At 42.2% G+C, this 72,089-nt stretch overlaps 1 long non-coding RNA gene across 1 annotated transcript; it reads left to right on the forward strand.

Moving 5' to 3' along the window:
* Positions 1–5,118: 5,118 nt before the first annotated feature.
* LOC112060310 (uncharacterized) lies at positions 5,119–14,068 on the forward strand. Its single transcript, XR_002889638.3, has 3 exons — positions 5,119–5,238; positions 13,800–13,904; positions 13,988–14,068. It is a non-coding gene; the product is annotated as an uncharacterized LOC112060310 (long non-coding RNA).
* The last annotated feature ends 58,021 nt before the right edge of the window (positions 14,069–72,089 follow it).

Consider the following 72,089-nt stretch of genomic DNA (forward strand, 5'->3'; position numbering starts at 1 on the left):
TCTGATTTCCTTGATATGTGAGTTAACATCAATTAGAGTTATGCATGTGTATCAAGAAGAGAAGATAGAATCTTGGGCCCAGGTGTTCCAAATTACCTAGCTGCAATGACAGCCCCTCTGTTTTTTGGACTTGCTCCATCTTTTGTCAGCTGCCAGCAGCTTACAGGAGCTGTTCTGGCAGCCAGGAATCTGCTTCAAATATGCACCTCCATTCCCAGACAAGCCACCTGTGCAGAGTAAAAGAGGAGAAGATGTTAAGATCTAGCCCAGTATCTAGCCCAGTTTTCCAACAGTGGCCAGTGCCAAATGCTTCAGAGGGAATGAACAGAACAGGGCAATTATTTAGTGATCCATCCCCTGTCCTCCAATCTCAGTTTCTGGAATTCAGAGGCTTAGGGACACCTGGAGCATGGGGTTCCATCCCTGTCCATTTTGGGCTAGTAGCCATTGATGGAACCTATCCTCCATGAACTTATCTATTTCTTTTCTGAACCCAATTATACTTTTGGCCTTCACAACATCCCCTGGCAAAGAATTCCACAGGTTGACTGAGTATTATGTGAAGAAGTACTTCCTTTTGTTTGTTTTAAATTTGTTGCCTATTAATTTCATTGGGTGACCCCTGGTTCTTGTGTTATGTGAAGGTGTAAATAACACTTCCTTAGTCACTTTCTCTCCGCCATTCGTGATTTCATAGACCTGTATCAGCTCCCTCCTTAGTCCTCTCTTTTCTAATCTGAACAGTCCCAGTCTTTTTAATCTCTCCACATATGGAAGTTGTTCCATACCCCTAATCATTTTTGCTGCCCTTCTCTGTACATTTTCCAATTCTAATAAATCTTTTTTTTAAGATTGGGTGATGAGAACTGCATGCAGCATTCAAGGTGTGGGCATAGCATGGATTTATATAGTGGTATTTTGATATTTTCTGTATTATTGTGTATCTCATTCCTAATGGTTCCTAACTTCTGCTGCTGAACATTGAGCAGCTGTTTTCAGAGAACTATTCATGATGACTCCAAGACTTCTTTCTTAAATGTTAACAGCTGATTTAGACCCCATCATTTTGTACATATAATTGGGATTTTTTTCCAATGTCAATTACTTATCCACATAGAATTTTCATCTGCTGTTTTGTTGCCCAGTCACCCAGTAGTGTAAGATCCCTTTGTAATTTTTCACAGTCAGCTTTGGACTTAACTATCTTCAGTAACTGTGTATTGTTTGCAGACTTTGCCGCCTCACTCTTTTCCCCACTTTTCCAAATCATTTATGAGTATGTTGAACAGCACAAGTCCCAGTACAAATCCTCGGGGGACTGTGGCGGGGCGACGACTCACCGGCGCGGCACCTCCTGCTGGTTGTCCTGGGAATTTGCTCTTTCCAGCCCGGAGAACCCTCTTCAGGCCTGTGTCTCACCTGCCACTGGCCCCCATGTCCCTCCCAGACCCCGGTGCCCCTCTACATCAGGGTTCTGTCCCCAGCAGTAACCCACGATCTGGGTCTCCCCACCCAGGGGAACCCCCAACCCTCTATCCCCACCTTGCCTCAGTGGCTACTGCCAGTCTCCATCTAGCCCTCGCTCACTGGGTCTGTAAACCACTCATCATCGGCAAGGGGGGTTGGACCAGCTGCCTCTGCCTATTCCTGGGCTGCCCCTCCACAGCCCTAGTACCCTTTCGTGGGCCCTTAACTTGGCCTGCAGCCTGGGACTTTGTTACGCTGGAGCTCCCCAGCTCCCTCTGCCCTTCCCCAGCACTTCTCCAACCTAGGTACCCTTGTCAGCTCCCAGGTAGCCAGGTCCTTCTCTCTCAAGAAGCTAGAGAGAGAATGTCTCAGCCTCTGGCCCTCAGTCCTCTTATAGGGCCAGCTGTGGCCTGATTGGTGCGTGGCCCCAGCTGCGGCTGCTTTCCCCAATCAGACTAGCTTTTTCCAGCCACAGCCCTCTCCAGGGCTGCTTTAACCCCTTCAGGGCCGGAGCGGGGTGACTACCCCGCTACAGGGACCCTGCTATTTACCGCCTTCCATAGTGAAAATTGGCCATTTATTCCTACCCTTTGTTTCCTATCTTTTAAACAGTTACTGATCCAGGAGAAGATCTTAACCCATGACTGCTTATTTTGCTTAAGAGCCTTTAGTGTGGGATCTTGCAAAAGGCTTTCTGAAAGTCCAGGTACACTAGATCAACTTTATCACTCTTGTCTATGTGCTTGTTGACATCCTCAGAATTTTTAATAGATTGGTGAGGCATGATTTTCATTTTCAAAAGCCATGTTGACTCTTCCCCAAAATATCACGTTTATGTATGTGTCTGATAATTCTGTTCTTTACTTTAGTTTCAACCAATTTCCATGGTACTGAAGTTAGGTTTACCAGCCTGTAATTACCAGGTTACATTAGCTATTCTCCAGTCATCTGATACAGAGGCTTATTTAAGCGATAGTAGTTCTACAATTTCATATTTGAGTTCCTTCAGAACTCTTGGGTGAATAACATCTGGTCCTGGTGGCTTATTACTGTTTAATTTACCAATTTGTTCCAAAACCTCCTCCATTAACATATATAAATTGGAAGCCAAGTCCTACAGACTTCACTCAGAAAACATCTGCATTAAAATCAACAGAAGTTTTGCCTCATTCAGATGTCCTTACTCTTCCAGCCCTCATTTTCCAGTACCCTAACCAAATACTACAATTGAAGTAAGTGGGATAATGAGTTCCCAGAAAGCGGGGGTGGGAGGAGGGAGGGACTCATAGACTCATAGACTTTAAGGTCAGAAGGGACCATTATGATCATCTAGTCTGACCTCCCGCATGATGCAGGCCACAAAGCCGTCCCAACCCCTTTCCCTTGACTCTGTTGTTGAAGTCCCCAAATCCTGTGGTTTAGAGACTTCAAGTAGCAGAGAATCCTCCAGCTAGCGACCCCTGGCCCATGCTGCGGAGGAAGGCGAAAAACCTCCAGGGCCTCTGCCAATCTACCCTGGAGGAAAATTCCTTTCCGACCCCAAATATGGAGATCAGTAGAACCCCGAGCATGTAGGCAAGATTCTCCAGCCAGACCCTCATTGGTCATTGATACTATTTACCAGCGATGGCACGCTGTTCATTTAACTAAAATCATGTTATCCCATTAAACCAGGGAGAGAGAGAGAGAGAATACAATAGCCAAAGGCATTGATTACCAAGGTACTGTGGGGGAATAGGCCTGGCTGGCCTCCCTTGCACCGATCAGAACATCGGCGAAGACTCATCATATAGGCCCGCCCTGCAGGCCACAAGCCTGAACTAGGCTAAGTGACACAGCCTCCTGCCAAACTCGGTCAAGGGTCATGACCAGAGGAGGGAGGGGGGCCAAGGAAGGAAAGAATAAAAAGCCCCAGAAGCAGCACTAATGAAATATGTTCATGGCTGTTGAAATATAATAATCACTTGTGTGAAGCAATAAGTAACTTTAGCTAGATGCAAACTGACCAATCACGCCTCTCCTTTGGGTGCTCTGTAACACCCCCCCCCCCGAATTTCAAGCTAAATGCAAACTTCTCCTGTGAGCACTCTGTAATTCCAGCTAAATGCAAAACTAGCCAATCACGTCTCTCTTTTGGGTGCTCTGTGTCCTCTCCCCAGCCATACTAGCATGCAACCTGCCGAAAATTCACCCTAACTGGTGCCAAGTACTGCCCATAGCGGAAACCACCAAAAGCCCTCCACCTAATATGCACCCAATTCTCGGAAAATAATAAAAAAGTGCCGGGAAAGGAAGCAAACCCTTACTCTTTATTTTTCGTAAATGACGTGTAACTTGTAATATGTTTGCGGCTTGTAAGAATAAAGAGGAGCCTGTGAGCTCTGTTCAGGGGTGTAGTTTCTGACTGCAACCCCCAACGCGTTGGTATGTATTGCAATAAACTGGCCTCAGGCTTGAGTCTGTGAACTAAAATCAATGCGTGGCTGACTTTTTCCACGACAGTACAGTACATAAAGATGGAAAATTTGATGCTGTGTGATGTTCTATGCCCATTATGTATGCATCCCAAGGTGCAGGCCTGTTGTATATTGTACTAAGGTTGGAAATCAAATAAGGCATTAGGCAATGCTGTTTTTTAATTGTTGATGGATGGATCTTAATTTTTTCAAAACTGCTGGTAACAAAGGTAACACACCTGGTATGATCATATACCCAAGAGTGTAATCTCAGTGTTCTCAGCTGGTCTTACCAATTACCGTCCTCTGATCACATGCACCATCAGAGAGAGAGAGAATAACTAACAGAGGAAGAAAAAGTAAAGTTTGGTGCTTAAGCTCTGTCTCATTAAGCCAGAAGGAAGGAAGGGAGTGTCCAGTGGAACCCACATTACCTAAGCTTGCCTTCTAGATTCTAGGAACTGGGGCCAGTGTAGGAAGGTTTGGGAGAAATTCACATACATTCATGTTTTACTGTGCATTACAGAGGGAAATGATAACACTAATCACAGCCAGGCCTAAGCGTCCACCCTAGAGTTGGGTATATAATGCAAAAAAATGTCCATTACTGTTCATTGGAATGAGCTTTGACGGTATTTGCACCTCTTTTGTATTCACTTTCCTTCAGTAGTCTAGCCTAATGAGCCTACAGGCAGGAATGTTTGCCCAAAGGCCACATTTTAAAAGAGTATCACAGAATGTTCACAGAAAGCAAATTTAAAATGTGCCCTAGTGAGTATGAAGGCTAGAAATTAGATTTTAAAAATTACACTTATCAAGTCAGGGAGCTCCACTGCTAGGGAGTCAGGCGTGGGGAATCCTGCCAGGAGCCAGAACTTATGTGGAGACATGAGCCTCCACATAGATACCTTGGCTTCCTGTGTATCCTCTAGGATCTGTGTGGCTCCCAGCAGATGTACTAGATTTGAAAGTGAACTTCATGGCCTTTTAAATTAAATCCTAGGTTTCCTCCTCACCAGCTATGAAATGCTATGAGGGTGACCTTCGAAAGGCTTTTACTAGGTGAGGATATGATCTGGCCATATGCTAAGCATCTGAGAAAGGGTATGGGAACTAGATATTTCTGGAAGCCTGAGCAGGCTCCAGCTCATCTGAGTGGCCACACAGTAACCACAAATGTTGTGTCTTTGTGACTGACAGGCTTGTCCCCTGAGTGCTCCTTAAACATACAGGGACCTCCAAGAAGATTGCTTCTAAGCGTATGGGGACACTGCAAAGACAGACCCGATCCCCAAAAGTCTACACTCTGGAGAAGGTAAAGTGCCAGTACATTAACTAAGATACATTTACCTGAATATTAAATAAAGTGTACATTCTCATGGAGGGCCTTTTGAAACCACAAAGCTATGGACTTTCTTCATAACCGTACATCCCGAGCTGATGATTGCTGATATGAATCATCATTTGTGGAAGGTGTGTTTAACATCATTTATAGCAGGTGTTATCCTGAAAGTTAGCCCATGCGTTGTAACACACAGAGTCCCTTTGTTTACAATTTAAATACACTTCAGTGAGTAACACAGAATGCTGGGTGATCTTAAGGCCAAAGTAGTTCATGGACTTGGTGTGACTAGGAATTATGAGAAGGAGGAACCTGAGGGAGCCTGATTTATATTAATCAGAAGGCCACTCCAAGCTTATGGAGAGGTATAAAAATTCTACAGCATGCAAGCAATACATTTTAAAGTATCTAAATATAAATAATAAAATAGTGTACACAATCTGAGGGATTATGAAAACCAAGTTGGTTCCTCCTGTCTACACTGTGTGGAATGCATGACTATTTGCACTAAAACTCAAATCAATTCATTTGAGAGACTTCAGAACCCTGCGTCTCCTTGCTTAATCTTTCTAAAGACTCCTTTTTAATTAAAAATGTATTGTTTTGCAATAAAAGCCACTGAGATTTAGGCTGAAGATTGTATTCCTAGTGCTCAGTGTCATGTTGATATACCACCAGAATGACATTGCTATATTAATATGGCATCAGCTTTCCCAAACCCTGCCTGAAATTTAAAGTCCTATAAAGTTCATTTATAGTATAGTAGTTCTTATTTTAAAATAAAAGCTGTTTCCTTTTGAAATGCCAAACTCCGGGAGTTGTTGTTTCAGAAATGACTTTGTCTTAGCTGCTGCTGTCTACTACACTAAAGAAAGATAATGCAGTATAGCACAGAATGTTATTTCAGGGCCAAAAGGTCTGTTTTAGGGTTTTAACACTTCATTTGAAAAAAGGAAAAGGAAAGTTCTTTTTCTGGGGGGCAGAGTGCTATACAGTACCTTTATTCACACTGAGTAGTAGCTTGCTCCACAAGTATTCTCACTGATTGCAATAAAACCTACTCGTGGAATAAGGTATGATTCACCATGAAGAAGGATATAAATTTTTTTAAAATACGTGACTCCTAAGTATAAACTCTTGCAACTTTTCACAGAAAATACACTTTAAAATTATGCAAAATTATTCATATCATTCTAAAAAAAGAAACATATTTCTGCATGTCAGGTCTCTGTAGTTAATTATGCCTGTATAATTATTATTACACCTCTACCCCAATATAACGCTGTCCTCGGGAGCCAAAAAATCTTACTGCATTATAGGTGAAACGGCTTATATCGAACTTGCTTTGATCCGCCGGAGTGCACAGCCTTGCCCCCCCCACCCCCCCGAAGCGCTGCTTTACCGCGTTATATCCGAATTCGTGTTATATCAGGTCGCGTTATATTGGGGTAGTGGTGTATTTATTATTAATAACTAATACAATGTCTTGGAAATCCCAGCTTCTCTTGAAGGACCCTTTTCTGCATGTCTGAAAATGGATATCTAAATAGCCATAAATTGTAACTACTTTTCTCTTAAATGACTGTCATTTTATATGCATCCGAAGAAGTGGGCTGTAGTCCACGAAAGCTTATGCTCTAATAAATTTGTTAGTCTCTAAGGTGCCACAAGTACTCCTGTTATTTTTGTGAATACAGACTAACACGGCTGCTACTCTGAAATCTGTTGATATTGTACCCCAGATTGCAGAAACCATCTTCATTCAGCTATTAACAAAACAAAGGTTATATCCCAATATAGAAACCTGATCCTACAGTCTCCCTTGGGCACACTCCTATAGATTTCAACCAAGGGTAACTCCACCACCACCAAGAACATGCAGTACATCCAATTTAATAGCAACACGATGTTAATTTACTTACAGTCCTTCAACATAAACCAGAACTGATCAGTGAGAGCTACCATTATATACTATAGGCCAGTGCTTGCTTCATATCCCCTGAAAGAGCAGCCAAGTGATGGGTTCTCCAGCTATTCTGCTTGTGTAGAGCAGGCACAGAGAGAATTGCTCAGGGAATCCTGGAAGAAGTAGAGTCAGTGGTGCTCGCTACTGCTGCTTTAGAAATGAGTGGGCAGACTGCCCGCATTAGTCTGCTACTGAAGCAGAGGGTGGGAATCTGGCCATCACCCTATGATTGTGGTATATTGCCAGAAGTGCTTACTAGCTCCACCCCTCCATCTCCTATCCACATTGGTCCACGAGCACTAGGGGCTGTGTTCTGTCTATATATGTTGAGGCCTCTGTCACAATAATACCTAAGTATATTCTGCCTGATTCTTGTGTAAGAAGATAAGAGGTTTCCTGCATCCCCTTCCCTGCAGAGCACCTAAAAGAAAGTCACCAGAATTTACTCCTTTCTATGAAAAGGAGATCTCTGTTATATCTAGCTGACTCCAAAAAGAGTAATTATTTGAATCCCTAGAATGTCAATTGACAGGAGTCACATAGCACTACACACAATTTTCCTTTGAGCTCCCTTAATTGATGCTTCAATTGAACAGCTTGAAAAAATAATAAGTCCAACTGCAATTCCAGTCTATGTCACTCAAATTCTGGTTCAAGTTTTCATTGTTTTCTCTTTCACCTTCAGAGTCATGAGTACTTTATATGCTTTTTAAAGCTTTACTTTTCTCATCTCTCTCTCTCTCTCTCTCTCTCTCAAATAATTCTTGTATAGTTTTCTCATATTGTTCCAAAATTTGCAGTTTAGTCAATGAAAAAAGCACATTAAAAAGCTTGGGAAACTGTGAAACTGCAACAGTTTCCGGTTTTTCTCTGTACTTGCTGCAGAGATTAAAAGCCTTCTGCTTTAAAATAAGTTAGAGAAAATAATTTATTCTCCCAGTTCCATGAAATGTATACATTTTTTAAAATAATAAAAATAATAGTTAGATGTAGATGATTCATAGACTTTTTTAAGGCCAGCAGGGATCACTGTGATCACCTAATCTGACTTCTTGCATAACACAGGTCATGAAATTTCATAGAATTTCATATTAATTCTTTCATTAAGCTCAATAATTTTTGATTGAGTTAGAGCATATTTTTAGGAAGGCATCTAATCTTAAACTAAAGATTTCAAATGATGGAGAATATACCACATCCCTTGGTAAACTATTCCAATGGTTAATTAAAGTCATAGTTTAAAATGTTGCATCTTATTCACAGGTTGAATTTTTTCTAGCTTAAGTTTTCAGCCATTTAATTTAAATCAGCCCCTTATCAAGTTCTATTTTAATACATTATAAGTCAGATTCTGCCCCCCCCCATATGGTATAATAATACAAGAGTAACCTGCTAGATTAAATAGTGCTGTAGTATCAGATATATCCTCCATGTGTAGATAGTTATAGATCATAACCCTCAAGCCACCGTCTAAGTTTCTCTTCAATAAGGTATATTGATTGAACTTCTTAAGTCTCTCATAGTAAGATATGTTTTCCAGACCTCAAATCATTCTTGTAGTTCTTTTCTGAATCCTGTACAATTTTTCAACATACTTTTTCGACAATTCTACAGCTACAATTTGTTATTTCACTTAGTCTTCTGTGATAAAGGTAATAGAATTATTACCTCCATAATATACTTAGACCTTTGTAAGCCATTTGACTTCATACCACATGATATTTTGATTAAAAAACTAAAGGGATATAAAAATAATGTGGTACGTATTAAATAGATTAAAAACTGACTAACTGATAGGTCTCAAAATGTAATCGCAAATGCGGAATCATCATCAAGAGGGTGTGCTCCTAGTGGTTCCTGCAGAGATTGGTTCTCGGTCTAACACTACTTAACATCTTTATCAATTACTTGGAAGAAAACATAAAATCATCACCGATAAAGTTTGCAGACGACATAAAAATTAGAAGAGTGGTAAATAATGAAGAGGCCAGATCATAGTTAGTGATCTGGATCACTTGGCAAGCTGGGCACAAGCAAACAATATGCATTTTAATACAGCTAAACGTAAATGTGGACATCTAGGAACAAAGAATGTAAGCCATACTTACAGGATGCTGGACTCTAACCTGGGAAACAGTAACTCTGAAAAAGATTTGGGGGTTATGATGGATAATCAGCTGAAAATGAGCTCCCAGTATGGTATTATGGTTGAAAAGGCTAATGTGATCATTGGATGCATAAACAGAGGAATTTTGAGTAGGAGTGAAGAGGTTGTTTTGTCTTTGTGTTTAGTACTCGTGTGACCACTACTGGAATACTGTTTCCACTTCTGGTGTCCACAGTTCAAAAAGGACATTGATAAATTGGAGAGAGTACAGAGAAGAGCCACAAGAATGATTAAAGGATTAGCAAATCAGTCATGTAGTGATAGAACCAAAGAGCTCAGTTTATTCAGTTTAACAAAGAGAAGGTTAAGGGGTGACTTGATTACAGTCTATCAGTACCTACAGGGGGAACAAATATTTAAAAATGGGCTCTTGAGTCAAGCAGACAAAGATATAACACAATCCAATGTCTGGAAGTTGAAGCTAGACATATTCAGACTAGAAATAAGTTGTAAACAGTGAGAGTAATAAACCATTGAAACAACTTACTAAGGGTCATGGTGGATTCTCCATCACTGAAAAAATGTAAATCAAGATTGGAGGTTTCTTCTAAAAATATATATTCTAGGATTTTTTCAGGGAAGTTTTATGACCTGTGTTATACCAGAGGTCAGACTAGATGATCATAATGGTCCCTTCTGTCCTGGGAAACCCATGAAGTTCTATGAAGAAATTCCTTTATTAAGAGGAAAAGGTGACATCATTGTCTAGTTGGTTTGGTGGGGGGTCAGAGTTGCTTCACATCAGTTTGAGGTCGAGCTAAGTGTTTGTCTGTTCTGTGACCACAAATAAGTAGAGAAAAATATGCATTAAGGACCACTTGCAATTGGTAAGCCCTTGTAAGAAGCATCTACTTTAAAGTATCCCAAAAGTTTCCTGTACAATTTATTGGTACTTTTTTTATAGAGCACCTCTATTAAGCAACCTATATCTGCCAGTCACTTGGATGACTGCTCAACAAAGGTAAACATGGTGGTGCCCATGAAGCATGGTCTTGTTGTTAAAGTACTGGATTGTGACTTAGAAGATCTAGGTTCAGTTTCCTGCTCTGATACAGGTTTTCTCTATGATGTTGGGTAAATCACCTACGCCCCAATTGCTGTCTGAACAGCATTTATAAGTGGTGGCTGCAGGTGGCAAGTTATGGCTGCCTGATTCTTGCCTGCCCAGTCCCAGCAGAAGTTAGATCATTACAGGGCCTACTCTAACTTCAGTCCTTGATGTAATCTCCATAGCAGCATTCATGCCAGCAGAGGATCAGACATACATAGTCGAGCTCAGCTCTACCACATCCCAGCCAGTCCCTGCTATGCACTCTTTTCACTCTTATGCCAGGGAGGATGGCAGTTGGCAAAGGAGGAAGGTGCAAAGCAAATTTGGCGGAGCAGAGATTCTGACCCTATTTCTTTCTGTGCCTCATTTCTCCATCTCTGAAATGGGGATAATACTACCTTACTCTCACTTTGTCTTGTCTACTTAGATTGTAAATGTTGGGCTGTAGGAATTGCCCTGTTGAGACTTTTGCACTGTGGAGCTATAAACAATAATAAGTAAAAATTAGAAGAGAAGTGATAAGAATGAGAGGAAAAAAGAGGGACTGTTCCCAGAGATTTAGCAGTATGTGGCAATTCTGTCAGAAACATTTGGATAAGTATCATCATTATAACTGATCATTTCTCCAAAGTTACCAGCAGCTGAGCGTTTAGCAAATAAGGGAAAGAGCTCTGCAGTGGAAATTAAGCAAATAGTCTGAAATGTAACATCCTCCCAGTACCTTTACAGAATTAACATTTCTATATTTGTTTATTTTGTCAGTATAAATACTGTTGCTAGTCATATAATTATAAACAGAAACCCAGGTATTAGTGAAAAAGAAGATACAGCTATTGTCAAAATAATCCAGGATTTCTTGATCATGTCAGACTCACTTGGTAAGGAACCATTTTCATGCTCATGGAAAGGGGTTCTTTGCTGTCACACTTTTTAATAGTTCATCATGAAGATTCATGGTTAAAGTCCCAATAGAAAAACATCATGGCTCAGAAACTGGGTACTTCAATACAGGCAGTGAAAACAAAGTCTATATAATTATCCCACATTTTCCTTAATGTTAAAACTATTATAAGTGTGAAAATGCATCTGAACAGACAGAACATATATTAGCAGACTAATGTACACATCTAAAAATCATAAATATTCTTCAAAAGTTAGATATCTTTTCTGTTTTGGGGCTTTTCCATAAAACAATACTGGAGTGATCTGGTAGCTTGATGGTTTAGTGGATCAGCAATAGAATACAGACCCATGGCTTGATTCTGTCTCTCTCCAATACCATTCAAGAGTTTCAGAGTTTGGTGGTTTCTGTTAGTAGCCAGGTAGCCAGAGTATTATGGTCCCAGACAATCTCTAATCAGAATAATAGAAGGGCAAGAAAGAGTTTGGGTTTCATTTAGAAACACATTCAAAAGTTGTGATAAATAAATTATTGTATTCTAATCAAAACACTTGGGATGAAGTCTTCACCCCTGTTGAAATCAATGGCAAAATTCTCATTTACTTCAATGGCATCAGGATTTCACCCTTGATCTGAACACTACCTGAATACTGGAAGGAATCCAGATTCAGCTGCAAATATGATGGTTGCCACCTAACTCTGAAACCAAACCAACTTTGTGGTTTGGGCCCACTTTTCTCCAGATCTGTTGGATTGGATGGCTTGTAAGAACAGATACTGCGAAAATATTCCATAACTTCTGCTTCTAGACCCAGCTCTTTGTCATTTGTTGGCTACTCTGACGTTTATTCAGATTTTCAATATGGGTTCAGTTCAAATCCATTTCTGAAAATAGTAGGTGACGTTTCAGGGCTCGGGGTTGGGGGGTTCATTTTATCTAAACTTGTTAACTAATCCCTTACAGCTAATCAGTCTGAAAACTGCTTCTTTATAAAAATTAAATATACCTGAGTTTCAAATGCAATAATGTATGGTGCAGAGACTTAAACTTGGAAATTCATTTAGGCATTGGCAAATTGCACCTCTTTTTAAACAGAATGTTATTTTCCGAATAAAAATGGAGTGTAACATTGTTTTAAAGGATGTGCTATGAAGCGTAAGGTTAATCACTTTTCAAGAAAATAGGCCTGGTTCTCCACTGAATTGTTCCAGTTTCTTGTCAGTTTAACTCCATTATAACTCCATTGAAAACTGAAGTCACACAGTGGTGATTCAGGCCTGAAAAGTTTAAGAAAATAAGAAATTGAGGTGTGGTGGGAGGTTTATTTTCCTCCTACAATATTTCAGTATTGAAACCACATAAAATGCTTTTTTGAACTGAAACAAAACCTAGTGTGTCTTGTGGAGCAGTATGCAAAATAGAAGTGCTACCTTTTAACAATTCTTTGCAAAAGTCCCCATTTTACATTATACTATATTTTTTGCTTGATGGGATTTTCTTTACAATTGCATTATGTTTTTTAGATGTACTGTTGCAACAGTGAAAAGTATATACACAAAACACTGAGACACAACTGACTGACTGAGCACACACAGTTTTTTTAATTGGAAAAACCCAAAACAATCAGACCCCTGGTTTATTGAAGGACTGTACGACATATATAAACTCTTCTCAGTCCCCTAAAATTAAATTGAAACAATGCTGTTCTAAACACTGGAATTAAATGCATTTCTAAGTACTGCAGTTCTGTACACTGGGAATTAGAACCATGTTGTGATATAAAAAGTAAAGTCTCTGATGTTTTTCAGATTCTTTAAAACTTGTGATTAAAACCTGTGGTTTGAATTACTTGCTTTTGCTGCTTATTGCTTTTCTTTCCTAATCCTATCCATTATGACCAATGTTTTATATATGACAATGACATGGGAAATAAATAGTCTGCACTAAAGTTAGCAATTTCTATCAAACTGTCAACTTATCATTTTCCCTAGAGATTAGCATAAGTCTCCTGACACATTAGCCTTGGCTTCCACATATGTCAAATGAAGATCACACTGGGAAGATTAGTATACCAATCCTTTTAGTTCAAAAGAAATTATTTTATACTTTAATAGGTCTACTCTGTATTATTTAGAGATTTATATCTTCTGCACATTTCCCAGACATTGTGCTGAATAATGCTCTAAAAATGTACTGATTTCTCTGCTGCATTGTTAAGTTTTCCCATCTTAGTAAGAAGGAACACACAATGAAACTGGGGGAAAATGCTGTCTAATAGATTTAATTCTGCAGAATTAAGTTTCTTAAATCTGCCCTCAGATGCAGAAGCATAGCTCCATCTAATTCTGTGAGACAGAGAGACTCACACATCTGAGGGCAGAAATCAGCACTTGCTACTTAAAATCACCACAAATCTGTTTATTGCTGAAACAGTTATTTTGCTGGCAGGGTGACACAGCCATCCCCCAATCTAAAGAGGACTCCTGGCTCAGGAAGTACTTCTGAGATCTGTTTGAGAGTGTGTGAAGGTGACGGCAATACAGCAGCAGAAAGGTGAGCTGTCTGTGCCCTGCTTTTCAGCATTAAAAGACTTGTTCCTTTCCTGAATGACCTTGTCCTTGCTCTCATTTTTCTAGAATCTGTGCCTGCTTGTGCTAGTTCACCAATAAACTTACTATGACATCGCATAAGACCACAGAGATACAATACCAGGTACTACTAATATTTTTAAATGTTATGAGTTCCTTGATCTTTGCTTTATCCTCCCATAGTCTGTTCAACTGAATTCCAAAATAAGCTTTTTATAAAAAATTTCTAAAATAGATATAATGCCATGTATACTGTATACAGTACCAGAAACATGACCTGAATAACCCTATCCATATTTTGGCATTTAAAAGGTCTCCAAGCAGCCCTGTTCAAAGAAAAAGAGGAAGATTGAATAATCAGAGAGCTAATGGTGTGGAAATATATTATCCCTCCTATATTTTTTTCTTTCTTAGCAATGTGTTGCCACAGTGGGGGTCAGCAGGGCTGGTGCTACCATTTAGGCCAACTAGGTGGTTGCCTAGGGCGCCAAGATTTGGGGCGCCAAAAAGCGGCGCTCCCAATTTTTTTTTTTTTTTTTTTTTTACAACGGCCGCTGCGCTGGGAGGGAGAGGGAGTCTGAGCCACCGGCAGGCAGCCCAGGGGTTCCCCAGGTCAGCGCGCCGCCGGCAGCCCAGGGGAACCCCTGGGTCAGAGCTGCCGCACGGATCCCCGGGCCAGGGGGTAGGGAGCTGCCGCGGGGGGGTGCCTCATGGTGCGGGGGAAGTTGCCACATAGCTCCCCGGCCGGGGGGGGGAGCTGCCGCGGGGGGGCGCCTCAGGGTGGAGGGGGGGCGGGGAGCTGCCACCGGGCTGGGGGGGGGCGCAAGGTGGAATTTTTGCCTAGGGCGCGAACCTTCCTCGCACCGGCCCTGGGGGTCAGGAGGAGGAGTGAGTTGTGTCTGGGTCATTGTTGCTAGGCAGATTTAGCACTCCACATCCAGAAGCTTCTGGATGTTGGGTGTGGGAGTTTGGGGTATGCTCCCATAGGTTCCCAGTTGCTGGGGTCAGACTCCATGAGGACAAGCAGTCAGAGTAACTGCTTTACAAAGGGCCATGTGCCCTGTGTGAGTTGGGAGAAGTTGAGCCCAGGAGCAGAAAGCAGACTGGTGTCCCTAACTCTGAAGGATTTTGCAGTATATTAGTGGTATTGTTAACCCTCTAACAGGGAAGCATGGGCAATGCTAATTATAGCAAGGGGAAATTGAGAGGGGGAAATAATTTGTTCTATTTTAATTGTATACTTTGTTTTTAGCCAAACTGTTTGTTATATTATCTCAACTAGTATGAATCCCCAACTTTTCTTTGAATCTAGTAATGGGGAAAGGGTCATTTATATTTTGCTATTCTCGGTTTTGTATTTTCTTGTAACAGGGTGGGCTTTTTTTTAAATCAATACACTTAACTGAGTGATTGGCTAATCAGTTAGCTGATTGGCTAACAGTGATTTCAGCAGAGGAAGAGTCTGCATGGATTCCAATGGAAGATTCCCACAAGCAAGTGGAGGGAAGATGTTGTTTTTGGCTCAGCAGACTATATAGATTTGGTGATCAAAAACTCTAACTGAGACTCAGGTGAACTCAGCCTAAGCTTTTGGGAATTCTCAGTTCCTTCTCACTGCGTTTCTGTGAGGTTTGGCCTGTTTAGGTTTAGTTTGTTTTCGTCTTTTATGTTTGTGTAACTGTATAATGTAAGTGGATTATAAAATAGCCATGTTGTACACATTGGTATTACTATTATTGTTTCTTTATTCTAAGATTTGATCAAGTTGTTAATTAATTAAATTCATTTCTTTAGTTCCTTTTGGGACTTGAATGTGGGGAGATTGACCCTGTGCAATCCTTGCTGAAAATCCTTAGAGACTGAATTCTGGGTCTGCAGCTACTTTTCTATAGGAGTTGGGGGGTCTTAGGCACTGAAGAAGGGCAATGAAGAGAACTCTAGCCCACCAAAAGGTTACATTAGGAAAGCCATTTTTTAACAAGTTTACTTTGATGAAGTTTCATCTCCTAATCTGTTGCCATAGGGTGCTGCAGCTGAATGAGAATGTAAAAAATCACCAGGAAACCTAACTTTAATGAAAAAGTCTTTTAGAATGTAATAGGGATGAATCCATTAAGGCTGATGAACAAAAAGGATGTCTTTTCAACCATGTTAGCTCATTTGAGTTAGTGTAACATGATTGAAAAGCCCTGTCAATATGCAGGCTAATGTATCGAAGGCATATTTATAGCTCTTATTGTAGCCTAGGATGATAGCCCAGGCTACAACACAGTCAGATAATATGGCCTCAGACTAGTTAACCTACATCTTAATGGGTTTTTCAGTCATGTTAAATGAGCTCAATTGAACTAACATGATTTGAAAAAAACACAATCATTTTGTCCATTGTGACACTATGGCTCTAGAAAAAATGTAAAAGATTTCTCTATAAAATAACCTGAAAACCCACAGAATGTCCATTCTAAGGAATATTTAAACCATTTTATGGAATTTAATTAGGAATTATACCCGGGGTCAGCAACGTTCGGCACGCGGCTCGCCAGGGTAAGACCCTGGCGGGCCAGGCCAGTTTTATTTACCTGCTGACACGGCAGGTTCGGCCGATCGCGGCCCCCACTGGCCGCTGTTCGCCGTCCCGGGCCAATGGGGGCAGTGAGAAGCGGCGCGGGCGAGTGATGTGCTGGCCGCGGCTTCTTGCCGCCCCCATTGGCCCGAGACGGCGAACCGCGGCCAGTGGGGGCCGAGATCGGCCGAACCTGCCGCGTCAGTAGGTAAATAAAACTGGCCCGGCCTGCCAGGGTGCTTACCCTGGCGAGCCGCGTGTCGAATGTTGCCAACCCCTGAATTATACCCTTGCTGAACATTGATATAGGCTAGTTTAAAAATTCTGTAGAAAGATTATTCAGTATTAAATATTATCAGACTGTAAGAAAATAGTTACAGCAAGTACCAGATATCACAAATGCTACAGATTATTTAAATGTATCCAAAAAATGTATGTTGGACTCTGACCACATGATGTTTGAAACTGAGCTAGTTACAACTGTATTGAGACCTTACTGTTGCTGACATGGGTCTGTCATAGTTCCCTAACCAGTGTGGCAGAGATTTTTCTGACAACCATTGGTGACTGAATACATGTAGGCATCCTTTTAGCAAGGTTATATCACATGTTTCCCTGAAAAAAACAATCTCCATTTACATTGGTTCTGGAAACTGTGCTAACAGGAACTGTGTTTTAACACAATTTGTTGCTAATGTGGGGCCTACTCCAAACCCTATTGAAGTCAATGGAAATAACTCCCCTTGATGTCCCCCTATAAAAGTGGAAAGATGCCTGTTGATTTTAATGAAAACTGGATGAAGCTCATGTTTTCCACCACCACGTTGATAGAGCTAAAAGGCAGAATGCTACCGCCACCTCAGTTGCTGCCCTCACACTGACTCCTGCCATCAGAAAGAGATCTCCTGATAACAGCACACTGATGTGTTCAGTTTCAGCTTCAGAGGAAAAAACAATCATAGATCATAACTGACAGCTTTTTCCTTCCTAAACCGACTGATTTGACTTAGCAGACAGAACGGCAGTAGACATAAAAGGAAATATTTCAAAAAAACCTTACGCCATGACATGCTGGCCCAGTTCCAGTTCAGTGTCACACCAGAAAAATGGCCAGAACGTATGTATTCTTGTGTCTAGTGCCTCTGCCCTAAGGTGCTTAATCAGCTCAGTTTATAGTGACTGGCTGATGCCACCGTAGAAGTCCTCTGCATGCATTTTTAGTGAATAAAGATATCTCTTCCCTATCCATCACATGTCAACTTTCCATGCACAATGGCTGCTTAAACAGGTCAACAGTAGTTGGCTGAAATGAGAATTCACTATTAACTCCAAGCTTTCCCTAACTAAGCCTCTAGAATGGGGATTCTCAAACGGGGGGTCGGGACCCCTCAGGGGGTTGTGAGCTTATTACATGGAGGGTTGCGTGCTGTCAACCTCCACCCCAAACCCCGCTTTGCCTCCAGCATTTATAATGGTGTTAAATTAAAAACACTTTTTTATATATTTATAAGGGGGGGTCACACTCAGAGGCTTGCTATATGAAAGGGGTCACCAGTAAAAAAGGTTTGAGAACCACTGCTCTAGAAGAATGGGTGTTTGGACACTCCTCTGTTACCATGGAGACCCAGAGAAGTCAACATAGTCTAAGTCAGTGTTTCTCAACTGCGACCACCAGGGGCTTTTCTTGTGGCCACAGCCTCCTGGGCTGTGATTTGGGAGGGGGGAAGCAATAGCCCCTCTCCCAGGGCCACCAGCAGGGATTGGGCCCTGTCCCCTTCTGGAAACACAAAAGCTGGAGGTGCAGGCAGCTGGTGAATTTCCCACTTTCGTGGGGGGCAGGCTTTGGCCGTGGGGTTTCAGGCACCATACATGCGGTAGAAGGCTCTGGTTCCAGGCTCTGATCCCAGGCTCACCATCGACACCAACGTCCCTGGGCCCTGTGGCCTCCCTGCCCACCTCCCCATCCAGGCCTTAATTTCTCCCAAGGCTTGCCGAGGCTGAGTAAATCTGCTGTGAAAAGTGATATTAACAAACATACAAATATCACTTTTCACAGTAGCAGACTTACTATCTAGCAAGTTTTTTTTAAAAAGCAACCAAAAAAGCAAAAGAAACAACAACAAAAAGACAAAAACATGCAAAGCACCTTATCTGTGTTTCTATTCTGTTTAGGTCCAGTAAAGAATACAGACCATTGTACATTATTTTATTACTGAAAAAAACCTTACATAAATAATTTACAATGATTTGGACGTGTATATATGCATATTTATTTGTTTTTTCCTAAAATTAATTAAGTATTTTAGGAAAAAAATTGTCAGCGTGGCCACCAGCAAGAGTTGATGGCCGCACTCTGAGGCCACCAACAAATTTGTTGTGAGAACCTCTGCTCTAAGTCACACTGTAGTGTACATGACAGTTCTGCATCACCATAGTAACAGAGGAGCTTCTAAATCCACCCTCCCCATCGCTGCCTGAAAGAGAAGTGTTTGAGAATAGAACTGCAAACAGGCCAGATGAGGAGAGTGGCTCAGCAGAGTGGAGTCAGATTACATAAAATTAGAATAAATAATAAGAGGTATTTTAGTTATATAAAAGAATAAGGAAGAATGAGGTTGAGTCACTATGTGTCGTGGATGGGGAGGAGATTAATGATACTCTAGTATGGCCCGAAAATAAATGAATGCTTTGCCTCAATTTTCAGTAAGGATGATAATATGGGCATAAAGGTAGGGTGGCTAATGAAAAAAAGTGTATAGAAATGGAAATTACCACATCTGAAGTAAAAGGGAAACTTAAATAGCTTAATGTGTTCAAACCAGGGGGACCAGAAAGTTTCCACCTAAAAATACCAAAAGAACTGAAATATAAAATTGTTAGTCCAGTAGCAAGGATTTTTCAAGCATAGTACCATATGACTGGAAACTAGCTAACATCATACCCATATTAAAGAAAGGGGAAAAAGTAATTCAGACAATTGCAGATCTGTTATTCTGACCTTAATAGTATGCAAGGCTTTAGAACAAATAGTGAAGGAATGAATAATTAAATTCATGGAGGTAAAAGGAAAAGGGGATGTAATGCAACATGGGATTAACAAAGATATATCGTGCCAGACTAACCTGATTTTCTTCTTTGAGAAAATACCTCATTTTTTTAAATAGGGGAAATATGGTATATCCAATATACTTGGACTTCAGTAAAGCATTTGACATGGTACCACATGTGAAATTACTAGTTTAAATCAGAGAAGACAGGGATTAGTACAAGAATTTTAAGGTGGAAAAGGAACTGGCCATGGGGAGAAGGCAGTAGGTTGTACTGAAAGGTGAACTATCAGACTGAAGAGAGGTTACTAGTGAAGTTCCTCAAGGATCGGTCTTGAGACCAATCTTATTCAATATTTTTATTAATGGCCTTGGCACAAAAAGTGGAAGCAGGCTAATTAAATTTGATGGTGATAAATTCGATGGGCGGCATCTTCAATACAGGAGGAGGATTGGAATATTATATAGGAAGATCTGGATGACCTTGAAGACTGGAGTGACAGAAATGGGATGAAATTCCATAGTACAAAGGTCATGTACTATGTACATGCAAGGTCATGACTTAGGGTCTAATAATAAGAATTTCTACAAGCTGGGGGCCCATCAGCTGGAAGTGACATAGGAGGAGAGAGATCTGAGTGTGTGGGTCAATCACACGATGACTGTGAGCCACCAATGTTGTGCAGCTATGGAAAAGGCAAATATGTTGCTAGGATGTGTCAGGTGAGGCCTTTTCGGTACAGCTGGAGAAGTATTGGTGCCATTGTACAAGACACTGGTAAGAGCTCATGTGAAATACTGTGTATAATTCTAGTCACCCATGTTCAAGAACAACGAATTCAAACTGGAACTGGTGTGGAGAAGAGCTACGCAGATGATTAGGGAAATGGAGGGCCTGTCCTATCAGAGGAAACTGGAGGAGATTGGTGTGCTTAGCCTAGCAAAATGAAGTTCAGAGGGTATATGATTGGTATGTATAAATACATCAGGGGGTAAATACCAGAGAGGGTGAAAAACTCAAATAGGCAACATTGGCACAAGAACAAATGAGTATAAACTGGCCATGAACGCGTTCAGGCTGGAAATTAGAAAGTCTCTAACCCAATAAGACCTGTGGGGGCAAACAACTTAATTAGTTTTTAATGAGAACTGGACACATTTATTTGTGAGATTGTCTGATGAGGTTGCTTCTACTGGTAGGGCCTTATCGTGGTAGGGCTCAGCCGCCTTGGGAGTCCCTTGAACTTTAGGTCTTATGTTCCTAAAATCTCATGCTTCAGGGGTCAGAGGTCAGGAAGGAATTCCCCACATCTCTAATATATTATTTTGTCGTTGTTGTTATTTTTCCTGAGATGGGGAAATGGATGGGATGGGCCAGTGCTCTGAGGTAGCACCAAGCAATCTCTCTCTCAAGTGTTTGGCTGGTGGATCTTGCTAACATACTCAGGGGTTCCTGACCGTAGTGGTTGCATGACCCCATTTTGAGATTTTACTGTTTTCTGTGAGCTCTGACAACAAAGGAACATAACAACCAAGGAATTTACGCATTAAGTATGTTATGTAATGCTCTCTAATGTGATATATGGGCTTGTGTGTTGCAACACAGCTTCTCTAAGTCCAGGGATGTGGTAGAAATTGCACATCTAATCTCCAGTGTCACATCAATAGTAGATCTTGATGGACACCAATTGAGCTGAATCCAGCTTCACACAAATACATGCTCACAAAAGGCACTATCAGTTTCAAGGTATGTGTTAAGGATGCAGGATATTTGTTCTTGACAATGAACCAGAACTCGGGGACATAAAGTTCGGCATATGTGCCTCACAAGAATCGGTCCCAGGAAAATTCAATAAGCTGTTTGATTTCAACTGATGGCAAATTCATGGCATCAGGTTTGCACCGAAAGTGTGTTTTGCATCCAACCATACTTTGTCGTGTTCAAGTTGGGGAAAAAGGATCAAAACTGTTGTCCCCGTCCCCAACTGGTTGAAATGCTCAGCCATCACCTGTGTGGTAGGCTGAAAAATTTCATTGTCAGCCAGGAACTTGCAAAGCTTTGGGAAGGATTCATAGTTTGTTTCTGGAAGAATAATCTATTGAAGACCATATTCTTCATGACAGGTTTCAGAGTAGCAGCCATGTTAGTCTGTATCCGCAAAAAGAACAGGAGTTCTTGTGGCACCTTAGAGACTAACAAATTTATTAGAGCATAAGCTTTCATGGACTACAGCCCACTTCTTCGGATGCATATATCATCCGAAGAAGTGGTCTGTAGTCCATGAAAGCTTATGCTCTAATAAATTTGTTAGTTTCTAAGGTGCCACAAGTACTCCTGTTCTTTTTGCATATTCTTCATGAATCCTGTGATTCAGTCAATCAGCTGAAAGATGTGGGTGTTCTTTCCTTGCAGACCTGTCTTCAATTCATTCCATTTCCCAAATATGTCTGTGACATAGGCAAGAAGGCACATCTTTATTTGGTCACATAGAAAACCAAAGAAGTCACTGTTTTTGCAGTCCATTGCATAGGCATGCAGCTTGTCTCTAAATTCAAAAAATCATCCCAGTACTTTTCCTCTCGAGAGTCAATGAATTTCAGTGTGGAACAACAATATGTCATGATCAAACCCCATTTCTTCACACAGTTTTGCAAACAGATGTGTGTGAAGAGACGGAGTATTGCAGTAGTTCACAATAGATGAGACCTGCTAAAAAACTTTACCTAGCTCTGGGCTCAGAGCTTTAGATGCCCGTTGTTCTCTGTGATTCATTCAGTGAGTCCACACAGCAGATGGAGCAACTTTCTTCACCAAGGCATGCAGACCTGCTTTGCGGCTTGCCATAGACAGAGCTCCATCTGTACAAAAGCCAACCACGCAATCACATGGTATATTTTTGTCTTGCATGTAGCCATGTGGCACATCGAACATTCCATATGCCGTCTCATATACGGGAAGAAGGAGACAGAACAGAATGTCTTCAAGAATTTCACCCTCCCATGTGTATTTCACAAAAGCCAAAAAATGTTCATCACGATCCTCCGTGCTCACATCAACTTGAAGAGCAAAAGGATCCATGTTTTTCAAATGCTCCACCAGTGTGTTTTCCTCATCTGCTGCTATCACTTCAGCCCTTCACATCACTGTGTTGTTGGAGAGTGGTTTGGCTTTGAGTGTGTTTGCATCAGTTTCTTCACACATTACAACAGAGGGTCTTGTGGCACCTTTAAGACTAATAGAAGTATTGGGAGCATAAGCTTTTGTGGGTAATAACCTCACTTCTTCAGATGCAAGAAGTGAGGTTCTTACCCACAAAAGCTTATACTCCCAATACTTCTGTTAGTCTTAAAGGTGCCACAGGACCCTCTGTTGCTTTTTACAGATTCAGACTAACACGGCTACCCCTCTGATACTTCACACATTACTGGCAAAATCGAAGTGTTTACAACAATTGGCCTGTGCAATGTTGTAATTCACCTCAAATGATGCCTTTTGAGCTTGGTCAGAAATGGACATGGCTTTCTTGAGTTGCAATTGTTGACATGAAAGTTCTTCTTCCTGGTGCTGGAAAAGTGACCTTAGTTTTCCTATGTGTTCCTTGTGAAGGGTTTCCAAGGGATGATTAAGTTTATTAGGCCTCATGCTTTCGTGTGACATAGTAGACATTTTGGCCTATCTTTGTTCTTGACCAAAACACTGGTGAAGCCATAAGCAAAGAACTCCTCATCGTATTTGCGAGCACGTTTCTTGCACTCTCTTTTTTTTCATTCAGAACTTCATTGCTAGACTCACTGCTGGAGGCTGAAGAAAATACTCTGGATAAAAATGAGTCCTTTGTGTTTATTATCACAAATCAGAAAAAGGAATTCACTGTTAAGCAAATGAGGCCAGGATTTAGGGAGGCTCTGTGGCAGTGATACTAAAGCAGCACAGAAACAGTGACTTACAATGATTCTTTATCCTTGAGTGCCAACAGGCATTTTAGGGTGGCATAAAAGAAAGTATGGGACCTGTCTTAAGGGGCTTACAAGCCACTGCAGAGTCCCATCTCAGAAAAAGCTAGCACAGGCTCCTACCAGCTCAAGCAGAGAGGATGCCCTGTTGATGAGGCTGCTGCCCACAGATAAGGATCTTCTCCATTCAAGTCCCTCAGCCTGATGTTTGCATACGCAGATGGTGTAAATGGCCAAATTGGCATTCCCGCAGCCATCTCCACACAGCCAATGTGTCTGGACATGCTCCACAAATGCCGCACCAAGCCACTGTTTTGAACTACAAAATGGCGATGTCTACACAACCTGACCTCACATGCAAAGTACGGGTGAGGTCACGCTGTGCGTAGGCTGCCATTTTGTAGCTCATAATGGTGGCCTCTTGATCTGGCATTTGTGGAGCAGGTCCAGATATGTTTCGGGGCAGATGGCATCATCTCACGGGTTGAATCTGGCCTATTGGACCCACAACCTCATCTGCTAATGGCTTGACCCTACTTGGGGTCGCAATCCACAGTTTGGGAACCTATGGTCTAATTGATTTTCCCCCCAGATCAGATTTGCAGTGAAGTTGGGGAGGTTTCACCTTTCTCAGCAGTATACCGTGCAGGTCACTTGCCGGGATTCTTTGCATGTCTCTCACTTAATCAATTCCCTGCCATTTCAGGGACACTAGGCATTGCTGCACCTCAGTCCCTTCTATTCTCTGCTTGTGGCACAAAACAGTTTAGTCTCTTGACGACTGTAATACTAATTTTGGTCTAATTTTGGTTGCTGGGTTTAGTTTGTGAGTGCTGCTCGGTGTTGGTGGCCAGTGATATACAGGAGCTCAGCCTAGACGATCTAATGGTCTCTTTTGGCCTTAAACTGTATGACTCTACATAAAGACAATGATCCTGCCTTCTTTTGGCCCCTTACTTGGGAAGCACCAAGTGATGCAATTCACCTTACCTTTGCTAGGAGCCTGGGTGACAAACAAGAGGAATTGAAATTGCTCATTTATGAGCATAAATTTGATCTAATTAGTATTATTGAAACCTGGTGGGATGATTCGCACAATTAAAATGTTAAAAGCAATGGTTTAACCTATCTAGGAAGGATCGAGTGGGCAAAAGGGGAGGAGGGAGTGGCACTCTCCTATGTTAAAAATGGCATTACCTGAGTCACTGATAACTCAGAAGAAAATGATCTTGAATGCTTATAGATAATTTTACTAATAAAGCACAAGATGGGATATTAGTTGGTGTCTGCTACAGACTGCCAAATCACAACCAGGAACCAAATGACCATCTCCTTATGTACCTAGGGACTGCAATTTGATTGACATATGCTGGAGATCTCCTGCTGCCAGTACTAAAATACCCTTGGAATTTATAAACATTATACATGACAGTTTTCTAATTCAAAAAGAGTTGCATCCAACACAGAATTCTTTATTAGACCTTCTATCCTAACAGACAAATAGGAACTGATCACTAAAAATTAATGGTAGCTTCACTACAAGTAATCATGAACTGATCACATTTATAATGTGCAAGTGGAATAATGTCCTGACCAGTAATGTAATATACTTGGTGTTTTAATGGGGCCAATTTCACAAAGCTGAAAACAATTAGGAGTCAAGTCAGCTGGGAGGGAATAATTCAATCAGGAAAATATGAATGATCATTGGGAATAATTTAAGAACACCTTACTAGATGCCCAAAATTGAGGAATAAGGCTGAGCTAGCTTTAAAAAACAACCTGGCTTAGAGGGGAAGTTAGGAATTGTAGAAAATTGATAAGGAAAGCAAAGGGACACAAGGAGAAATCTATGCCCAGCAGAATTAAGGATAGTAAAAAGGAGTTTTTTAAAATAATTAGGAACAAAAAGTATCCTGAAAATGATATTGGTCCGTCACTAGATGGGAATGGTAGAATTACCAATAACGATGCAGAAAAGGAAGAAAGATTTAATAAATATTTCTGTTCTGTATTTGGGGTAAAAACAGATGATGTAGTCTTATCATATGGTGATGATAATACTCAATCCATTCCACTAGTATCTCTGGAGGATGCTAAAGTTAGACATTTTAAAACTCTTGGATCTGCTGATTTAAAAAGTTGTTGTGGCACTTACTGGACCATTAATGTTGATTTTCTATAAGACTTGGAACACTGGGGAAGTTCCAGAAGACTGGACGAAAGCTAATGTGCCAATTTTTAAAAAGCGTAAATGGGCTATCCCAGGTAATTATAGGCCTGTCAGGGGGTGGATCACTTAATAATTGCTCTGTTCTATTCATTCCCTCTTAAGTATCTGGCATTGGCCACTGTTGAAAGACAAGACACTGGGCAAGATGGATCATTGGTCTGACCCAGTTTGGATGTTCTTATGTTCTTCTTTTTAATAGTGAGGGTGATTAACCATTCAAACAGTTTACCAAGGTTCGTGGTGGATCACTGATCATTTTAAAATCAAGATTGCATGTTTTTTTCTAAAAGATCTGCTCTAGGAATTATTTTGGGGAAGGTCTATAGCAAAGGTAGGCAACCTAGGCCAAAGGCGGCACGCGAGCTGATTTTCAGTGGCACTCACAGTGCCAGGGTCCTGGCCACCGGTCCAGGGGGCTCTGAATTTTAATTTAATTTTAAATGAAGCTTCTTAAACATTTTAAAAACCTTATTTACTTTACATACAGCAATAGTTTAGTTATATATTATAGACTTATAGGAAGAGACCTTCTAAAAACGTAAAAATGTATTACTGTCACACGAAACCTTAGAGTGAATAAATGAAAACTCAGCACACCACTTCTGAAAGGTTGCCGACCTCTGGTCTATAGCCTGTGTAATACAGGATGTCAGACTAGATTTCATAATGGTCCCTACTGGCCTTGGAATCAATGAATCTGCTCCAAAGGAACACAAAATTTCCATTCCTAGTACAGTTCTGAACATCGATACAAAGCCAGAAAAAAATACTATTGAATACAAAATGAAAAGAAAGAAGACAATTACCGGCCAAGTTCTGAACTCAGTTGAAGGGCTTACATGGAAGTTCTGCCTGAGGAAGAATACAGTGCAGGATCAGGCCCAGAGTTTACAAAAAAGAAAAATCTAAATAATGGACAAACATGAGAGTTTGGCTTTGCATAAATCCTTTGATAACCTTTTTAACTCATGGAGACCTGTATGTTTTTATGATGATGATAAAGTGTCTAGAGCACTATTTTCAATTCAATTATTTTGAAATTTGATGAAGAAATGTTAGATTAACTTATCAAATATTTGCATGATTTAGTTAATGATATTAACTAAGACTCGGATGCCAGTAACCACATAGGGGCATAGCCCCGAGAAAGGCACAGTGCCTTCTGGAGCCTTCCCCAGTTGTGCTTTGCGGGGTATAGCAACCTTCCACTTGGAGCACTTGGATACGTGAAAGGGCACATCATCAGTGCTGCAGCATTAATAACAATAATCAGCGCCTTCGGTGGAGTCAGAGGAAAGGAGTGCATAGGGGTGGGGAAGGGAACAGCGACTGAGTACATTACCCATATGTACACAGACTGTCTCTCTCTATCCCCCTCTAGCGGCTGGACTACAGAAGTTTATAATTCTGCTACTGCCTCTGCTCACAAACCTGTGCCCTTTAGCGCAGATAGTAGAGACTCGTGCTTTAGATCCAGAAGCATCACACTGCAGTTGTGTGTAGACCCATTTCCCCCTTTTCTTCTGACAAAAATTGCACCAGTTGGTAAAAGTCTTCCAAACCTCCATGAGATTTTTTTTCAAAAGCATGGTTTCGGCCTGAATAAAGCTTGGCAGACTGGGTCTCTCTCTACATTAACTCTGAATAGAAGGACCCAGCACTGACTGCACAAAACATTAAGGGGGAAAAAAATCTTGAAAAGGTCCTGAATGAATCTTTGAACAGCTGCTCACTGTTTATGCAAAGATATGCTTTGTAATTGTATATGGAGCGTGGAAACAAACAGGACTGTAACAATGAGTTGAATATCATTCAAATATGTCAAGTGAAACAGTAAAGCAAATCAAAGTGCCAGAGGGTAGAGCTGAAGCTCAGTAATGGGCAATTAAAAGAGAAAATCAGCCAGAGTGACAGAAAAACAGGGCAAAAGTGACAAAAACAGGGTGACAAAAACATAACAGGAAGCAAACCAACTTCATTCCCAAAGGCAATACATTGTTCAGTGCTTTCATTGTTGGCTTTTGAGTTGTGAAGGCCTGATCCATCACCAAGGGGATTTTGGTAACAGATGTTCTGATAATACATTCAGTAAGGGCAAAGAGAAACTAGAAACAGAACAGGCGTGGTTTTTCAGCAGGTTCAAGGTGGGGACCTTTTAGCTATGTCAAGATAACTGTAAAAAAGGTAAAGGTGCTGCAGTATGTAAAAGGTTAAAAGGTCCCAGCTGATCACATAGCTGCAGGGGGCCAAGAATAATAGGAAAGGGAAGCTGGACTGACTGATGGAACACAAGTCTGAGCATTATTGTTGAGTGTTTTTCAGTTGATTTGTGACCCCTTACTGGATAATAACACAACACTGAGAAAAAGGCCTTAAAAGGACTGAAGCTTGGAGCTTTATTTCCCTTCCCTGGCTGGTAACACTTCCCACCAGCTAACAGTAACCCAGAAAAGTTTATAGAGAACACAGGGTAATGATTAAAATGGTGCACTGTTTGTGTAACCTTGGGATACAATGCTCTGCTTTGTTATAGTACCTTTTGAACTAGATGGCTGCTTGTAGAATTACATATAATACAGTAGGGTTACCATTCGTCCGGATTTACCCGGACATGTCCTCCTTTTTGTGCTAAAAATAGCGTCCGGGGGGAATTTGTAAAGCACTCACAATGTCCGGGATTTCCCCCCTCCCCCGGCAGAGCAGAGCGAGCGGCTGGGAGGGCTGCAGGAAAGTCCCGGGCTGGACTCCGGAGCAGCTGTAGAGGAGCCGGATCCGCCCTGCATTCTGAGCAAGTGTATCAGCACAAAGTGCAGCTCTCCCCTTTTGCAACTGGGAGCGGTTTCTGCCATGCAGCTTAGCAAAATGGGAGCGAGAGCACTTTGTGCTGATACAAGGGCAGCTCTCCCCTGCAGCCCGGTCCGGCAGCACTGTGCAGGGCCAGGGACTGGGTTTTGTTGTGCTGGGGAGCTTAGCCACGTGTCCGGCTCGCACAGAGCCCAACACCCTGTTCTGAGCAGCAGGGTAAGGGGGCCAGGGGGCAGGAGAAGGGGCAGGGAGGTTCTGGAGGGGGCAGTCAAGAAACGGGGGGGGGCTTTTGGGGGGGAGTGGAGAAAGTTTTGGGCCGTCAGGGTACAGGTAGGGGGTAGGGTCCTGGGGGGCAGTTGGGGGGGGTCTTAGGAGGGGGCAGTTAGGGGACAAGGAACAGGGAGTCTTAGGTAGGGGGTGGGGTTCTGGAGGGCAGTTAGGAGCAGGGGTCCCAGGAGGGGGCAGTCAGGGGACAAGGAGCGGGGGGTGGGGGGCTGGGAGTTCTGGGGGGGAGCTGTCAGGGGGCAGGAGTGGGGAGAGGGATCGGAGCAGTCAGGGGACAGGGAGCAGAGGGGTTTAGATGGGTTGGGAGTTCTGGGGGGGGCTGTCAGGGGGTGGGGAGTGGTTGGATGGGGCGTGGGAGTCCCAGGGGTCTGTCTGGGGGTGGGGGTGTGGATAAGGGTTGGGGCAGTCAGGGGACAAGAGGCAGGGAGGCTTAGATAGGGAGTGGAGTCCTGGGGGGCAGTTAGGGGCAGGGGTCCCAGGAGGGGGCAGTCAGGGGACAAGGAATGGGGGGAGGGTTGGGGGTTCTGGGGGGGCGGGAAGTGGGAGGGGTAGGGGCGGGGCTAGGGCGGGGCTCCTCCCGTCCTCTTTTTTGCTTGCTGAAATATGGTAACCCTAGCATACAGGGTTTGATCTGCTTCTGTGCAAGTCCAGAGAAGGAGTTTTACCATTTCATGCCCACAAGGAACAAAACTGAACCCACATACATTAGAGATGGAAAAGACTATAGTTTATCTGGTTCAATTATTACTATTTATTAATAATTGATTTCATGTTGTGTTTTGTATAAGGCATAGACGTAAGGCAGTCCCTGCCACAGAGAATTGTTGTAATAATTGGGCCTACACATTTACCCTAATTGTAAGCTTAATTGTAAAAGATATATGAACATTTATAAAATATTACAATAAGCTATAATAACAAATGTTGATGGAAAGTAGGTCACGTTGCTTTTAATAATGAATGTTATGAACAGTGCAAAGAGAATCAGAGACAAAATTACTCCAAACCGGAAAAAAAGCAACAATACTATAATTCAAGGACTATGTTAAAATCATGCTTGGTAAACACAAAAGATGTGAAACCAAAAATTAACCAAAATCGGCATGTTGAACATAGGCCTAACTGTTGAACAAAATATTAGGGTGACCAGATGTCCCGATTTTATAGGGACAATCCCAATTTTGGGGTCTTTTTCTTATATAGGCTCCTATTACCCCCCACCCTCTGGTCCCGATTTTTCACACTTGCTATCTGGTCACCCTAACAAAATAATGACAGGATGGTCCATTCTTCTCATCATTCCCTTTGCAGGTCCTTAAAGAAAGAAACTGTGGGGGGAGAATAAGGCAGAAAAGATGGAGGCTACTGAAGCGAGCTTCTCCATCCTGGCTGCCACCCCCAGCATCACCTGGGATCCCAGACCTTATTTGTTCTAATCCTAAGAAATGTCCTGACCAGACTGGGCCAAAGAGCGGGACCCAAATAACATCGCCACTTCTACTGGCTCCAGCTGAATCCCAAACACCACCAGGGATGAAATGGGATCAGACTTTGACAGCAGCAGCAATAACAACAGCTCCGGACCATCTCAATAAACTCCTTCTCTTTTCCCCGAAAGAACAGTTTCAGGCTTTAACAACAACAACAGTAACAGCTCCAGCTTATCTCAACTAACTTCTCTTTTTTTACGTGAAAGGACAATTACCATCTTTAATACCATCTGAGAGACTGTCAAACAAGGAGGTTTTCCTTTTAAAAGCTCTCTCCAGCTACAGGGAAAGGGAACAAGAAATATCATTAAAATGAAAGCCTTACTTAACACTTTACATTTCAAATGCTTTAACTCTTTTTCCTTCTCTCTATCTTTAATAAAAAGTTAAAAGTATTTTAATGGTGTGTTTGCCATGGTACTAAGAAGGTCTCTGTCTACCAAAACCTCAACTTGTTTAATATTGGATAGTAACTGGGTTATGATAATACCATTAACCCATACATTCCATCTAAATTAACACAACAGAGCTTGCAGTCTGAAAGATAAACACAGAAAGCTAAAATAATCTGGGAGATTGAGTGAGTTACTTTAGATCAATCTCATGCATCAGGCCTTAAATTTCTCTCTACCTGTTAGGGATTAAGAGTAACTCCCCTGTTGGGCAGATTACCCTATATCAGTTTACTGGCAGATTCTTGAACCTTCTTTTTAAGCATCTGGTACTGGCCACTGTCAGATAAGAACTGCCATAGTTGATCAGACCCATGGTCTATCTAGTCCAGTATCCTATGTTCCTAAATGTGATTGTCATTTCTTTCAGGCAGGAAAGAGGTTTGTCTTTAGGAAAGACTGGATAGCACAGTGACACTCAGACTGAGGATCGCGAGCCAAAAGTGGCTCTTTAGTGTGTCTCCTGCGGCTCTTTGCAGCACATGATATTAAAACACTGTGTGATTTAATTATTAACCAATCAGGATGTTTTTACTATGTTATTAACCAATAGTAATAGTTAATAAAATATTAATACTTGGCCAGTCATTTGGATGAATTCACACTACTGTGGCTCTTTGGAATAATGTTGATTGCTAATTTGGCTTCTGAACCACTCAGGTCTGAGGATCACTGAAATAGCATGTTTGGACTATGGCATCTTGGGATTGGGATCGGATCTCCATGACACTCCATGGCGGGGTAGACAACCTATGGAACGCGTGCTGAAGGCGGCACGTGAGCTGATTTTCAGTGGCACTCACACTGCCCGGGTCCTGGCCACCGGTCTGGGGACTCTGCATTTTAATTTAATTTCAAATGAAGCTTCTTAAACATTTTTAAAACTTTATTTACTTGACATACAACAATAGTTTAGTTATATATTATAGACTTATAGAAAGATACCTTCTAAAAACGTTAAAATATATTACTGGCACACGAAACCTTAAATTAGAGTGAATAAATGAAGACTTGGCACACCACTTCTGAAAGGTTGCCGACCCCTGCACTAGAGTATGTGCCACGAGCATGCATCAGCAGAGGAACTGACTAAAAGACTATAGAAGGTCTTTTCTATTCCTAACATCTGTGGGACTGCTCCTGCTCCTATGGAAATGAACTGTAAAGTTTCTCTTGACTTTTATAGAGTAAGGATTAAGTCTGAAATCTTCTTCTAAACTTCCTCTCCACCTTTATAAAACATGTAAGTATTGAACCATTAATGGTCCAGAACACAGTAGTAAGATCGTTAGGGCCACTTGTGTAGGAATCTTATAGGATAATGTTTAATGTTAGTATCCCATTCCACTGCACTGTATCTCATGCCATCAAAGCAGCACAGCTCACTTGCCCCTCTGGAAAAGATGCAGCCATCATCCCCATCACAATCCTACCTCCAATTCATAGTGGAAAGAACCAGCCATTTTCATTTTAAGGTTTCACCTTTTCTCCTCCCTATATAAACCTTTCCAGCCTAGTTGAACCTTTTCATTTACATTTTATCAGACTTTAAAACTTTGTTCCAAATCTCACTCTTTCCCAACTTTTAAAATAAGATAAATAATAATAATCAAACCTTGTGCTTTGATGTTAGATAATGTTTCTTAAAGGTTAATTTTCTATTAAAAATCTTCCTCCTTATTCCTCTTCTTTCAGCTTTCTGTGCTATTAGCCGCAATATGTTCCTAACTCTTTTTTTCAGCTCCCCAAGCTCTCAACCTCCTGTTTTTCTTCCCTGGTTTCTAACAGAGTTCTTTTCACTCTATGACTTAACTTGGTTGATCTCCCATTTCTATTCTTTGGCAATATGTGTTTCATTATAATTTCCATAATCCATTTAGGTACTCAAAGCTGTTATCTTATTTATCTCAGAAACACTCCTAATTCCAAACATGTAGTATTATATGCGGTGAAAGCTCAGCTCTTTGTTCTTGTCAATAATGGTAACATATTATGCTCTCTTTGCCTTCTAAGTATAAAATACGGCTCAAATGATGTGTTAATTAATATAATGCCTCTTTGAAGATCTGAAAATTGTCTACTTTCTCTGAAATTCTGGTTTGCGGTGCCAGAGACCCTTTCCTGAAAACTCTTATGAATATGCTTAACTTTACACATGTCAGTAGTCCAAACTGAAGTCAAAGGAATCTATATTTGTTATTCATTTGTTTGAAGTCAAAGGGGACAAATGATGTGGGTAAAGTTAGGCATGTAGGTAAGTGTTTGCATGACTGGGCCTTATTCTATGGACTTGTGTGATTAAAGTAAGGCATCCAATACATGATTTTTCTATTTATCCCCATCCTCCATTCTAAACTATCTCTCTGTTCTTATATAGAGCTCATGACTGTGATATCTGAGCACTGACTATGGCTCTGATCCTGCATTGGGATATGCCAATGTCAACTTCTGCAATCATATGAAGTACCACTGAAGTCAGTGAGATGTCTGCCTGGACACATATTTCTGCACTAGTGGATTTGATGTAGGATGAGGGCCTATGTTAAGTAGTCACAGAGTTTAAGGCCAGAAGGGTCTACCAGATCATACAGTCTTATGTTCTATATATCATAAGTCCCCACACACTAAACCCAACAACAAAAATTAGACCAAAGTCTTATGGCCCAAAGGAGACTGTAGTTGCTGCAATCTGTTGGAAACCCACGTGGTTTCCTGCCAGCTCTTCCAACTTCCTTAGCTTAACTCTTCCTTAGCAGTGCTGGGCCAACTCACCAGGTAGACTGTTCCAGAGCAAGCTTCCAGGGTCCTGGCTCACAGGTTTCCCGATCTGCCTGGCTCTCAACCTGAGCTTCCAGGTCTCTGGGCAACTTCAGGAGACATTTCAAAAAAGTCAAAATGAAATGTCATTTTGGCTTTTTCAAAACAAACATTTGGAATTACTGTTCAGTGGGAAATTACAACATTTCATTTTTTGTTCCATTCCAGAATAATTTATTTTTATTTTTGAATTTCCTATAGAATGGGAATTTACACATCTGGTCAGCTCTGCTGAGAAATGTTCAGGTATTTTTCCTACACTGATACTTTGGAGCATTTCTTACCCCTACCTATATAAGACCATGTCATCTGACTCTTAGGTCACAATCATTTGAAATGTTTATTGCTGTTTCCAAAGTGACACCAAAAGATGTCCATGACCCTGTCTTCCCTGATAAAAGTGCTAGGGAAGGGAAGGACACCACCATCATATGACACGGATGTTTTCTGAATCACTTCTTAGCTTCTGCTTAATTGTGTAGCTCCTAAAGACCTTCTAGTCAACAACTCCAAGGGTTAGTTTCTATAGCAACAGTTAATCCATGTTCTGCTATTTGGGGTCTTTAATGCAAATACATATTTTGCATATAGAAGCCTTGTTTTATGTTAATTTTTGGCCTGCAACAAGGATTTTATCTAGGAATGTCACAATTCTTAAACAGGCAGAACAGAAAAGAGGTAAAATAACTACCATTCAAGTTTTGCCTCTAAAAACCAAGTTGGAGTGGCTCTGATAAAAACTGGATTTCACTTCTTGCTGTCTGCCTTTGCTATTTTTTTCCTTGTATAATAAATACAAGACATCAATACTAGAACCTTGTCTAGTGAAGAGCTATTCTCTGACATTGTAACATAGCACAAAACAATCATCCCATAATGTTCATATTCTCTGTCCACCACAGTTTTGAAACCCCCCAAAGATTTATTTTCATTATTCACCAGTCAGTGTCATCCACACTGGTGCCCATCTTTGTCAATCCTCCTGTTTCAAGAAGTTTTTCTCATTAGTACAATGTAATCTATTGTAAATTCTTTGGGGGCAGAAAACATGTCTCATCTATGGAGTAGAATCTTCCACCCTTACTCAAATTGTATAGTGCTTTACTCCTAAAATAGTCCCATTCCTTTTAAAGAAGACATTTGTAGAGAAAAATAGTGCTCACCGTGAGTAAGAGTGTCAGAATGTAGTTCAGAGAGCCAGATCTTACTCAGATTAAGTAGTACTTTACTACATGAGTGGTCCCAGTGATTTCAATGAGACTACTCCTGTGAAATAGTATTACATAATACACTGAACAGAGATATGTGAAAAATAATTCTTTTTTGAACACTGTCATTAAGCTGCAATAATGACCATTGTGGAGCAGGGATAGCTCAGTGGTTTGAGCACTGGCTTGCTAAACCGAGGGTTGTGAGCTCAATCCTTGAGGGGGCCACTTAGGGATCTGGGGCAAAAATCTGTCTAGATATTGGTCCTGCTTTGAGCAGGGGGTTGGACTAGATGACTTCTTGAGGTCCCTTCTAACCCTGATATTCTATGATTGACACTTAGAGATAAAGTAGTAGTCCTGGAAAGCTCAGTGATCAGTATAGAGATTTAGTGATGACACATGGCTACATTCAGGTTTACAAGGCGTTATAGAAGAGATGGAGGAGGAGGAGGATCAATTGAGAGAGTTATAGAATGAATTCATTAGGGGCACAGAAGAAAAAAGAGGGTGATGTGAAAAGCAATGACTAAGTAACTGTGAAGTAAAGAGCATTTGCTCGCAAAGCTAACTTTCACTGAAATCTGGGAGTTGTACATGAAAATGAAGGCAGATGAAATGTTTAATGCTACCAAAAGAGATCATGTCAATTTCTATGAATTTCACAAACATTTGTACTTTTAACATAAGTAAGGCTTCTATCCTGCATGTAGCAACTTTATGAATATCAATGGAACTAGCCAGCATTTAAAGTTAAGCAGATGCATCTTTGCAGGAATGGGGCATAAAACATCAGTAATTTTTCATTAAAGCTGAGTGAAATTTGGAATTTCTGTGCTGAGGAAAATTCCAACATTTCAAAACTTGTTTTAAAAGTTGAGATTTTATTGGAATGGAAATTGGAAACAGATTTTGATTTGGAAATTTCTAAACATTTCATTTTGATATTTTTCAATCGAAATGAAACATTTTGACATTTTCCAAATAAAAATGTTTTGCTTCAATTTGTTGAAATGATCCAGAACAGTTCCTTTAGAGTCATTTCAATATTAAAGTGCATTTTCCTATGGCACATTGCCTTATGAGAATTGTATTTCTCGCCCTCATTCTCTCCTTGCCAGACTATATCTCCCACATGTACTCAAAGTCATGTGACTCCCATGATGCCCCACACAGAGAGAAATCTATTTGCATTATAGAAGATGTAGTCCTCTAGGGAGTTTGGCCCATAGAAGAGAATGAGGGTTGGAACCCCCTTTAAGGCAATGTGACACTAGGGAATGCAATTTAACTGTTGTTAATTGATTTGAAATTAAACATGATAGGCTAGTTCAAAAATGAAATATTCCAATTTGGGTCAAACTGACCCCAAATTAAATATTTCAATTTGATTTTTCCAGTGGAAAATGAAGAATTTGGGGCAAAATCAAAATTTTACCATGGCAAAGTTTGATTCTGCAGAAGCTGCATTTTCCATTGGAAAATTGTTCTAAAGAAAAATTCCCAACCAGCTGTACTCTTCCAGCCTTTGACAGACCTCAGGTAGAGATACACCAAAACGGCAGAGTTTGGATTTGAAATTTTCTATATAATAGGGTGGGGATGTTCAATCCAGCATTTTAGTTTAAGACCATCACTTGTTTCAGGAATTGTATGTTACTTACAATGGTTCAAATGAGACTTGTTAATACAAACATAGTGAGTAATGCCTTGTCTAGAGCTAGTCAAAACTTGGAATTTCTATTTCATGGAAAAATTGGACACTTTGAAATTTGTTTTTGTTTCGAATTAGAACAAAAGCAAATGTTTTTTTGAAATTTCCCACAAAACATAAATTCAAACAAAACTGTTTGAAAATTCTATTTCAAAACAAATTTTTCATTTCAAATTTGTCTTTTCATTCTTATATATTTTTTAATATATCAAAGGATTTCCTGTTTGTGTTGTAATGAAACAGTTTTAGAATTTGAAAATTTGAATAAGAAAAGAAGATAAGCACTCAGTGTAGTAATTAGAGGAGTAGCTGTTTAATATCCTTGTATTTGCCTGGAATAATTTTTCTAGGCTACTGACAACAGCTGCTCTTCTAATTAGTTCACTGAGTATTTACCTTTTATTCTTGTTCAAAGTGTTCAAATAGGAGACACTTTTATTTAGAAAATAAGATGCACGGAAGGATTTTAAAAACACAGAATTTTTCAACTCATCATAGTATGACATCATAAAACAATGTAAAAATAAAAAGCAATATGAAAAGAAAAAATAAATTTCAAAATTTTTCTGAAACAAAATTTTCCATTTTTTTAAATGTCAAGGCCCTGGACTGGGACCCAGTGGAGTAGGAAGGGCCCAGGTACCTCTACACTGGCCCCCACCCCTTTGGATGGTGGCTCACCCCACTCTGGCTGATAGGGTGGAGAGCCCCGCTAAAGAGGATAGCCAAATTGACTCTGGCCGCTAGGCTACACAGCCTTACAAGGGAGGGTGGTCAGGTGGACATAGCCATGGAGCTACATCACTCTTGCCCTGCCCCCAGAAGAGGGATGGGGTGTACTCGTCCCGGGACAGGACTCATCTAGCGTCACCTGAATTCAGTGTCCTTTGGTATTTTAGGCAACAACAAAAATGATTTGTTAAGTATTGCAGCCACTGTATCTTATAACCTGTGTTTTGGGAAGGGTTGTCTGAGAGTAATTCACTTTCACAGCAATATAAAAACAATTTACATCATCAGAGATTCATTTACAAAGTGCTAATTATGGAATATTGACATAGTAATTAAATTAGTTGCAACCACAGTGTAATTTTAAATCAATTTAATATGTTTTTCTTCAATGTTTTCCTCAGTACTGTAACACAGTCTTTGTAATGTGAAAAATGAATTTCTTGGCCTTTAAAATCCCTTGGGTCCTGGTGGAGGAATTCTTCTGAATGACAACAGACTTCCTGTAAAAGAAACAAGGAATATTAGAGTAAAGAACTTGCATAGCCAAACTTTGCCCTCAAACGCGAAATCATCTGTAGTCAATGAGTGTCAGGGACCAGGGCGTGAGCGGTCTGATCTAGTGTTTAGCGCCAGAGGCTGGCCCACAGGTTAGAGCTGGGGTCTGGCATAATGGTTGGAGCCAGAAACAGGAAGTCAGAGCAAAGCAGTCAGGAACCAGGAAACAAGCCAAGGGTCAGAACTGGAGTCAGGAACTGGACAAGGGTGCAGAGCTGAAGCAGCCTGGAACCAGACAGGGGCAAGGCTGGGAACAAGGCTGACATCACAGCCGCAGGAGTAAGTGTTGCTCACCCAGCAACCTGCCATTGCTGCTGAGCTTAAATGCAGACCTGTAGGCTCCTTGCAATCAACTGGGTGGGCTGGCTAATGAGATCAGTGGTGACCAATTGGTTGATCGCGATCGACTGGTCGATCACGGAGACTCTCCCAGTCGATCGCGATCTCCAGCTGCTAAAAGTCTGGCAGTGCAGTGAGGCTGCCACTAAGGCAGGCTTCCAACCTGCCCCAGCCCCACACCTCTCCCAAAAGCGGCCAGCACACCCCCGTGCCCCTGGGGGAGAGGTGTGTAGGGGTGTCCCGCCGTGGGCTGCTCCTGCCTGCAAGCACTGCCCTCGTAGTTCCCATTGGCCAGGAATGGGCAACTGTGGCCAATGGGAGCTGTGGGGGTGGTGCCTGCAGAGGGGCAGCGCGTGAAGTGACGTGCCCCTCCTCCTCCCCCCCCAGCGGCCACAGGGGTGTGTTGGCCCCTTCCGGGAGCGGTGTGGGGCCAGAACAGGCAGGGAGCCTGCCTTAGCCCCGCTGCGCTGCCAACCAGGAGCGGCCCGAGGTAAGTGCTGCCCAGTGGGAGCCCACACCCCAACCCCCAGCCCTGAGCCCCCTCCAGGAGCCAGCACCCCGTACCCCCTCCTGCACCCCAACACTCTTCCCCAGCCCAGAGCCCCCTCCTGCACCCAAACAACCTCCAAGAGCCTGCACCCCTCACCCCCTCCTGCACCCCAACCCCCTGCCCCAGGATCAGCCCGGAGCCCCCTCCCACACTCTGAACTCCTCGGCTCCAACCCAGAGTCCGTACCCTCTCCCGAATCCCACCCTCCTGCCCCAGCCTGGTGAAAGTGAGTGAGGGTGGGGGAGAGTGAGCGAAGGACAAATGGGGGATGGAGTGAGCAAGGCGTGGCTTTGGGGAAGGGGCGGGGACTTGGGGAAGCATTGGGGTAGATCCTGGGTTGCACATAAATTCAAAATGTGATTTTGTGCGTAAAAAGTTTGGAGACCATTGAATTAGGTGATCTTGCCGCAGTGTGGCTGAGTTTATTAACTGGTCTGAGGGCTGATATGGTTAGCCCCAGGTTCAGATAAGGGAATTAAAGCCCATTGTTTCTGACAATGGGAGTTGCATATATATAATGGGAGTTGCATATATATTTCTGAGGATAGAATTTGGTCCATTATAGTTGCATGTTACATTGTAGACATTCTTAAACATAGGAGTATGTGGTTAGGCACCAAAGCAGGAGTAAACAGCAGAGGAGAGGAGGCTGGTAGTGGAGAATCTAGATGAAATGTATTTTCAAAAGAGGGAGAAGTTTTGCCTGCAAGTCAACGCTTTCTGGGAGTGTGTGGGGCGATATCTGTGGTGTGTTGTGGTTCTATAATAAAAGAAAAACCATGCTAGAGTTCCAAGAGCTCTTTCTACAGGCACACTGGAATTACACATTCTGCAAGTGTGAGACATGGAATAGGCCTTCATTTTCAGAATGAGAATTCCCTTAGAATAACATATTGGAGAAATTATTTCCTTTTGGCTTTTTGCCACAAGACTTCTACACTTTCATGCTTTCATCCAGCCTAAAGGAAATGTTATATACTCTTCATTTAAAACTATCACAAACCAAAACACCTGTCTTGAACCTTGGCTACTGTAACTGATGTAGCTACATGAAATCAATAAAGCTAGGCCAATTTACATTAGTTGAGGTTCTGGCCTTCTGGAGCCAAACATCCTTGAACTTTTGGGAAATGTGGATATGAATTTGAATTCAGCGGACATCCATCTCTATCACTGGCCAAAAAATAAATATAAAACCTCGGCTTCTTCTACCAGTCCTTCAAATTTCAGGAAAGTTTGGATCCAGAGGCAGACTTTTATAATCAGATCCATCTCTACTTTTCACATTAACTGCAATGTGAAACAGAGTTTTACTGCCTCTGTGTGTGGAAGTCCCCTACACTTAAAAAAAATCAGTTAATTCTAATACATCTTCTCTGCCAAAAGAGGGGGGAGGGATTGCTCAGTGGTTTGAACATTGGCCTGCTAAACGCAGGATTGTGAGTTCAATCCTTGAGGGAGCCACTTACGGACCTGGGGCAAAAATCAGTATTTGGTCCTGCTAGTGAAGACAGGGGGCTGGACTCAATGACCTTTCAGGGTCCCTTCTAGTTCTATGAGATAGGTATATCTCTATATATACCTCTACCCTGATATAACTGTCCTCAGGAGCCAAAAAATCTAACTGTGTTATATCAAACTTGTTTTGATCCACCAGAGTCCCCAGCCCCCTCCAGGAGCACTGCCTTACTGCATTATATCCAAATTCATGTTATATCAGGGTAGAGGTGTATTTTTTGGGGAGGGATAGCTCAGTGATTTGAGCACTGAAAGCTAGAAGCTAGAAGCCTCTGTTAATTGGCTGAGCCTTGGTCAGTGGGCAGGGCTATCAAGAAGGCCAGGGCTTTTTAAAGCAGTGCGCAAGCAACCAGGGAGCTTTGTGACCAGGGGCTGCTAACAGGGAGTTTCGCAAGGGAGTTCTCCAGGTGAAGGAGGAGGAAATACAGCACACTTGGGGTAAGTGGCTGTCTTTAGTGTGTGTTTGTGGGTTACTTGCTGTGTGCTGAGCTTGTGTTTGTCCATCTGGTTGGTTGGTTGTTTGAAGGACTGTGTGCTGTGGCTGGCAGTTGGAAGCTGTGAGCTTCAAAGTAAGGTTTGAAAGCTAGAAGCCTCTGTTAATTGGCTGAGCCTTAGTCAGTGGGTGGGACTATCAAGAAGGGCAGGGCTTTATAAAGCAGTGTGCAAGTGACCAGGGGCTGCTAACAGGGAGTTTTGCAAGGGAGTTTGGAAGGGGAGTGAGAAGGGGACAAGGTTCACTTGCTGTTCTTTAAAACCTGTAAACTAAACTACATTCAAAACTTCTTGATTTAAACAAAACCCCTTCATTAACTAGAAGACAATGCAGGCAGAAGCCCAGCAGCAGAGTGGGGGCTATCCAGTTTATTGCGCTGAGTGCAGCATGTATGATTACCTGCCCTGTGGGCGGGTGGCATATGTGTGCATTCGGTGCAAGGAGCTCCTGGCCCTCAGAGACCGCGTACAGGCTTTGGAGGCCAGGGTGGCGGAACTGAAGGAGCTAAGGGAGGCAGAGAGGTATGTTGATGAGGCTTTCCAGGACACTGTAGAATTGTCCCACCTCCGGTCAGACAGCCACTGCGCTGTTGAGGAGGATGAAAGGCCCAGGGAAGCAGAGCAGTCAACTGGAGCAGAGGGAAACCTTCCCATAGTTGGGACCTTCCTTCCAGATAGTGTTAGGGTATCCTCTCGCACTGAGGTTACCTCTCCAGGGGAGAGAACTCCAGTCATTAGGAAAAGGCAGGTGTTAGTAATGGGATCATTAGAAACGTAGACAGCTGGGTTTGTGATGACCGGGAGAACCGTATGGTGACTTGCCTGCCTGGTGCGAAGGTTGCGGATCTCTCGAGGTATCTGGATAGACTTATGTGTAGGGCTGAGGAGGAGGCCAGTGGTTGTGGTACATGTAGGTACCAATGACATAGGGAAGGGTAGGAGAGACATCCTGGAGGCCAAATTTAGGCTGCTAGGGAAGAGACTGAAATCCAGGACCTCTATGGTGGCATTCTCAGAAATGCTCCTAGTTCCACGCGCAGGGCCAGGTAGGCAGGCAGAGCTTCAGAGTCTCAATGTGTGGATGAGATGATGGTGTAGAGAGGAGGGGTTTAGATTCATTAGGAACTGGGGAAACTTTTGGGATGGGGGGAGCCTATACAGGTGAAATGGACTCCACCTAAACCAAAGTGGAATCAGAATGCTGGCACTTAACATTAAAAAGGTTGCAGAGCAGTTTTTAAACTAGGAGATGGGGGAAAGCCGACTGCTGCAGAGGAGCATGTGGATCAGACAGAAACTTCTCTTAGAGGAGAGTCTATTGATAGAGATTCTCTAGGTTATAGTCAGGAGCAGAGGAGGGAAGAGGATAATGTAAGGGCCAGATCAGATGAGAAACGTTCACATAAAGAATCGGACACATCAGAAAAGGGCAGACAGATAAACAGTGACAAGTTTTTAAAGTGCTTGTACACAAATGCTAGAAGTCTAAATAATAAGATGGGTGAACTAGAGTGCCGCATGATAAAGGAGGATATTGATATAATAGGCATCACAGAAACCTGGTGGATTGAGGACAATCAATGGTACACAATCATTCTGGGGTACAAAATATATCGGAAGGACAGAACAGGTCATGCGGGGGAGAAGGGGAGTGGCACTATATGTGAAAGAAAATGTAGAATCAAATGAAGTAAAAATCTTAAGTAAATCCACATGTTCCATAAAATCTCTGTTTAATTTCATGCTCTAATAAGAATATAACATTAGGGATCTATTATAGACCACCTGACCAGGACAGTGATAGTGATGATGAAATGCTAAGGGAAATTAGAGAGGCTGTCAAAATTAAAAACTCAATAATAATGGGGGATTTCAGTTATCCCCATATTGACTGGGAACACGTCACCCCAGGAAGAAATGCAGAGACAAAATTTCTCGATACTTTAAATGACTGCTTCTTGGAGCAGCCGGTACAGCAACCCACAAGGAGAGAGGCAACACTCGATTTAGTTCTGAGTGGAGCGCAGGAACTGGTCCAAAAGGTAAGTATAACAGGACCGCTTGGAAATAGTGACCATAATATAATAACATTTAACATCCCTGTGGTGGGAAGAACATCTCAACAGCCCAACACTGTGGCATTTAATTTCAAAAAGGGGAACTATGCAAAAATGAGGGGGTTAGCTAAACAGAAAGTACAGTGGCTAAAGTGAAATCCCTGCAAACTGCATGGACGCTTTTTAAAGACACCATACTAGAGGCCCAACTTAAATATATATCCCAAATTAAGAAACACAGTAAAAGAACTAAAAAAGAGCCACTGTGGCTTAACAACCATGTAAAAGAAGCAGTGAGAGATAAAAAGGCATCTTTTAAAAAGTGGAAGTCAAATCCTAGTGAGGTAAATAGAAAGGAGCATAAACACTGCCAAATTAAGTGTAAAAATGTAATAAGAAAAGCCAAAGAGGAGTTTGAAGAATGGCTAGCCAAAAACTCCAAAGGTAGTAATAAAATGTTTTTTAACTACATCAGAAGCAGGAAGCCTGCTAAACAATCAGTGGGGCCCCTGGATGATTGAGATACAAAAGGAGCGCTTAAAGACAATAAAGTCATTGCAGAGAAACTAAATAAATTCTTTGCTTTAGTCTTCACGGCTGAGGATGTTAGGGAGATTCCCAAACCTGAGCCGGCTTTTGTAGGTGACAAATTTGAGGAACTGTCACAGATTGAAGTGTCACTAGAGGAGGTTTTGGAATTAATTGATAAACTTAACATTAACAAGTCACCGGGACCAGATGGCATTCACCCAAGAGTTCTGAAAGAACTCAAATGTGAAGTTGCGGAACTATTAACTAAGGTTTGTAACCTGTCCTTTAGCTATCTTCCAGTCTTGGGTACAGAAGCAGATTTAATGTAATGCCAATATTTAAAAAGGGCTCTAGAGGTGATCCCGTCAATTACAGACTGGTAAGTCTAACGTCAGTACTGGCAAATTAGTTGAAACAATAGTAAAGAATAAAATTGTCAGACACATAGAAGAACGTAAATTGTTGGGCAAAAGTCAACATGGTTTCTGTAAAGGGAAATCATGTCTTACTAATCTATTGGAATTCTTCAAGGGGTCAACAAACGTGGACAAGGGGGATCCAGTGGACATAGTGTACTTAGATTTCCAGAAAGCCTTTGACAAGGTCCCTCACCAAAGGCTCTTACATAAATTAAGTTGTCATGGGATAAAAGAGAAGGTCCTTTCATGGATTGAGAACTGGTTAAAAGACAGGGAACAAAGGGTAGGAATAAATGGTAAATTCTCAGAATGGAGAGGGGTAACTAGTGGTGTTCCCCAAGGGTCAGTCCTAGGACCAATCCTATTCAACTTATTCATAAATAATCTGGAGAAAGGGGTAAAAAGTGAGGTGGCAACGTTTTCAGACAATACTAAACTGCTCAAGATAGTTAAGACCAAAGTAGACTGTGAAGAACTTCAAAAAGATTTCACAAAACTAAGTGATTGGGCAACAAAATGGCAAATGAAATGTAATGTGGATAAATGTGTAAAGTAATGTACATTGGAAAAAATAACCTCAACTATACATACAATATGATGGGGGCTAATTTAGCTACAACGAATCAGGAAAAAGATCTTGGAGTCATCGTGGATAGTTCTCTGAAGATGTCCACGTAGTGTGCAGGGGCAGTCAAAAAAGCAAACAGGATGTTAGGAATCATTAAAAAGGGGATAGAGAATAAGACAGAGAATATATTATTGCCCTTATGTAAATTGATGGTATGCCCACATCTTGAATACTGCTTACTGATGTGGTCTCCTCATCTCAAAAAGGATATACTGGCACTAGAAAAGGTTCAGAGAAAGGCAACTAAAATGATTAGGGGTTTGGAACGGGTCCGATATGAGGAGAGATTAAAGAGGCTAGGACTTTTCAGCTTGGAAAAGGAGACTAAGGGGGGATATGATAGAGGTATATAAAATCTGAGTGATGTGGAGAAAGTAGATAAAGAAAAGTTATTTACTTATTCCCATAATACAAGAACTAGGGGCCACTAAATGAAATTAATGGGCAGCAGGTTTAAAACAAATAAAAGGAAGTTCTTCTTCACACAACACACAGTCAACTTGTAGAACTCCTTGCCTGAGGAGGTTGTGAAGCCTAGGACTATAACAGCATTTAAAAGAGAACTGGATAAATTCATGGAGGTTAAATCCATTAATGGCTATTAGCCAGGATGGGTAAGGAATGGTGTCCCTAGCCTCTGTCAGAGGGTGGAGATGGATGGCAGGAGAGAGATCACTTAATCATTACCTGTTAGGTTCACTCCCTCTGGCATTGGCCACTGTCGGCAGACAGGATACTGCTAGATGGACTTTTGGTCTGACTCAGTATGGCCGTTTTTATGTTCTTATGAATACCAGCAAGAGGAAGAGAGCTGCATGAGCTCTCTAAATGAATATTGAGTTATTTTTATATTTTACTGTGGTGCTGCGAGAAGGATATTATAAATTTGGGGTATGCACAGATAAATGTAAGAAAAGGAAATAATTCCATTTTGTAACTTGTAGTTTCATGGGATTTTTTTTATTACTGTCATTGCTCAATAGACTTGAATGTTTTGGTTTGCATACCACATTAACACTGAGTCTGTCACTTAAGGGTGAATTACAAGTCAAGGGGTTAGAAGCATTGAGCCATGTGAAGGATTTACTGTTATAGTATAAGCTGGAGAAGCAGAAATGATACAACTAATTTCAGTGCTCAGCTAATATATACATAACAACATGTACCTGAAATATGTGACAGCTGTTTTGTAAGTGCCTGGTTGTAGTCTACTATTATATGAAGAAGACCATCATCTTCGGAGCCCATCACTTACTGGGTTCAATTTATAAACACTTAGCTTTATTGAATAATAATGATTTGGGGCTATTTATTATGGCCCCACCTAGCAGCCAAGGCCCCATTGTTCTGGGCACTGCACAAAGATGATGTCGTACAATTTCATGATCTCCTTTTTCATGCATTTGCACCTATAAGCAGTCAGAGTACTCAGAATAATGACACAAGCATGAGCTTGGTAAAAGCAGAACCACATCTGTTTATTACCAGAGGAGGGGACAGAGGCAGTTCCTCTCCTGCTGATGATGTTGCATACAAAACCAGTTTTGTTTTCTGGCCAAAGCAGGGTCCAGACACATCGCTGAACTTCTGTATGGTCAGTGCAGACAGCAACTCCACCAGTAGATGGTGCTGTATCTTAGTGTGAAGTTGTTTTGTTTGGACAAATATTTCTGATGGGAGGTGTTTGAAGGAAGTTCAGGCCTGCCTGTGCATGCTAGGTTTGGAAACCCTCCAGTTTTGTCCTGAATTTCCAGGAATTAATCTTTAATTAAAGATTATGTCATGTTATGAAACTTCCAGGAATACATTCAAGTAAAATTGGCAACTCTAGCGTATGCTGGAGTTGTTAGTTGCAGTGTCCAAATAAATCTTGCAATTTCTATAGCGAGTATTACATGCCATTTCAGAACTGGGTCTGCCCTTCTGGGATGAGCCACACCCTCTAGGGGCTGTGTGTGAGTATGTACCAAGAAGCACTCCCACACCTAAAAAAAGAACAGGAGTACTTGTGGCATCTTAGAGACTAACAAATTTATTAGAGCATAAGCTTTCGTGGACTACAGCCCACTTCCTCGGATGCATATAGAGTGGAATAAATATTGAGGAGATATATATACACACATACAGAGAGCATAAACAGGTGGGAGTTGTCTTACCAACTCTGAGAGGCCAATTAAGTAAGAGGAAAAAAAACTTTTGAAGTGATAATCAAGATAGCCCAGTACAGACAGTTTGATAAGAAATGTGAGAATACTTAAAAGGGGGGATAGATTCAACGTTTGTAATGGCTCAGCCATTCCCAGTCCTTACTCAATCCTGAGTTGATTGTGTCTAGTTTGCATATCAATTCCAGCTCAGCAGTCTCTCGTTGGAGTCTGTTTTTGAAGTTTTTCTGTTGTAAGATAGCCACCCGCAGGTCTGACATTGAATGACCAGACAGGTTAAAGTGTTCTCCCACTGGTTTTTGAGTATTATGATTCCTGATGTCAGATTTGTGTCCATTAATTCTTTTGCGGAGAGACTGTCCGGTTTGGCCAATGTACATGGCAGAGGGGCATTGCTGGCACATGATGGCATATATCACATTGGTAGATGTGCAGGTGAACGAGCCCCTGATGGTATGGCTGATGTGATTAGGTCCTATGATGATGTCACTTGAATAGATATGTGGACAGAGTTGGCATTGGGCTTTGTTACAAGGATAGGTTTCTGGGTCAGTGGTTTTGTTCAGTGATGTGTGGTTGCTGGTGAGTATTTGCTTTAGGTTGGGGGGTTGTCTGTAAGCGAGGACAGGTCTGTCTCCCAAGATCTGTGAGAGTAAAGGATCATCTTACAGGATAGGTTGTAGATCTCTGATGATGCGCTGGAGAGGTTTTAGTTGGGGGCTGAAGGTGACAGCTAGTGGTGTTCTGTTATTTTCTTTGTTGGGCCTGTCTTGTAGGAAGTGACTTCTGGGTACTCGTCTGGCTCTGTCAATCTGTTTTTTCACTTCAGCAGGTGGGTATTGTAGTTTTAAGAATGCTTGATAGAGATCTTGTAGGTGCTTGTCTCTATCTGAGGGATTGGAGGAAATGCGGTTATATCTTAGAGCTTGGCTATAGACAATGGATCGTGTGGTGTGTCCTGGATGGAAGCTGGAGGCTATTGTAGGTAAGTGTAGCGGTCAGTAGGTTTCCAGTATAGGGTGGTATTTATGTGACCATCGTTTATTAGCACAGTAGTGTCCAGGAAATGGACCGCTTGTGTGGATTGATCTAGGCTGAGGTTGATGGTGGGATGGAAATTATTGAAATCATGGTGAAATTCCTCAAGGGCTTCTTTTCCATGGGTCCAGATGATGAAGATGTCATCAATGTAGCGCAAGTAGAGTAGGGGCGTTAGGGGACGACATAAAAATGTTGGCATATTGTGGGGCCATGTGGGTACGGTCCATTTCCTGGACACTACTGTGCTAATAAGCGATGGTCACATAAATACCACCCTATACCAGAAACCTACTGACCGCTACACTTACCTACATGCCTATATGCATCCGAGGAAGTGGGCTGTGGTCCACGAAAGCTTATGCTCTAATAAATTTATTAGTCTCTAAGGTGCCACAAGTACTCCTGTTCTTTTTGCGGATACAGACTAACACGGCTGCTACTCTGAATCCCACACCTAACTAGCCCAGTAATTGTCAGCAGAGAGGAAAGACTTTTCCAAGTGAAAGCTGTAGACCGCAGTCTGCTTGTGTGTAGTCCGGTCATTCGACGATGACATTTTCATGCTCTCTCTTTTTGTGGATTCTTGAGTGACTCTGAAGTCCAAAACGTGACACACATCCTCATGAGCAGATTGGACAAAGTCATTGGTGAGCGTCTTGGTAGCTATTGCAATAGTATAACACTTTTTCCTTGCAGCTAACAATCAGTTATTTCTGTCCTCTTCAAAGGCTTGGAAAGCTCTGAGTGTTGTGTGTTGCCATGCTGATCTATTTAACACAGCCTTCTCAAGACCATTCAGTTTTATTGCACCAAAGTGTATGCTATTTTTGATGCTGTCCTTGTGGCGCTTTCTGGGACGACCTTGATTCTGGTGTCCTTGTGCCAATTCTCCATAGAAAATTTTTCTGGGGAGTCAATATTCAGGCATCCTAATGATGTCTCCAACCCAGCATAGTTGGGCTTTTATCAGCATGGCCTCGATGCTTGTGGCATTTGACTTTTGGAGAACCACCAGGCTGGTAATTTTGTCCTGCCAGCGGATCCCCATAATGGCACGCAGAGACCACATATGGAAGGCCTCTAGCTGTTTGATATGCCATTTGTATGGTGTCCAGGTCTCACAGCTATAGAGGAGAGATGTGAGCACAAAAGAATTATAAAGTTTTATTTTTGTTTAGAGGGTTATGTTGTGGGATTTCAGGACTTTGTTACGGAACTTTCCTAATGACTGAGAAGCTTCTGTCCTGTTTGTGATCTCTTTGTCAAGACAGTCCACAGGCACAGCCACCTGCAGCTCCCAGTGGCCGCAGTTCGCTGTTCCTGGCCAATGGGAGCTGTGGGAAGTGGCGCAGGCCACAGGGACGTGCTGTCCGCCCCTTTCTGCAGCTACCATTGGCTGGGAACAGTGAACCACAGCCACTGGGAGGTGTGGGTGGCCATGCCTGCAGACGGTCAATATAAACAAACTATCTCTCGGCCCACCAGCAGATTACCCAGGTGGCCCACCACTGTCTTTGTGCCTCCTTCAATTTTCATCTCACCTGTCACTGCAAACTGAGCAGATGTCCAAGGAAGAAGTTTCTCTTTCTATCATGGAATATCTCTATATAGCGGATACAGAAGGATAAATGCATCCAGATTAATCCCACACCTTCTTAGGAAGGGAGACATCTCAGCCTGATGGATCCAAGTTTCAGATCAAACCATTCTCTAGCAACAATTTTTGGAGGGTGGAGAGAAAAATTCAACTTCTCGAACATTCAAGGAAAGGCAGGAAATGAAACATTAGCTAGATATGTGCTGTCTATACTAGCTTTGGATGCTGTCCCAGTTAAAATTTGAGGTTTGGACTTCTATCTTGGTATTGTCAGCAGTCCCCAGTCCAATGCTTGATCTGGCATCAGAAATGAAGTGGCAAGTTTCCTATCTCCCTATCTCCACACTCACTTGGCCCCTTACTTCATCCACTCCCGGTTCTCCAGCAGCTTCCACTTATTGTTGCTGTCTTTTGGGAAATGGCCCATAAGTTCCACCCCTGGCTCTTGGGCTTTCCAGAGAGGTGTCAACTTCAGAATTGTCAAGTCAGTCTTTCTTCTGCCTTCAGGCCCACAATCCAGTTGGAAACATCTTCAAGATACAGTAGTTGGCCCAATGCTGTCTGCCCTACACCTGCGCGCAACACAAGGGAAAGGCATGGTCTGGTACAAGCTGCTGGCAAACCCTACCAGGACCAAAACAAACCCCCAAATGCGCTTGCGTGATTCGTTGCTTTTGAATCTTGAAGCCAAAACTAACATTAGGTATTATGGTACTGGTAGATGTAATAGAGATAGCTTTAACACATGAGATAAATAAGGATTCAGAGTTTGGAGGTGTTCAGATCTAGCGTTTCTATTTGGATGTTTTTCTAGAATCAACTTGTGGAGACCACACAGAAGGAAACCAAAAAGAGCCTTTATTTGATAATAAAATAAAAGCTGCAAATTCTGGGGGAGTGGAAGATAGGAACTGAGCTGCCACAACATTAATCGGAGCCAGAGAAGCATGCCCGCTACAGCTCATTATGAGGTATTATGCCTACACGTGATTTGTATTCACGGTAAATTAATGTAACCACAAATGTTGACACTGAGATTATGGAAAACATTATGCACTCGCAGTGTACTTGGCTTAAAAAAAAATGAACTACTTAGGAGCCAGTATAAATAAAGGATTGAAAAATTAGGCCACAGATATTTGAAGACTAGACAATTCCAAAATTTTCTGAAGGATCAGTGAAATGGGGACAGCTAAATTCAAATCTATGGGTAGGGTTCATGTTATAAAGATGGTAACCACGCCATAATTTATTTAATACTTGTTCCTAAATGCTGCCAGTGGTTTCTTTGTAAATATTGAAAGCAAACTCTCATCCTATTTGTAATAAAATAAAAAAGCCCAGATTAAAATTAATCAAGTTATGTGATGCTTTAAACAATAAAAGTTGAAACTGACAAATATAACATTATATCAAATAGCTTTTACTGCAGCAGAGATAAATACTTTACAATTACAAGATGGAACATGAAAGTCCTTTGGCGGAATAGAATAGACATGCAGGAGTCTGCTTAGTTAAATCATGTAAGGATTACACTCCAATAATCTAAGGGTCTAATTCTCCTCTCATTTATGCTAGTTCAATCAGGAGAAACTCCACATACTTCAGTTCAGTTACTCCTATGAAAAACTGATGTGAGAGGAGAGTTGGATCCCATATGGGGAAAACTTACAGATGTTACGTTGATGGGTTCTATTATAAGAATTTAGATAAAATAAGATAGAAGTAGACCGAAGAACAAAATTACCGCATGGGGAACTCAGTCATATATGTCATAAGTGAGGCTGGTGGCGCTGCCTATTATTAAAGTTGTTTGGACATAATAATATTTATTATTATGCTGCATGTTTCATCTTTTTATTTGAAATATCATAGGTCATTGTCCAGGATCAGACCATCTTTGACAACCTCTATCTGGTCCAGGATCTATTCAATCTAGTGTGTAGGATGGGTCTGTCACTTGCCCACCTGTCCCTGGATCAGGTGAAGATGTTTGATAGGATGGATTACAGGTATTTCATGAGCATTCTGTGGCATTCAGCTTCAGGCTACATTTTGTGGGGTTTCTGCAGATTCTGTATGCCTCTGCGGAGTGTCTGATCAAGCTCAACTGGGCCTTGACCACACCTGTCACTTTCAGTGAAGACTGCCCCCAGTTCGGCCAGCTCTATCCCATCACTATCTAGCCCTTCCTCTTCTCCTCCACAAGAGGATGATGAGGTTGGTCCTTCATGATCTGGACTTGTGGATGGTCCTGTCAGTGCCAATGATGTGTTCCTCATAGCCCAGTACTTGGGAGACCAGGCAGGAGTGGCGGCTTGTCAAGCTCTGTTTGGTGGCTTCTCACAGATCAACTGGGTCAAGAGCTCTGGTCTGATGATTGGGGACGGGTGGCATGTGGGTTCCCTCCCACTCACATTCTGTGCCATCTGGTAGGGTACAGATCTGCTCCTTTATCTGGGCATGTGCATTTCTACCACCAATATCTCCTCTCTTGAGAACTGGAGCAATCTAGAGGCTAGGGTTTCTGACCAGTTGTGGAGGTGGATGGGGCAGCTTTGGTACTTTTTCCTTTAGAGAAGGGTGCTGGTGCTCAACCAACTGGTCCTGTCCATGCTCTGGCATCAGTTCAACACTTTAGCCCACCCCCCAGGAAGCCTGACCAGCCTCAAGAAAAAGATCCTGGAGGGCTGCACTAGGTCTCTGTGGGTGTCCTGAGCCTACCCCTAGGGGAGGGCAGACAGAACCTGGTCCATATCCACAGCCAGATCCATGCCTTCCTCCTCCAATCCTGCAGAAGTTCCTTTATACTGCAGGTAGTCTGGCATGGAGTGTGTTGGCTCATGCCTTCTCCTGCTGCCTTTGATACAACCAGCAGCAAAGCTGTGAGTCCTCATCAACCTCCTCCTGGCACTGGCCAAGATGGCCACCCATCACATCAGGAGGAGGAAGCTGGACAGGGGGTGCTCTGCGACTGTGGGACCTATCTCTGGTCCCTTGTTAAGTCATGCATCCAAGTAGAGTTCCTCTGGATGGTGTCTTCTGACTCCTTAGATGCCTTTGAGGAGCAGTGGGCACAGCCGGAGCCCTTTGCTCAATGTCCTCTTTCATTTCCCTAAATTTTACCCTTTGAACTTCACTCCCATCCCTGTTTTTTCATTTGTTGTCCCCAGTAGTTACTTGTGGCCTGGCTTCAGTGACCTCTCCCACTCAGTTGAGGGGCGGGGGCTTTAGCTATGGGTGGGTGTAGGCCTGCTGTCTCCTGGCAATCACAATAGCACACACCTTTCAACCTCTGCAATGAATGAGGCAGAAGTCCAACCGATAGCAGCTTCCTTCACAACCCTGCTTCTCTGACAGCAGAGGAATGCAGAGATTCAGTAATGCTGGGGCCAGTTAGAATCCTCGCATTCAGAAACTTTTCCTGATCATTTTTCTATTATTAAGGAATCTCATCTTTGCTGCCAATGGATGAATGTACTATATATCTAGAAACTTGGCAAAGCATTATATTAAGATTTGAAGGTGAAACGGTGTTATTGGTAGGTGCATCAGGAAGTTGAACTAGGGAAGTAAACCCTGGTTTTCTCTGCTGCCAGATGATGGTTTTGTGTTTTTTAGTTATTTTTCATTGACCTATGTTATTTAAAATAAAAAGATGAAACATGCAGCATAATAATAAATACTAGAGAATCCCTTAAAATATCCAATGTCATGATCTGCCCAGTAGGAAACTAAGGGTTTGTCTACGCTGACTTTTAAAACCCACTGCAGTGAGTCTCAGAGTCTGTGTAGACAGCATGGGGCTCACAGGGCTTATGCTATCACAATAGAAACAGCTGTGTGAATGTTGCAGCTTGGGCTCTGACTTCCCTGAGCTTCAGAACCTGAGCTCCAGCCCAAGCCTGAACATCTATACAACTGTTTTTAGCACCGTAGTGTGAGCCCCATGAGCCCCAATCTATAGACCCAGGCTATAGGCAGATGGTAGACATCTCATACCCAAAAAGGGTTTTGGTTTATTCCCATTGAAATACGTCAACAGGACAAGAATCAGACGCAAAATGTCTTAACTGAGTTTTAACCCCAATTGTGAAAAGATTAATGACAGAATCTAATGTTGGGGGTGGGAGGAGAAAAATTCTATCTAGAGTTTCTATTTGACAAACTCTAATGAACCAATTTTCCCTATTTGAAGGCTCAGAGAATAAAACAATTATATCTCTTAGTTACTGCATTACAGGATGAAGATTTAGATGTCCACTTGCACTAGAGAATTATAAGATACAGCCATCATATTGTATAATGGGACAGTAGTACAGACTTTGAGATTCTATAGATTTTAACTGATTAGTAAGCTCACTTGATCCACTCCATCCTCTCTGCATTCTTAATAGCATCCCAGTCTAGACAAAAAATATCAGAGGAAAATGAAACAGGAAGAGGCAACTGAGAGATCAAACCATTGTCCAACCATCAGCCCAAATCCAATTTTGCCTCTGAAGATCATGAAGCTCCCATATTTATTCTATTTTTTTCTCCAGCTGTGGCAGATTCATGAAGATTTCAATGTTCAGCATTTGAAATTCTGGGTTAAGTGAAGCAATCCATCCTTAAAGAACCATTGGAACAGCTGAGAAGCCCAACTTCTTTAGTATGTTTCAGGCCATGTCATTGCCCATTGGGACTGCTTTCTGCTACTAATCCTTGCATCATTCAGTGAGAAATCAATGGGAATAAGGTGTCTAGGTACTAGGCACTAGGCACCAACCTGCATCTTTAGGCACCTAAGTACTTTTGAACATCTGGCTCTGAGTGACTTAGGGAGCTTAGCTAGGCCCCTTTGAAAGTCAATAGTACTTAGACGCTTTTGAAAGTTTTACCCAAAATGAGGAGTGAGGAGGCGTGTAAGTTACATGTTGGTAAATGGGTGTGAGTCTAAGAAATCAAGTAGTTTAGTCTCCTTTGAGCTATAATAGTTTGGTTGTTGGGTTTAGTGTGCATGTGCTGGGTAGTGTTGGTGGCTCGTGATATATAGGAAATCAGACTAGATGATCCAGTGGTCCCTTCTGGCCTAAATCTCTGACTCGAAATTGAGGGAGCCTACCTGGTGTAACATATGCATTGAGGAGGATCAGAAGAAAGTGTAAATTGCACTGGTTTAGACTCTTCTGAATTTGGCCCATAGATTCTAAATTGTAAAATCTCTCAACGTACACAGCTATAAACTATATACATGCATCTTAATATAGGAAAATTAAGAAGAGTGCCTAATCCTGACAGTGGAAATTTTGCTACTAATATGAATGGGATTAGGATTTGAGTGTATTATTTTTTTGTTTAGGTACCCCCAACGAAATAGAATCATAGAAATGTAGGGCTGGAAGGATCCTTGAGGTCATCAAGTCCTAGGCTTTGTAAAGTGCTCTTTAAGGAGAATGGCTATAAACAAAATAAAAATTGCCAAGCTCTTGATAATAATCTTGAAAAGGCAGAAGCTTTGTGGAGAGAATCTGGGATTTCACCTATGCCCTCAGACAATAAGAAGTGGCTTACAATGTCTTGCTGTTATGCAGAAGCTTATCATAAATCATTGGAGATTCTGATTATTCCACAGAAAAAGAGTCTCTTGACCATGGAAAAAAGTAGTCTTGAATTGATAATGCCGAAGTTAACAATGTTTTTCTGTTGCTAGGCTTAGGCACTTGAAAATCTATATTCAAATAAGCTAGAATTTTAAAGGGCAGTGAAGTTTACATATGAAGCCTTACAGAAGGCTTATAAATCAGAAAGTTGAAAACAAAGTACCGAGTCTAATAGCTGCAGCAGAATACAGAAGATAAAGTAGAACCAGAAGCTATGCAGTATTATTATTGATGCCTTTCAATGGAAAGGGTCTTATCGCGAGGCAAACTTTCTCTTTGAATGATTAGAACTACTTTTTCATTCCTCTTCCTGGAATCTATATAGCTTCAAATTTATAGACCAAGATTTTCAAAAGCGATTAGTAATTTTGGGTGCTTCAACTTTTGGGTGCCCAGCTCAAAGGGGGCCTGCTTTTTCAGAAAGTACTGAGCACCCACATTCCTGAGGATCAGAGCCCTCTTTGGTGTCTCAAGTTGGGCACCCAAAATGAAGGAACCTGAAATCACTAGTCACTTTTGAAAATTTAGGAATGGTCTGTTGAGATTGTTTGTGTGTTTTGGGCTTCATTCTTAATACTGATCTTTAAATTCTTAAAATCAGGGTGATCTTGGGTCACAGAAATATTCATACACAAGTAATGTGACATCATTGTGTGGAAGCTGAGAAAGAAATGACAGGAAGGGGATGCAATGCATGATAGTTCGTTAGCAAGAGTTAGGCTAACTGTAACCCTAATAACGTGAGATTTGTAGAAGCGAGGAATGTGTGAGGCGAGTGGGAAAGAAGTGCGTGAGAAGTTGTTGCGACCTTGTGTAGATAATATGAAATGTAGACTAAGAGTCTACATTAGTGAGCAAAACAAGATATCAGAATGACCTATGTATAAACAAAATGCAGCTGTTGCTCATTATTGTCTGTAACAAAAGGTATAAATGCTTGCTGTAATTGTTTACCTGTTGAGAGACCTGTTTAGCTCTCTCCCTCTAAGCAATTGTTAGAGAAAATAAAGTATCTGATTTGCTGTACCCAAACAAAAAGTGAGAACTCTGTTATTATCCGACAATTTGGGGGCTCGTCCGGGATGGCAATGCCCGCAGAGGTACTGGCAGCTGCTACGGATCGTTCCCCTTCGATAGAGGTAGGAGACCTTTTGAAATCTCTATTGGGGTGTCGGAGGAGGACTGTCCGTGGGGCCGTCTGTCCCTGTTGGGCTCACGCCATCCAAACTTATTGACTGTGCAGCAAGGTCAGATGCAGAGCGGTTCTGGGGAAGTGTTTTGCCGCCCCCAATAAAGTAGTTGTATGTGGTTCTGGGGACCTGTTAGTTTGGCCGCCCCCATATATTCATATGAGAGATGCATGGGTATGCACCAGTGCTGAGGGGTTTTTACCGCCTCATAGTGTAGATGCATTGTGGTACTTGGGAATAGTACCTGGAAATAGAGGCCTTGGGGGGGGGGTGTACACCAATGTGAATTGAGAGTTACCGGAAGACGCCCAGAGTACTCTGCGAAGTCTTTTGGCTCGTGACCAGGACTACTCTAACGCAAGCCCGGTAACTAGAGGATCTTTTAGGAGATCCGACCCACGGTGGGCTAACTCGGCCTGGAATCGTCCGGCAAGGAGGCTACCTGGGTCTAGGAGTGTGTGAACCCATCTTCCCTCCCCTTTTCCTCTCTGTGTGAGCCACTGACAGTCTGATCATCTCACTGGATGCAACGAGAGTAAGCGGCGCCGTCTCTCTGAGACTAGCCGATGCTCTTTGCTGAAGGGAGGTGTAGGAGGGTCGTGGCCATCCTCATTAGCCTCTCCTGTGTGAGTACCCTGTAGGGAGAGATCCTTAGTTTATGTGCCGCTAGAGCGGACAGGGCATCCTACCCCAGCTTATTTCATGAACATACATTATGGTCCTAAAACCTGCAGGTATTTAGAGAATTGGAATCATTACACGCGTGAAAATTCATCTAAACAATGCCCACTAGAAGGTACCTTCAATCTAGATAAGATCATACATCTCAGAGGAGCTTTTAATTACCAAAAAGCCTCTGACACACAATGGGAGCAATTTGTCTATTGAGGAAAGGAACAGGTTAATTTGAAATTCAGCTTGGTCCAGAGATAAAGAGAAAGTTAATCTGCGTTCAAGGACAAGAATCAATGCAGACCAGGCTAAGTACAAAGAAAAACTGCTTTCGGCCCCAGCTGGCTGTGAAAAAATATAGACATAGTCAAACCAAAGGCAATACAAGTTACAGTGCTGAGATTACATTTGCAAAGCTTAACTGTCCAGTGAGATCCAACAGTCTGCCTTTGCGACCCTGGAGCCGGCGTGGTTTGGGGATGCTGAAGAAGCCACAGGTAGCCGGCCTGGACTGGAATCAGTGAAAAGACGCCCCAGGAGACCTCAGGGTGCATGGAGATTTTGTAAGCACAAAAGAAACAATTACACCTTATGTAGAAATTGATGTGGCTAGTGTTGTGGAAATTGAATTGTGGATAGGATGTGCATTTTCCCCAGAACATGTGCAGTGTATATTGTAGCAGAGGTAAAAGAAATGCAAACCTACCAATATAGGTTGTGTTGTCTCTTTCAGATCACTGGGTGTTTGAAAGCAGGAGTTAGAAGTAAAAGGCAATCAAAAGTCTGGGAAAGTTAATTGTGTCCTTTTTTTTTAAGTAAGAATCTTTAAGCTGTGGATAGCTTTGGATCTGGAAGCAAGCCAGAAAGCATCTGTATTAATGCAATTTTCTAACTAATAAGGTAGAAGCCACTGAAACCTGGGCTGCCTATGAAACAAATACAAGGAAATATGGGGTAATTCCTCTGTTTTGCCTAAAATCAACAAGAGTATGTGTATATAAAGGAAATATTTTAAGCAATGACTGACTACCCAGAAGGGGTAGACCTCTGTTCTTTTGTCTTTCAGATCATCAGAGAAAATGGATGCCATCTGAACAGCATTCAATGTACCATGCATTTACTGGTACAATAGGAATTATTTTTGTGTTCTAGGTCCTGTCTTGTGGTGTTTGTCTTGTGGCCAGAATTGTTGGGTTTAATATTTTCATAAGACAGTCTAGTTCAAAATCAAATAGAAGGGTTAAATCAAAAAGCAGATACTTGTTTTATTCAACTTGGAATACAAAGTGTTTAGTATATCACATTTTCCTGATTTATCCAAAGTCTAATACATTTGCTTAAGTAAGAAAAAGAAACTTCATTGGCCAGATTTTTTTTAAATGAAAAAAAATTGTTGTTAAAATTTGCATACCAACAGTCTTTGGAAGCAAGGACATGGAAGGTTAACCCATTCCCTATATTGCCCATGGGATCCTTCTGGCTACCTCAGATTTCTAGCCAGAAGGTGTGGAGGGAGGAAAGGTATTGGACACCAGAGGTTGTACCGAGTGGACTCCTCAAAAGTGGGAGTGCTTGTCCTGGTTTGTTGCTCCAAAGCTCTGTAATAAAGTTATTTTACTGGAAGGATGTACATAGCATACATTGAATAATAAGACTAATGTACTGTATAATGGCAATGTGTATGTGTTCATTGTTGGGAAAAGGTGTATGAGTGAAGAGTGGAAGTTTCCTTTGTAGGTTAAAAGAAGCCAAGAAGGGGAGAAGGAAAAAGAACAGAACGAGTTAACTGGAAAAAATAGCTAGCAAGCTCAGTCCAAAGATAAGACGCTGGCCCCATCCAAGGACACTGCCCACAGCTAAGAAAAGGGGGGCCTGAATGTGCTCAAGCAACTATGAGATCTGCAAAACACTGCCAGACATTAATGAAATGTGTTAGGTTTCTTTTCTCACAGATAAAAGAAGTGCTACCCAAAGACCCTAGCAGCTCTGCCATTCATTAAAACAAGGAGACTGTCTACGTAAAGTCCATCAACGAAAGACTGCTTTGGCTCCATCCTGGAAAGGTCCTTTCCAAGTCCTGTTAACCACCAACACTGCTGTGAAGTGCCAAGGACTACCTGCCTGGACCCAGGCTTCTCACTGTAAAAAAACCCCTCCAACTCGGGAGGACTCTCCGACTGATGATGAGCCTATTTCTAGCTCTGTTGTGCCTTCTGGACAGCAGGAAAAAGAAAAAAAAGACGTGCTACTGTCCACTCCCTTGTCCACTGACAGACCTACTGTGCCTTTGGATTTTTCTAGAAGAAGCAAAACCATTACAGGGTGATGTGCTAGTAACCTCTCCCCTGTATGATGCTAAACCACACTGTTTCAGGAAAGGAGGAGAAGGAACACTTGCTCCATTGGAACCACCAAAGTCCAGGGATTCCAGACTACAAGAGACATTAAGAACTGATCCTGGTGAAGAAACAAAGAATTATACACTGGCAGGAAGAAACTTGTGGGACCCATGCTTGGGAACGTGGTATTGATTAGATTTTGGGGTTTATTCTACAGGCTGCGCCCTGTGTTTTGGATAAGTCCTTCAGCATGTATTGCCCTCCCTAATTGGATTTTAAATGACAAGTACCAAAGGCACCTTGTTGCCATTGCCCCGCCATCTCCTCCATTACATTATTACCCCTGTAACACATCCAAATACAGACAATGCCATATATTTGATAAAACCAATGACTAAGGCATTCACACTAGTGATTTATTTAAATATTGTTTGAAAAAAATATTTTTAAGGTTCAGGATATCCCATATAAGCGAACAATTGAATGGAACAGAATGGATCAGTGGAGATAAAAGTATATGATATCACTACCAGTGAACCCCAAGAATCTGTAATTGCAATTGATGGGTTCTATAGTGAAGTAGATATGATGGCTGTTCCTGGAATTTGCACTGTGTTAAATGAGAGACACCCTTATTGTTATTTGGTCACCCACTTAGTGAACAGTTTGGAATATTTTTAAGAACCAAGAACATGATGAGAAAGTGGGGCACAGCTAACCTAGGTACAGGCTGGAGTTGGTGAGTTACATGTTATTTCCACCCTTGTTCTATGACCCAGAAGTTGCTGACAGAGATGGTATTGAATATCACTGAGGCTAGGAAGGCATTGCAGTAGGATCTAGCATGTTCAGAAATTCAGGATTTCCTGAATGACCAGCTAATGGCCATTCAGAATGATCTAGAGCATCAGGCTTGGCCCACTGCCCTTACAGACACATCAGGAGTACCATCTGATCTGTGGCCATGGAGACATACTTGGAGACTTTCTGGGTGGAAGTGCGGATGTTCTCAGTGCTCCTTCCAAGCATATGGACCGGTTGGGGTGGGTGTGGGCTCCCACATACCGAATCCTGCTGGGTCCATGGGGAGGATGCATGTGGGATTGGATAATTCACCGAGACATCTGGGAAATTAGACCTTCTGGTATGCCCAATCGATTTTTAGTCAGTGCTCCTGGGATTACATCTGACATTTGGATGGGGTTAGGAAGTCAATGGACATTAGAACCCCCACAGCCTCAGTGTATCTGTAAACTGAAGCCAGGAGAAGTTGTTACTCTTCATGACTATGTTTGCTGGGAGAGTAGGGGACAAGGAACTACCCTAACAGGACACTTACTTTTTTCAAGCTAATGATAGCTGTGTGTATGTTAAAGACACCACATTGCAAAACATACATTTTAATCTCATTGCCTGCAGTGGTAATCATATTATTTACTGGCCTGCAAATAGAATTTTGCAAGTAGTCCTTAGGTTCCAGATACCCTTTAAATGGACTAGTTTAGTACTGGATCGATTTCAAAATTTGTTTTCACTGTTACCAGAGGTTCAGAAAATCTCTGAAGTACAAGGGCAAATTCACATGCTTCAAAATATATATCAAGTTGAAAAGTATGCCTTTCAGACAGCTTAGAGTATCCACTTTATGTACTAAGTATGATGTATTGTGTTATATGACTAAGATTGTACAACAACCCCATCATATTATCGCTATGGGAATGTTATTGCTTGTGTTGTTGTTAGCTAGTGTAGGAGTATGTTGTTGTTGTTGTAAAGGATGTAATAATAGTAGTACCTTTCATGTCCATGCTCATCATGCATTGTCATTACATCCAATCAAAACCCCTAAGGTTGAAGCATCTGATGTAGAATCTGAATTCCGAGATTTAATGCAAATAGAGATATGAAAATGTTTGTTATACTAGTAGTACAAAGGGGGGGGGTTGTGGAAGCAGAGAAAGAACTGACAGGAAGGGGATGCAATTCATGACAATTCGTTAGCAAGAGTTAGGCTAACTGTAACCCTAATAACGTGAGATTTGTAGAAGTGAGGAATGTGTGAGGCGAGTGGGAAAGAAGTGCGTGAGAAGTTGTTGCGACCTTGTGTAGATAATGTGTAGATAATATGGAATGTAGACTAAGAGTCTACATTAGTGAGCAAAACAAGATATCAGAATGACCTATGTATAAACAAAATGCAACTGTTGCTCATTGTCTGTAACAAAAAGGTATAAATGCTTGCTGTAATTGTTTACCTGTTGAGAGACCTGTTTAGCTCTCTCCCTCTAAGCAATTGTTAGAGAAAATAAAGTATCTGATTTGCTGTACCCAAACAAAAAGTGAGAACTCTGTTATTCTCCGACAATTGTATTGGGGTTTTGCCTGATCTTGGTTTTGAACATATAGCATTTTGGAAATGCAATTTTTGTTTGTTTGTTTTTTGTTTTTGCAGTGCAGAGGTAAGTTTCAGGTCACCATATTTTATCAAAACATTTAGCTCATCTCAAAGTTCTTTAGACCTGACAAGACACTCTCGTGGGAATAAAATTACTATTGGAAATCTGAATTCTCCTTTGGCTTTAACATATTCCTAGAAATGACCAGGCCTTATATCAAAAGGAAAAGACCCCTGTTCCAATAATTTCTCCCTTTTAAGCAGAGTTGAACCTAGGTGTCTTTCATCCCCGGTGAGTGCTCTAACCACTTGGATAAAAATTATAAGGTGGGCACCATCACCACCCCCTTCCACATTTTGAATGGGACCCAATTCAGTAGGTGGCTGTCACATTCCAGCATGCAATCCAGACCACTGAGGGGTTGTCATCACCTGCCCTGCAATCTTGGGTGCCTCACTAAACTTTGCTGATGTAGACCCCAAAACTGGGATACTAACAAACAGGCAGGTCACACCTTGAGTGTCTGCATGTATTTATAGTCCTGGTCCAGCACTCTGACCCCAGCAGCCTGTCAGCAATATACCAGCCACACTCTGGCTTCCAGCAGCTTTGGTTACTACTTGCAGGGTCACTCCAACACACTCCCAGTCTCCGGGACAGTTTAAATATTATGTCCATTGCCCCGGTAAGGGGTCAATATCTAAGAGCCTGCTACTTTAACTACAAAGGGAGAGAGTTTAAGTGAGTTCAAGCATAAGGCATTAATGACAGAAATGGTTACAAGAGAAAAAGATAAAATACTTTCTAGTAGCTAAAACTTAATAAACTAGACTTCGTTCTAGGTAAAATCCTTACCACGTGTTCTCAGCAACAGGGCTGACCAAATTCTCAGGTCAGAACTCCTCCCAAACTCCAAAGACTGGTTCCTTTGTCGTCTTAGGTGAAAGAGAGAGAGAGAGAGATCCTGGGATATTTTTGCCCCTCTCTTTTAGTCCAGCACCCTCTTACATGCATTTTCCTGAGAGTTACCTCTAGAAAAAGTTCCTTTCCACGATGAGGAGGGAGACATGGCATCTCATGGTGAAAGACATTCCATGCTGTTTACTAACATGCAGATTGATCTGTTCCAGCATCTCTTCATTGTCAAAGAATGGCCACTTGATGGGTGATTGCCAATCAACTTTGATGACACCTGGATAGAGACATTAGCTTGTCCTTTGTCTTTCAGGAACAGATTTACCCCCTCCCCAGGCTTATCTGGTAAACACATTTCAGTTTATGTTCTTAACTTTACATATGTTGTTGCTACATACCTTTTGCTAGGATATTATTGACCAGCAAGTTATTAGTTTTCAAATGATCTCTCACAAGACATATTTTGTACAAAATTTCTTACAATTATGTGTGGAGTCTGAATACAAGTGGTACATTCAATCAGAGGCCTCAGAACTTACCTACTGGATCAGGCCCCACGTGTGTTAGGTGGGTGAATACCTGAGTTCCCCCAGTTCACAGATAGCTCTGAGGCTTAGGTGGGAGGCCAATGCCCAGGTACCTTGAGTGATGCAGCAGTGCACATGCAAGAAGCAGAAACATAAGCACTGAGTGAGTTTAGGCACCTCCAGGATTAGATGGGAATTTTGTGGATCACAGTGGATCCTAAAACTGAGCCTTTAGGTGCTTAACTCTAAGGTTTCAGTGCCTAAGTACCTTTGTGGACCTGGGTCCCTGTATAATGGAGATAATAACACTTCCCTCCATCACAAGGATGCTACGAAGATAAATGTATTAATGACTATGCCATGTAAGTACCTAAGATTGATAGGGGATGGGGAGATGCCACTGGCTTTTCTCCTTTCCTTCAAATTTTGGAATGGTTATCAGCTACAGCCCGTCTTTCATTTGTGTTCTGCTGGAACCACGTGCAAATCTAGTGTAAGGAAATGCAATTCTGCTGGCTTCAACCAAATTTCATGCACTTACTCCAGCTCTTTGAAGCACATTGGACTTAGCCTTGCTACAGCGTGCAGTCACGGAACACATCCCATCACATTGTGTGGGGGGCAGGTGGATGATGAGAGAGGCAGAAATGTAGCGCCATTGCCTGAGACATTTAGAACTACTGTATATATGGACAAAGGAAAACAAATCCTATGTCTAAACACACGATCGAGAATTGACTGCTCCTTTGGACATGTGTCAGTACAGACGGTCAGGTGGGTGGGGAGAAATTCCAGCCAAATTATCAACATTTGAAGATGATTTTGTTTTTGCTGGTTTTCATCCTGGACCAATCACTTATTTTCTCTCTCTTTTTTTGGAAATTCTTAATTCTCTAAAACAATTTTTCCAATTTCAAAATAGAAAATGTTAGTTTTTGAAAAAAGAATTTAAGAAATTCCAGCATGTGATTAAGCTCACCAATCAAAATTGAAAAGGGAAAAATTGGAGGGACCTAAACAGTGAAAACAAAAACAAGGTTTCGTCAAAAAACTGAAAATTTTGAGAAAGTCAAAATGTTTCAAACATTATTGTGTCTACCATTTTGGAATAATGGCCAAATTTCATCATATTTTCAAACACAAACATTTCAGACAACTCTAAATCCATGTCTTTCTGACATGTATGTACAGAGCATAGATAAAATGACAAAATGCTTTAGAAATGCAAGCAACTGATGTGATGTGACATACGATACACATGATATCTCAGCTTTCATATAATGCGTAGAGTGGATATTGTGGGGATCTTGTTGGTAAGGTTTTTTCATTTCTAATGTCTGAATCTCTGCATTTATAATCGTGAGAAAAACAATGAAGTCTCTGTTTGTTAAAATGCAGTCATTTTCCCCTTGCGAGTTTTTTACTCTACAGAATGATTGATTAAAAAATAAACATTTTATTTCACCTTGGGAAAACTGTATGTAGTGGGTTGTTTTGGCTTGGCCAGGGCTAGTCTGTAAAATATTTCCTACTTTGATCATTTCACTTTACCTCTGAGTACAATGTGGCTTTTTTGATTAGTGTCTTTATGATGGGTTCCTAGTATTGGGTAGCGGTTTGTATTACTTGGAGATAGTCTTCTAAAGAGCCTCTGGGACAGATAATTCAGTGCCCCATAAGCAAAGGCATAAAAACATTAAACGATCTTTAATAAAGTCCCAAGATTTATCTGCTCTGTAGGTCACTCTGCAGTCTGTACATTTCCTCTGTACAATTCTGACTACTTAGTCTTTTATGATACGCTTTCAGTTCAGGGACTTCTTTCACTATGGAAGAGCATCAAAGAACAAAATCACTAAGTATTTTATTATTCCAGTCTGCTGCTGTGACCCCTATCAAAACTGGCAGTGAGCTTATTGGGTAAATACTCAAGTTTTTCATCATTTCTACAGTTCATTTTAAAACAGTATCCATGCCATTCTAGAACATTATATTTCCCTTAAAACAGCACAAAAACTGTGTAAGTCAGCAGTAACCTCATGATTGCAAGCCACATATGTCTCTTGAGTCTAAGTATCATTAATCTTTTCTATCTTTCTTTGTCTAATACCAACTTTGAGAAACAGAATGTTATTTTACATAGTTAACATGTAAACTTTGATAGTACTGTATAAGGCTACATCTACACTACGGGGAGGGGGGTCGATTTAAGATACGCAAATTCAGCTACGCGAATAGCGTAGCTGAATTCGACGTATCGCAGCCGACTTACCCCGCTGTAGGGACGGCGGCAAAATCGACCTCTGCGGCTTCCCGTCGACGGCGCTTACTCCCACCTCCGCTGGTGGAGTAAGAGCATCGATTCGGGGATCGATTGTCGCGTCCTGACGGGACGTGATAAATCGATCCCCGAGAGGTCGATTTCTACCCACCGATTCAGGCGGGTAGTGTAGACCCAGCCTAACTTTCATTCTCTTGATTGCAACTTCTACTCCTGCTTGAAACTGTGTGAAGTCTTGGGGGGAGGTGGGTTCTAGAAAATATTTATCTTTCTTTCAGTTTGAGAGGTGGGAGAAAAACTTTTGTTTCACTAGTTTGATTAGTCCTTCCCATCTCTCCATCTTCCCATTCCATCAGCTGATACAGTATAGTATAGAATGTTAGGATATAGATATTCAGGCCTGTCTGCAAAGGCCTATACTTCAAGAATTTAGGTGTATTCTTGTCACTTGGCTAGTTATAGAGGTATAAAAGAGAGAATCAAAATCACTGTCTGCTGGTGTAAGGGCCTTCTCTCACTGTGACAGTCTGAGGCCTGGTTCTTAGGCTAAGGCCTTTGGCTAAGCAGCAGAGGCAGCCATAAGCTGGGAAGCGAACGGTCACATCCTCACATTCCAAACTAGTCACATTGAAATAAGGCCATCTGGGGCTGTTAGACAGGTGATCCGATCTATCACCCCCAGAGAAAGGGAAGAGCCTGGAAGATGTAAAAGGAAACTTAGTTTAATAGCATCCTGTCTGGCAAGAACTCACTTATCAATAGCTGGGATGAGAAATCCTCATTTCTGTATTGTTCTATCACTGTAGTCCCCATTTCCCTATGGTTTGTCTGTATAATCTCTGTCTGGTTCTGTGATTGTTTCTGTCTGCTGTATAATTAATTTTGTTGGGTGTAAACAAATTAAAGTGGTGGGATATAATTGGCTAAATAATTATGTTACAATGTGTTAGGATTGGTTAGTTAAATTTCAGTAAAATGATTGGTTAAGGTATAGCTAAGCAGAACTCAAGTTTTACTATATAGTCTGCAGTCAATCAGGAAGTAAGGAGGGAGGGCGAAATGGGAACAGGGTGGGGGAATTGGAATCAGGGACACAGGAATTGGAATCATGTTTTGCTAAGGGGGGAATGGGAACAGGGACACAGGCAAGGCTATGTGGTGTCAAAGCTGGGAAGGGGGACACTGAGGAAGGAAACTGGAATCATGCTTGTCGGAAGTTCACCCCAATAAACATCGAATTGTTTGCACCTTTGGACTTCGGGTATTGTTGCTCTCTGTTCATGCGAGAAGGACCAGGGAAGTGAGCGGTGAAGGAATAAGCCCTCTAACATAGACCAGTGGTGGGCAACCTGCAACCCACAGGCCGCACATGGCCCATCAAGCTAATCTGCTGGTGGGCCGCAAGACAGTTTGTTTACATTGACCGTCCGCGGATTACCCTGATGGGCCACATGCAGCCCATGGGCCGCAGTTTGCCCACCACTGGTATAAACACTGTCATTCTGTCTGTTAGAACTGTTAATAGCAGCATTTAAAGTTCATCATGCCTTAGATCCCATTGTGACAAAGCTCCGAGCCTGTATTGGTGGGTCCTGCGCTTCCTGGCAGATACAGTGGCCTCAGAAGCTCGCTAAGGCCCTCAGTATGACCTCCTTTTCTCGGTATGGCGGCAAAGGTTATAGCTTATTGAGCTACTTTAATCACAGGCCGGTATCGGAGATGGGAAGGTGGAATACCCACAGTCTCTGTTGCTCCTTAGAGCTCCGTAGGCACAGTTTGGTCTCCTGCCTATACCAAAGTCTGATTCCCTTCTCCAAGGGATCTCTGTAGATCATGGGGGTGAGGGAGAAAGGAGGGAACCCAGGCCCACCCTCTACTCAGGGTTCCAGCCCAGGAACCCTAATGATAACAGCTGTTGGTGGCTTCCCTCCTCCACTGATGCTGCTTCGACTCCCTGGGCCACTTCCCCGTGGTCCCCTTTTCCAAGCTTTACCCTCACCTCACAGTTCAGTACTGCTTCCTCTCCTCCGGCTCCTCTCAAGAGGACTGGAAAGGAGAGCTTTTAAAGCAGTATAAGTGGGACCTTAATTGGTTCCAGCTGTCTCTATTAGCCTAACAGCCTTTGTCAGTTAATTGAGGTCAGGTGCCGGCATTAGCCTAACAACCTTAACTGGTTAAATTGGTGTCAGGTGTCTTGATTGGCCTGAAATAGCCCTTGTTTGGCTATCCAGGGAACAGGGACCTGCTCATTCTGAGGCTCTATACCTACCTTCCATTACCCTCTTAAAGCTCGCCCACGTCCCGGTACTCAAAAGGATTACTCTCTTATATCCTTCTGGCCTGAGTCTGTCACACCATATAATATCTTAGTTCACATGACAAGCTGCCTGGAGTGGCCACCCTCGGGGCAGACTGTTTAAAGCAGGGCACAAACCCCAAATTGGTTGTGTGTGCTATACTTAGATTTCACCAACCAAATATCAAGTGTGAGCTCCTCAAGCACTATAACAGCTTTAGCATGGCATCACAGACAATCCCCTTGCATACTCTGGTCTATCGTACCACCCAGGCAAGCCTGCCTTTGTAATAGATGGTCGCTTACACCAATAGTCACAACAATATTCAGGTTACTCCCAGTCCCAAAGGACCAGTCACTTAGCCAGATCAGTTGCATCCTAGATCTCTCATCAAAGACAATGATTGTAGCCAATCCTGTAATAAACTTGCTAAAGATTTGTTAATTAGGAAAAAGAAATGGGAGCTATTTACAAGGTTAAAGCAGGTAAACAGACACACACACAAATGACTTTCAGTCTCAGATTCCAAGAGATAATAGAAGCTGCTGTAATATTCAAGCTCTTTGGCCTGGGTTAGCCCAAGAGGTCTTAATCAGCTGGGGATTTCTTGTTTAAGAATCTTTGCCCTTTAGACTTCAAGCAACATGGAGGTACAGTTCCTTCTTTTCAAGGATTTTTATTCTCTTACCCCAGTGTTCAAGCTGATAGGACGAGCCCACCTGCACGTGTGGGTGTGCAGGGAGGAGCAATCAACACAGTCTTTGTTCTTGATGTTTCATAATGGCTCATTTGGTTCTTTTTGGTATGCAAAACCTAACACCACCTTAGGAAGCCAGCATTTCTACATTAATTAATGCTCCTCTCCTGTTTGATGACTTACAGGGTATGTCTACACTTCACTTAGACACGTGCCACTGGCCTGTGTCAACTGACTTGAGCTAAGGTGTTGTCTCATTGCAATGTAGACTACCGGGCTTGGGCTGGAGTTTGGGATCTAGGACCCTGCGAGGTGGGAGGGTTCCAGAGCTCAGGCTGCAGCCTGAGACTGAGAAGTCTACACTGCAATGAATCAGCCCTGCAGCCCAAGCCACCTGGCACAGGCCAGCCACTGTTTTTTATTTGCAGTGTAGCTCTACCCACACAATTACAGAGGCTTACAATGCAAACACTTGATATAACCTTATAACATGGGGTACAGATGTTATAAGTAAGATTAATACATGCAACATCCTACATGCAGTTCACAAAGTCTAAACCCTAACACATTCTTCTTAAAATCTATTTTAACAATGGTAACACATAGGTGAGCCAAACTCCAGCTATGCATTTGTCATGAGCTGGCATCTGGTCTGCCAGCATCACATCACATATATAATATTTATTATATGTGTTGTATACCCCATCCTCACTGTAACAGAGTCAGGCAGCCTCTCTAAAGGTAGTTTAGGAATTGGGAAGGTCATGTGACTGAAGGGGGAAGGGTCAAATGACCAACCAAGACTCTATACGAAGAAGCCAGGGCCTCAGGAAAGGAAAAGTCCTGAGTAGAGAGGCAAAGGCTTGTGCTAGGTAGTAAAGATCTCCAGGAAACAGACAGGCAAACTAGTTAGTGGAAGCTGAGAGAGTTCTGCAGAAAGTAGGGCTTGAAAGAGAACCTGGGAAGGGTTGGAGTATCCATAGAAAGCCCAGGAAAGAGGTCTTAGGAGGGTGGGCATTGAGCAAGAGGGCAAATGAATGCACCTGCCCAGCTGAGGGAAAGTCCAAGATTGGAAGGAGTCCAGACAGGTGAAGCAAGGGGTCTGTGTATTTGGATATTTTCTTCTTGCTACAGTGTCCCTGACCTGGAATCTAGAGTAGAGGGAGCATTTGGGTTTCTGTACAATGTTACTAGGAAGCGTGGTGTGGAAAGTCTCCATAGTACAGCTCTGCTTCCTAGGGGAGGATAAGCTGATACCTTGTGGGAAAGGACTTTACCACCCCAGATGAGCCCTAGGAAAGGATGAACAACCTGAACAGCCCAAGGATGGCAAACCTGAGCTAACAGGATGAAGATTGAGTTTGTTTGTGAGCTTCTTCTGTTAACTCTGGGAGGGATGGACATTTATGATGGGCAAAGGGCTAAGTCACCTCACATGTGCTGGCAGATGGAGGACCACCACAGGAGGAAACAGGGAATCTACCATGTCAGGGGAAACGGAGGCAGACCTGTGACTAGAAGCCAGGAGAGGTAAGTCCATCTTAACACTCCTGTCACCTTCATCAGCAGTATCTGAATGCCTTGCAGGGATTTAAATAATCTTCCTATTCCTCATGGAGAAATAGCTTGAGTAGTTTATAGTTTGTGTGTGTTTTCTGTGTTTGTCCGAAGAATTTACAAATCCTAAATCAAAGAGATGAGTTTATATTTAGTAATGAACAGAGATTTGGTGGTCAGTCTTTTCTGGCACTGAGCTCCATTGCTTTGGTCTGGCTTCAGTGACCTTTGTCATCTTTACTCATGTGCCTTTCCCTAGTAGATGGCAGTTTCATGTTCCTCTGGAATGTAGTTGTTGTGGGAGAGAGATCTCTTTGCTAGGTAGGGCAAGTCCCATGGTAGCGAAGGTCAGGACACAATATCAGCACTGAGACTTTGAACTGCACTGTATAGTCAGTAGAGCAGCAAGGGTTCAGCATGATCTCTTTGCCTAAACCAGTGGGTCTCAAACTTTTTTACTGGTGACCCCTTTCACATCGCAAGCTTCTGAGTGCGACGACCCCCCCTAATAAATTAACCACCCTTTTAAATATATTTAACATCATTATAAATGCTGGAGGCAAGGGGAGTTTGGGGTGGAGATTGACAGCTCGTGACCCCGCGACCCCCTGATGGGTCCCAACCCCCAGTTTGAGAACTCCTGGCCTAAACAAATGAGCTGCTGCATTTTTTTTTTATTAGTTTGAGCTGCTTCTGTGTGTGATTTCAAGATGAGCTACAATAATCGAGCCTGGAGGCCATAACAAAATGGCAAACTGTGGCTGGGTCTGTTTTGGATAGGATAAGTAAGATGCAGACAGAAACAGGCAGTTTTTACCATCATAGCTATTTGGACAATACTGACAAGTCGAAAAGGATTTAGTAACTGTGGACTGATCTAATCTGAGGGCAGCCAGAAGGGAGCATGAGATGCCCTCTGTTGGATGTCATACAAGAGACAAGCTCTTTGACACACTTCCTTCTTCCTATCAGCATCACCTTAGTCCTCTCTGAGAGCTTGTCTAGATTAGGGAAATTTGCAGTGGTGTATCTCCATTTATGTAACACTGTAATCTAGACAAGCCCAGAATTCAGTTTTAGGCAGCAGCTCATCAGCCAGACCCCGTTTTCAGCTCGGCACTACGAAAACTGAGTGTTTACTTTTACATAAAGTTGAGGCAGACATGGGTGAGTGCCATGTCTGTACTGCTAGCACTTGTGCCAGCATTGTCTCACCAGCTCTCACAACCGCTTCTTAGAGCTGTTGAAGAATATATGGCGGAGGACTGAGTGTGTGATCTCCACACCCTATTTACACACACAAGGTCTATTTATACACACACTGCAGTCCTTGTGTTGGGGAGCACTTAGTCTTGTTGACTTCAATAAAATTACTTGTGTGTGCTACGCAACACAAGTAAAAGATGCAAAACTGGCTCCAATTTTTGTCCACTTTGAACTAGCCTGGCTTCAGCCTGCGCCATCATACCTAGAAAAGCAGATGCTCAAGCAACCTACTGTTCAGTGTGTTACACGCTGCCTCTGCCTTGCACAGTCAGTTTGAATGCTGTAGTTAAACCAAACCAGTCTTGTAGGACTCAGGCTATAAAAACTCAAATACTAAAGCAACAACATCCCTGATAGCCAAGTAGTACAGGCTGCACACCAGAGTGCACAGCAGAGAGCAGAGTCCTCTGGAAGGGGGTGCAGACCAGTGGAGAGAGGGACCCTTGAGTGAGGCCAGCAAGGAATGGGAGCCAACAAGGGGGAGATGGTGTCAGGAAAGCAGAGGCCGGGATGTGCTGGTGGGAAGGACTCTTGATGTAGGAGCATGGTCTCATTGGGGGGGGATGACTTGTGTGTAGTGGGGACCTGGGCATAAGGGTGAAATAAGAACTGGGAGCCTGAGTGGGGTCACGTTGGGGTCAGAGTCTGGAGCCAGTGTGGAGATGCCTCAGTGTGTCAGGGCAGAGGAGAGAGGTTCTGGAGCCTCAGAATGGCAGGTGCCTGAAGGGATCAGAGGATAACAGTGCAGCAGCAGGGTGAGAAGAAGAGGAAGTAGCTGTATAGAGGTAGCAAGGCCAGTGCAGACTGTCCCTGCCTGTAGCCTGTTGTGTGAAAGGGTTTACAGCAGCACTACTACTCCTGTAGTCTGTGTAAACCCTTCAATCTGTGAGAGCTTGCAGTAACCTGGTGTCTTCTCCACCCTACAGCAACCTCAGGGGGCTAGATTCACAAAAAGGACTTAGGCATCTAACCTAACACTTTAGGTGCTTAACTCAAAGAATCAGACCCCACTGGGATTCATAAAACCCCCTCTCAGCTGCCACTGATGCCTAATCTCTCCCAGGAGATAGGTGTCTGCCTCTGAGTGTGCACACTGTTGCCCACTCCAGGTGCCCAGCTGCTTAAATCCCAGTGCAATGCATGAACCAGAGGATGATAGGCATTGCTCTGCCTAGC

This window comes from Chrysemys picta, chromosome 5, assembly GCF_011386835.1.
Source record: "Chrysemys picta bellii isolate R12L10 chromosome 5, ASM1138683v2, whole genome shotgun sequence".
Taxonomy (NCBI): domain Eukaryota; kingdom Metazoa; phylum Chordata; order Testudines; family Emydidae; genus Chrysemys; species Chrysemys picta.